Here is a 72,089-nt window from a genome sequence, read left to right as displayed (position 1 = left end):
GTCATTTTTGTCGCATTTTTAAATCACTTAGAAGTTATTTTGTCGATAATATCTTTCAGTGACCTTAGTTTTTTGTCAATGGCTAAATCTTCGGGTACTAAATTGGTAGTTAACTCTATATTTATTATTAGAAGATTACTCACATACGGTATAAAGTTGATAGTTGAAAATCGTTAAATGATAATCTAGTTAAACATGGCAAATTATCTGACGATTTTTAGCTATCAACTTTATACGAAGACAACTGTATATGAATTTCTACTTTATTACTATTATTACAAAATTACTTTTTGTATACTAAAATCAGCCACCAAAATCAATCATTATGTATTTATATATAAATACATATGAAATTTAACTCATTTTTAATGTGTATTTTATATTTTAATATAGATTTTATATTTCAATGTATATTATGTATTTATGACTGATTTTAATGTACACCTAATATGATTGTTATTATTATTAAAGTTTTTTTAATTATATATCTTAAGAACACATTTTAAGTATATCAAAAAACAATTCTTAAAAGTTATTAAAAAATAAATATTTTTATATTTTTAATACATTAAATACATTAAAAACTCAAAAAAATTTATTATTTTATTTTTTTAAAGTGTGTTCTTAGGACATAATTTAACTAAATCTTTATTATTATTATTATTATTATTATTATTATTATTATTATTATTATTATTATTATTATTATTATTATCTCGAATAAAATAAATAATTGTTTGTTGGATAATTAAAAGTTTTACATTAATAAAGTTTCTTTTACTAGTAGTATTACTAAACAAGTAACGAAAGTGTGGAAGTGTAATAATAAAATAACTAATTAAGGTAATTCTATACATTCACTTAAATTTTGTCTAAAATCAAAATGTCATTAATCATTTTCTTAATGGGTTAATTTGTGTGTTTAATTATAATTAAATAATTATTTTGGACAGAATGAAGTGTCATTTTTTCTTATTATTCTTTTATTTATGAGATAAATAATAATATGTCTTCATTCCAGAAATTTAGTTAAGCAAACTAGACTCCTCATCTTTAAACAAGCTAAGTAGTTAGTCTTACTATTCTTATCTTTTAAAATGTTTATAAATTAATAAAAAAAAAGTTCGATGATAAATATTTCGATCTATTGTAGATAAAAAGCAAAATTATTTTTTTTTTAATTTTTTAAAGTTATTATTAAATTATTTTTTATTTAAAATTAGTAGAATAATTAAAGAAAACTATGGGCATTACTCTTACGGGATAAAGAAGGGAGAAAGGACAGAATACAAAATATATATATATATATATATATATTCTAAATTTTAGATTTTTACTTGAGAGGGTAAAATGTGATCTCTTATTCTTAAATATTTTATCTCTTATATTTTTTCTTGATTTCACCTATGAAATATATGGTGAGAGATTATATATATATATATATATATAGAGAGAGAGAGAGAGAAAAGTGTTTTTTAGAAATATAAAAATAAATATTTTCTATAAAAACTTTACATTTTAATTAAAGGATAAAGTATATTTTTTGCCCTTCAAGTTTGACAAAAGTTTCAAAAATACTCCTAAGTTTTATTTTGTTTCAATTTTGTCTCAAAAGTTTTCGATTTGCATCAAATATATATATTCCTACCAGCTAAATTTTCAAAAAAATTAAGACCAATCTAACAATAATGCATGAAAATTATGTTTGATTTGCTTGTGTTGATGGTTGTTCTTATGAAATTGTTGTTGAATTGGTCATAAATTTTTTGAAAAATTAGCCGTTAGGGGTATATTTGATGCAAATCGAAAACTTTTGAGACAAAATTGAAACAAAATAAAATTTAGAGGTATTTTTAAAATTTTTATCAAACTTAAAGAACAAAAAGTATACTTTATCCTTAATTAAATAATATATATTAAATATGCAAGAAAAATAAAAAAGCCTCACATTTTATATATTTAACAAATTAATATTCTCATGACAAATACCAATTAGAGGGAAAATTTTCATAAATAATATATGAATAATTAATGTGTATTTTCATTATTTATATAATAAAGGTTTAATTAAGAAATGTCCCAAAAATATATATTAAGATTATTATTGAATTTTAAATTTTTATTTTAGATAAATATATAATAAATACATTAAAAATGTAAATCTTATATATTTTTATATTTTTTCTCAATTAATAAAATCAAAAAATCCTCAACTAAACCCTATATATTTATTTGCAAGATTATTATAAAATTTTATATTTTTGTGTATTTTTAAGACTATCATCTATTATCTATTATATCTATTATATTCTTTTAATTTTACAACCAAATTATGTCACATGTTACTCTTTCATTGTAATTGAAATTAAATCTTTCCTTCCAAAATTAAAAAAGTTCTTCCCTCCTCCGTACTAATTTTACAACCAAAATATACCACATGTCACTCCCTCATTGCAATTAAAATCAAATCTTTCTCACCAAAATTAAAGAGTTCTCCCTTCCTCCCTCTTCCTTTCTCTATCTCTCTCATTCTTTCAACCACTCTATCTATTTTATATATCATTATTAATATCAATGACTAATTATTAATTTGACAATAAAAAATGTGTAACATGATATTCTTTAATTGCATTAAAATTAAAATTAAAATATTAAAATTAAAATTAAAATATACATATATTATATATGTATCATATATTACTATCTAATTTAATAATCAAATGTGTCACATGTATCATATATTACTATCAAATGTATCATATATTAAAATAATTTTTTTCAAAATTAATAAACTCCCTTCCTAAATTCTTTCATCTACTTCTCACAATTTTTCTATTTCGCTATCATTTTTACTCTATATATAATTTATATTTTATATTAGTAATTTGACAAATCAAAATATGTCATCTGATATTTTTTTATTACAATTAAAATAATTTTTTTTTCAAAATTAACAAACTCTCACTCTCACTCTCATTCTTCATCTTTATCTTTTTCTCTTTTCTCTCATTTTTTATTTTTTCTACTTTTCTGTTCTATAAAAAACAAAATTAACAAAATAATCTAATTCAAATAAAAAATATTATTATTATTATATACATTTTTTTAGTTTTTTATTTAATTTTAAATTCTCACCGCTTATCTTTCTAATCTATATTTTCATTTCTCTTCTTTCAAATATTTATTATATATAATTTGAAGAGAATACTAATATTATAATTAAAAGTTAGAATCAAGATTTTATTATTTTAAAAAAATATTAATTTTAAATTAATTTTATAACTATTAGTAAATTTTTTTATGCTGCTGTCTAATTATATTTTTATGTATATAATAGAGAGAAAAATATTATTTTTAAATAACAGATATAAAAATTAATTATTTTTATTTGTGTAACAAACTTAACACCTAATTAAATGTAAAAGTATATATGTTAAATTATTTCAAATTTTAGATAAGATATTAAAATTAATTATTAATAAAAATATTAAATTTTTTCATATAAAAATAATAAATAAAAATCTTATTATTTGATTTTTTATCTATAAATAATTTGGTTTTCTTAACCAAAAACTTTTGTCAATTTACGATTTTCTTTTATAAAAATAATTTAATTTTATAAATCTTGTGTGTCATACATAATTTATACTGTAAGAATAAAATAAACAATAATTTTAAAAAATATATATTCTTATAATATTACCGATAAAAATACTAGACTATATTTATGTGCAATAGTTGTAATGACATGCATCGGTGTTAATGTATCATTTGAAAAAAAAAAAGAAATTTGAACTTTATCATCTCGTGTGACGTGCTGTTGTAGAATTGCATTAAACAGTTGTCTCAGGAAATCCTCTTTCTCGTGTGTGCATGCTGCATTTGGAAGATTTTGATCTTTAGAAAATATTGGTGGGTTACGACCCTTTGGTCTGTTTCTCACGCTTTAGATAAGTACCATGATTATATCTATTAATCTATTAATCTCCTCTAATTTGTAGCCCAAAATGTGTAACTCTGCTACCTATGCGTAACTAGAACACATTAATTAATAATTTGGTTCAAATATACTTTTATCTTGTTCTCTATCCTTTTCACTAATTTCCTTAAAAATTATTAAGCTAACTTGATTGAATTTAATTATTAAAATAACTTACTCACGTAATATTATTGAAATAAAAAAAATAATAATTTGATTCAAATATACTTTTTATATTGTTCTTTATCTGTTTCACAATAATTATTTTAAAATAAAAAAATAGATATATAGTTTTAAGATAAACAATAAATAAACATGTTCTGATAACAACAAATAATTATATAATTAAATAAAATTACTGAAAATTTAAACTTCTGGTAATACATATACACATATATATATGAATTAAAATATTACTTTTGTTCCGAACGATTAGGATAAATATTAATATTATTCCTAACATATCTATCGTTTTATTTGTCTCCTGAATGTTTCAAATGAAACTGATGTTATTCCACCCGTAAAAATATTGTATGTAGCAAAGTGATCATATGATAGTACTACTGTAAATAACTTTAAGAAGTAGTTAAAAAATAACAATAAAATTTAGGGTCTTGCTAAGAGTATATTTTAAGAGAACTATTGATTAGAAATATTTTACTAAAAATTATTGAAAAGATAAACTTTTTTTTATATTTTTAATGTATTAAATACAATAAAAATTTAAAATTTGTTATTATTATACTCTAAAAATATATTTTTTTAGCACAAATTACCTAAATTCTAAAATTTAAAACAAAAAAATAAAGAAAAATTAATTTATAAATGACTCATCAGTATGCTTCACTCCACATTATTGTGATGTTTCGGTTGATTTTTTTTGTTATGGAAGAGGTGAAGGTGTTGTGCTGGGTTATCGATGATGGAGGTGCTACACCAATTTGTGGGACAGTTTTTTGCTCAGATTTGGTATTAAGAAATCGGACCCTCTGAGTTCTTTGTTTTTAAGTTTTTGGAAGCAAATCGGAGGGTCCGTTTTGCATGGAAGGAGGATCTAAAATTCACATAAAATAAATCGGACCCTGCAATTTCTCTATAATCAAAATTTTTTTTGATGATTTACATAAAATCGGATGGTCCGTTTTCTCTGTTAATTTGCTTTTTTAATTAAGTTCAAGAAATTGTTGGATCCGAATTGTGCCTGACACCACACCAATGTTAAGCACCATTCCTCCCCATATTCAAGTCCAGCATCAGCTTTGCCTCCATAATCAAATTAAAAAGCGTGATGTTTCTATATGTGTTTGAAACCATATTTTTTTAATATTGAATTGCAGAAAAAAAATTTGAGTTTGACAAGATGTACATTATCCATTTGTGTTTTTTATGAGATTAAAAGAATGGTAAAATTAAATCATTTTTAAAATATTCAGTATACAAATAGGAAAAAAAAATAACGATGACTATTTTAATATATATTTTGGAATAAAAATGATATTTTACCTTATAAATTATATTACACTTGTTTTCTTCTTAAAATTATATAAATAAAAATAAAATAAAATAATTAAACATTCTAAATGCATGAAATAACTGTTTGTAGTAAAATCTCACTTGCGCTTATTTTAAAAGAGAAATGCTAGTTGTACAATATTAATCAGCCTTTAATCAGCCTTTAATCAGATTTAAATAATATTTAATTATTTTTTTAGTGTAACATGTTCCTATTTTGTAGATACATATCTATAATTAGATTTTAATTTAAATTTAAATTTTAAAACCCACCCACTTCATTGGTGGTTACGGTGACTTTGCTTTACTTTCGTAACAGATACAGTTTTTTAAATTTCTTATTCTAGGGGATATTCACACGCATTAGTGAATCCCAAACCAAAAATAACGCTGCCAGCTGAATTCTCCATCTCGTCTTCATTGGTGAAGACCATCACCACCTTGCAGCTGAAGCACTCTCTTATTTTGCATTGGTGAAAGGTATCATTATTTTCCACACATGTGTTTATGTAATTTGTTAAGAAATATCATGTTCAACATTTTTAATTATATTTTAATTTAAACATAAAAACACTCTGCTGATTTAATTGGAACAAGGTTGACCTTATTTAATTTTATTAATAAAGTTGTTGCAAATAAAGTATATAATCAACAATTAATTTAAAATTGTGTTGTTATTTTTCGATTATAATACATCTGATAGTATGATATTTTATATAAAATATTTTTAAAACACATCTAAAATCAGTCAACTTTAATAATACAATATAAATGTTAATAATACAATTATGAATGGTCGAATATAATTATATACATAAACTAAAATATTTTCAATTGTAGTTTCTTTTTCAATTGTAACACATCTAAAATATTAAGTTATACAAAAAATATTTTTAAAACACATTCAAAATCATAAATCTAAAATTTAAATTTAAACATTAAAAAATAATTGTAACACATCTAAAATTATGAAGTTATACAGAAAATATAAAATCATAAATCTAAAATCTAAATTTAAACATTAAAAAATAATTGTAACACATCTAAAATTATGATGTTATACAGAAAATATTTTTAAAACACATCCAAAATCATAAATCTAAAATTTAAATTTAAACGTTAAAAAGACAGCGTTGTAAATGAGCGCCGAAAAGGAGGAAGGCAGCGTTGAGGATGAGCGCGGAAGAGGATGAACGACAGCGGAGGATGACTTCTCGATGTGCTGAGTTTTCCATGTGCGCCTCTGAATTTTCGACATGGCGCAAACATGACTTCTCTGCTTCTTTGAGTGTTTTGTACGAGTTTAATTAATAATTTGATAGTTTAAGGTTTATTTTATATTTTTAAAATCAAAATTTTGAATTTTGAATAATTTGATTTTTAGATATGTATTTAAATTATAATATATTAATAATTAAATATATTAAATCTAAAACAAAAATTTAAAATTTAAATTTAAAATTTCAGTTTTTTTAGATTGTATTTTAAATGTGTATTTAATTTAAAAAAGACAATAAATCTATTCATAATTTTTAGTTGTGTTTGTTTTAATTTTTTTTAATTATTGTAATAAAAGACTGAATGTTGTACGATTTTTAAAGGATACTTAGTTGAACCGATTTTAAAAATGGAGGGAGTAATAACTAATGGATTATTAACAAGTAACAACTACTCCAGTATTTCAAAAAAATTATAGTACCATTATTCATCCATGTATTGCGATTGTTAGAATTAACTTATTGGCAATTACTAGTCAGTTATTGTTATTCTCTCGACTCAATAAGGCTTTCATTAATTGCACTTTTTTTTTTGTAATGGATTATTTCTATTCATTCTTGAATCCAATGAATGAGACGCGTCCATCTATGTAGGGTGTCAAAAATAAAAATGTAAATTCCCGAGAGTTAATCCTAATGAATTACTTTTTAATTTTCTTTTTGTGAAATTATTATTTCAAATAGGCCTGAAGAGTTTTAAGAAATATATTATTTTGGTAAAAATACATAAGTTAATTGGAAATGAGAATGATTAGTAGCTAAATAATGTTGTTCAAGCTGACCAATTAATTCACTCTACTTACTGAGCATGTATGCATGGTTGCTTCTACACGTTTACTGTTTCATTTAAGCAATAGACTACATTTGAAATAAATCACAATCATTGGCTACTCTGCCAACTTCCTATGCTCTAATTAATTATTACTATTCGAGACCAGTAGCAATCAATTAGTAGTTTCCTTTTATTTTTTTTATTGAAATTTATTTATTTGTTTGATATTTTAATTGTAGGCGAAAAAAATGAACTCATTATAATAATTAGTATTATCTCCGTGGAGAGGATGAGATGTAACGGACTCATAAAAAAGGCTAATCATTTTTCTGTTTCTATTATGAAGTGAACTTTGATGGTTAGCTTTCAATGGTGGGAGTTACTCTCAATCTATAATAGAGTAATTGATTGTTTAATTTATTTTCATTACATCTCTTTATTATCAAGAGACGTGGGCTATTAAATGCTAATACCCATTTTATACTATTATTATATTAGTGACTTTGCCAGAATGCAATGATAATCAAAGACTGAAGAGGCTGCTGATTAATGGTTCATCTATGCTTAATGCATTACCAGCGGAAACTTAATGGGCTCTTCAAAATGAAATAGTTGGAATTTAACCTTCATTTTTATTTTGGGCTACGTGTTTGAACCCATCTATAGTGCACAATTTGTAGCCAGCCCAAATTCTAATGGGCTCCAATGTAGGTCAACATAGGCCCAAATTTGGGAAGCCATTACAAGTTTGCAACCATACTCTAACATTGAATAAAGACACCCCCCCCCCCCACTTCTAAAAAAAAATCCATGCATGAAGTACGAAATACGAAGACGATAAACAAAGGCAAAATACCTAAAATGAAATTGAACCATATCACTCTCACACATCAGCGGTTTATAAGTCAACCACATACCACTTACAAGTAGCTCGTAGCTTACTTTTGAATTCCAACTAAAATATCAAACAAATTATAGCATTGTCACAAAAAAAAAAAAAAAATTATAGCATTGCTACTCTGTTTTCCCTATGAAGTACATTGTGTATTTATGTTTGGTATTCACTCTGAAATAACATTCATGTCTGCAATTTACCTTGCTCCAGTTGTCAAATCTAAAAAAATAACTAGAATTTTTCAAAGAAAAATGATACTGTTCCAATTTGCCAGCCATTCAAAAGGTCTACTAGCATTGGGAATATGATACAAATGGAAGTTGACAGTAACAAAAAACAAAATTTGGTTGAACTTGGGTAAAGTAAGGCATCAGTTTAGAAAGGAATATGAGTATCAAATGTAATAGAGAGTAAAAAATCTGGGTAGTGCAGTTTTACAGTTAAGAGGAAGTATGGAAGAAGTTGGTGAAGTATGCACAACACAGCGAAGAGTGAAGATCTCTGAGAAATCAGTTTCCTGATCCGGCAGCGGCAGGCCCTCCCTGTTTGGAGTACTTACTTCTGCTGCGTAAATAGGTGTCCACTCCAGGTTGCGGAAGCATCTCATCCGGCAATGGAAGAATAGTATCCACACATTTGCGGAAGCAAAAATCTTCCACAGATTCATCCTCCCTGATGAGGAAGAAGCACCTGCCCATCCACGTGGGGTGCATGCGCACTTGGAAGGAGCGGACTCCCCCGCCTATCTTCCGAACAGCATGCTTGTCTCCCTTCTTCACCAATTCCAGCAACATTTCATGTTCATACTGCCACACAATCATTTTATGCCAATTCAATCACAGATAACTCAATCAAGATTATAATAAATATGCATAGACATTAATAATCCATTTTGTTCTTATCATTGGGGCTAATTAAGAAAAGAGGAATTGGGAATTGAACCTTGTTGACGTTGAGATTAAGGGGCCAGGTATGAAGAAAGTTGTAGAAGTAATCGTACATGTCCACCGAAGAATCGAAGGTCCTGTAACTCAGTTTCACTGGACCGGTTGGTATATCCTTGTTCGCCTCCTCCTTCTTCTTTTTCTTCTCCTTCTTGTCTTCACTTTGTTCATCAACTTTGGCTTTCCCCTTTCTGTCATCTACCTTCTGCTTCTTGGAATCAGTAGGTTTGTCGTCACCTGACTGGACCTTATCATCTTCCTCGAGACCACGACTCTGTTTAGACTTGTCGTCCGCTTTGTCCTCTGGTTTGGGGCTGTCCACGTCCATTTCTTCAGCGGAGGAGGAGGAGGAGGAGGAGGATGTGTTTTTCTCCGGGAGCTGTTCTTCCGGTGCGGTGGTTTCCGCCATGGTTGAGGGTTCTGGTTCTTGAGGTTTAAGCTAAACCCTAACTAAATTTCTTGCAGTTTTCTTGTTTTCTTTATTTCAGACACATTGAAAAAAGTCAAGGCTCTAACTCTTCACTCTTCAAGTGATTTTCCTACTACTACAAGACTCTAGCTTTTTGGTCATTCATACAGACTCTATCAGCTTGTTGCGGATAATACGGCCCCGTTTGGCCCATTTCAAATTACCTAGGCCCAATGATAAACACCAGAATTTCTACCTTAACCAACAAGAATTTTTGCTCCATCTATTCATTTCATATTGTATCATCACATCAGTAATAATGTTAGGAAGAGAGAGGAGTTAACTGAAAGAATGTGAATTTTTTAAATTTGATTTTAAATAATAAAAATGATTTATATGTTTTATATGTAAATAAAAGCTCTTTTTTACTGCAACTCTCCTTTACCGCACTTACCAAAATTCTTTAACACACATTTTCTTTTGACGTTACAAACATTTTAATTCTACACAAGATTAGAACAAAATATTCTATGAAAAAATCTACGGGTTAGCATTTTTATTTAGATTTGGCCAGCGTTTAATCAGGAAAAAAAATAATGAGGTACACTATTAAAAATACTAATAATAATTAATTAATGATTACAAATCACAAAATTTACTGATTCCTTAGTACTTTTCATATTTTATTTCTGGTACCTACTTTTTTAGAGGTCTTCCCCCCTCCCCCCTTTCTTTCTCCTTTTGTTCAAGGTGTTGAAATCATAGAAGAAAAAGGAAAAAAATTGTGGATGATTTTTGAGACAAAAAAATTACTGAATTGAAAAATTATTTTGGGAATGAAGTCATAAATGTTGATTTTCATTAAAAATGTCATATTGTTATTAAAATAATGTGAACCAATGTACATGTTATTCGGCAAGAATATAAATGCATACTTATTTGTATGATTAACTACTTGTTGGGATTTTGATATAAAGTTTTACATTCTACTTTTCTTTTTTTTTCTTTTTTTTTTCTTTTTTTTATGAACTTTAAATACTACTATATATTATATAAACTTTTCTTCATGAAATGACTTGCTTAACCCTGTCTCCCCTACTCCCCTTCTGGTTATGCCATTACCAATCGCGGGTAACCCCCGGCCGTTAGTGGTTTAAGAAAGGCTCTAACCTAATAAGATAAAAACGATTATCCTTATGACCAAACAGTGATAGTTTTACGATCCTGACCAACAACTTGTTGGGAGTAGGGGCATCCAAGATTGCCAACCCAGACATTATAACTGAACGTCCTGCCTACTTGTAGGCTTAGGGTAGTCCTTGAATTCTTCTTTTATTGGCTTGGGACATGACATAATCACCAAACTTTAGTACCTATTAACACTGGTTAAGTGGTTATAGATTATAGTTATAATCCAGAGTTGTGAAATTTCTTCTGTGAGTTCTGTCTATATAATATATCACTACTCTAATTATTTGTACAGGTACTAAAGTATGTCTATTCATGATCAAGTAAGGCTAGCAATGGGTAGGGTAGGGTAGGGTTTGGACTCTACTCTAATCCTACTCGCGGGTTAAAAATTTTATTAAAACTCTATCCTACCTTATTCTATTGGTGGGTTGAAAATCTCTCAACCCTAACTCTACCCTATCCGGAGAAATATCAAATTTTTTCAAGGTACAAAGATTGAATATAAAAATATTTATTAAAATTTTTATATTTAATAACTGATTTTTTATGTTAATATTTTTTATTTTTAGTATGCTTAATAGTTAATATCGAGTAAAAATATACTTGAAAACTTTATGCATCCTTTGTAAATTTAATGATAGTAGGCTAAATTAGTAAACGAATATTATAAAAAGGGAGGAAGCAATATCAATTTCAAAAAATAAAAAAAAAATGTTTCTTCCACACTTGGCATTCCAATTGTGTTGCAGTAAAAATATTACTGTATAAGTCTATAGTTAAAATTTGGCCAGTACTTAACTAGCCAAAAGAAAGTAAGCAATCTTATATTATTAAATGTAATTTCACACTATTAAAAATATTAGTGATGATTAATTGATGACTACAAATTATAAAATTTATTGGCTCTTAGCATTCCTCCCGTAAATATTAATAGATATTATTATAAACCTATAAATCTATAGTTTTTTATTTATTAAATATATAGAATAATAATAATAAAATATTATTCCTAAAATATATTTGTTTTACACATAATCTATTTTATTAGACAAATATTTGTTGTGTTGATCAATATATAAATTATATTATTTGCAACTAGGGATAATGTATTTATTCTGAATAAATAAATAAGGTTAAAATAGTTAGGTAAGCGACAAAGGATATTTGTTTGAATACTGAGTTATTTCTAATCAATCATACATATACCTATTATCTGCATTGGGCTTAAGATCGAGAAGTACCTACCTAAGGCATATATATATTAGGCTGTTGATGATTTGAAATTGTGACAGTGAGTAGTAACTGAATCCATGGCCGCCTTTTGCTATTTTAAGCCAAGCTGCAGAATGAATAATGGCGTTATTGTAACATTCATCATTCATTCTGCAGCAGGCTGCAGTGATTATTATTATTGCGATGGTGCAATTATTGTGATATGATATGATAGAATTTGATGTCCGTACGAAACATAAATAATGGTGTTAAGGGGAATTGGCAACGGACAAAGTTGGCCTCAAACACTCCAAGCTCCAAACAGTGAAAATTAAAGACACTACGCCTTCAACATATATATAGGCCAATCCCCTCCCTATGTAAAAAACAGCCTAAGGCCCCATCAGATTCCTTATGTAATAAACAGTATAACACAGCAAACTTCACTGTTTATTTCATGTGCTACATCACGCATTCATCACCAGGCCACCATCACATGATATTGTCCTCATTCCTACATACAATTCAATTTCTTAGCTTTCTCATCAAATTCATTATCAATTATCACATCATCACTCGGTTAAATGCATAATCTCTGTATTCCAAGTTTTTCCTTTGAACTTTGATCAATACTATGCGTAAAGGAATATGCTATCGTCCTCAAACTATTTTTTTTTTAAAAATTTAAATTGGTAGAGAAAGACATATGAATAATTATAACAGTAGTATTAGAAGACTAGCGCATTTTATGATTTATAGTCATTAATTAGTCATCATTAATATTTCTAATATAGTGGAATTACACATTTTTTTTAATAGTTAAATATTGACTAGATTTTAATGAAAGCGCTGGTCTCTGAAATTTGATATAATTCTAATTCTAACACTTTTTTACGCAAGAACTTCTTTTATATTTATATAAATTTTTGTATAAGCATTTTTTTTTTTGTGTTTGTTTTATATTAAATTTTTTTTCTGAGGTCATCAATAAAGATCTGTGATAGAAATTCGAATATTATGTCATAAATTATTCTTTTTAAAAAAATTAAATTGATAAAAGAAGACACAGACGATTATATTTTTAATATTATTATCAATATTATTTAAAGTCAATTTCATCGTTTGTTTCTTATCATTTCACTAAGTAGTTAAATATATTTACACATTTAATTATGTATTATCACACCAGCAAAAAAATAAATTGTGATTAAATAATTATGAATAAATATCTAAAATCATGCGAAGAGCATGTATAATAGTTATCTCTCTAAAAAGTAAAAATATTAAAAATACAAATCAATAGATACATAATAAATTAAATTACATTGATACCAATAACTCATCAAGTTTAACCAAAGTCAACTATATGAAATCAAATTGATACAATAATCAATTTCATATGGAGGTCGGGGAGCTGTCATTTATCTTGATATAAACAATATAAAAAAAGGGTACCACTTGACTCAATAATCACTTAGCTTGTGGTTGTCATTATTGTTTCTTCTATTATGGAAATATATACATATATAAGAGACATAATATAGTGGAGATAGAAGCATATATATATATGGTATAGCCTATAAAGCAAATAAAATCCAGATAGGGGATTTGTATGCTTTTCATGAGATTCATTGGCATGAGAATATTCGTGGTCAGATTGAATTATTAATTAATTTAGAAGGGATATTGCATTAAAAATATAATTATGATGAGTTAGCTAGGTAGGGGAAGGAGGCAAAAGAAAGACATGCACTCTTATCAAACCCTATCCGAGACAAATAAAAGCATAGACATACAATTATATATTTGAAAGCCAGCCATATATCGCCAACCATGTTCTTATACTTAATTATGGGCTCACATGCATTGTTCTTGTTGATTTAATCATCCTTTCTATCTTCCCACGCATTCTTCACGGTCCCTACAATATATACCAATCCCAAGCTTCTATAGTGACTAAGTGATTGCCTATGTCTCCCATATATTTTGTCTACATCAAATAATATTTTCAAATTAGGTTCAATATGCCAGATCATCATATATATTAATATATTAATATTATATGTATACTAAAAAATTAATCACTAAATAAAATATTATATATTTATGTATATAATATATATACAGTCTCACACACTTTTAATATAGTTGGCTGGTTGGTTAAAATAAAGTAACTTGAAATTTTTTTTTCCAGAAAATATGTGAATTTGAGTCTTATAAATAAAAGTGATGTGGGTAACTTAGACTGAGTATTTACACCTTTATTATTCGGTAGAGTAGAATAGTGTACTGATACGGTTAAAGTTAGAGTAGTGTATTGATACTGGTACTGTTAAAATTAGAGTAGTTAAATTCAGTCAACTGCATAAACTAATTCTAATTATGTAAGTAGACTACTAATATATATTTATACACTAATCAATTAAGAGCCTTTGATAAAAAAAATGTCAAGTAACCAACATTTTTTTATATTTGTCTTATATTTAAATTAATATAAACTAATATTTTATTTTGTCAATAAAAAATTGACCATATAACTTTTTTCTTTTGTTCTAACACGCATTATAGAATAAATAGTACATATAATAATATATACACATATAATAATGTTTTGTTTTATATCTATCTACAGATTCGATACGCTTTCTCACGAGTATAAATCTGATTATTAACCAAATTTTAAGCAAATATTTCATTAGTGATTAATATATATTTAACTGAAAATAAGTTTCCATGAATTCCTTCATTTTTTTTCTGGAACATTAATTCATGTACCTAACTAAAATTGAAGGTTGATCCAATAATATTGAAGATATGATTGAATAGAACCTAGCGTGAAGATGCACCAAGAATGGAGAAGCATGCATATGTATAGATTTTGGTTGGTTAGGCAGTGTGTAATTGCTTTTGTGGTCCAAATTGTTAACTAAACCATACACACTACTTTTGTGATGAGTCTCAAGGTATATGCATATGCAACAGTACTGGTGCTAGTACGTGCGTGCTTATCATATAACTCAGTCTTTACTCTTTGGAGTTCAGAAATCACATATAAAAGTTATAGGCCGCATGCAATTATATACTATATACAATAGAAACAATTGAACCATCAAAAGAATAGAATCATTCTAATAATACTATACACATTATAATTGAACAAGTACTCTGTACTCTCTAACTTTTACCATTCCTAACCATGCATACATGTGTATATATATATTTGTTTCTTTCTTTTCAGCTGATCCATGATCAATGGCAGTGTAAATTGTTCATATCATCACTGTTCATATCATCTTTAGCACTGTAAGCAATTTTTCTATCATTCTAATAGATCAATACAAGAAAAATCGCAAATAGCTTACTCAGTAGTAAACAATAATATAAGAAAGTTTTTAATGCTATATCATGTCAAAAAAAATTTTTGGGTCAAAAAGAATAAAATTCTAAATTTTTAGGTTATATAACCATGTTATGTGTACATGTTATCAAAATCAACTATTAGAGTAAAATACACATTAAAATATAAAATATATATTAAAAATAAATTAAATTAAACATCTATAAATATATAATGACTAATTTTAGTATTTAATTTTGGTGTGCAAATAATTTTTTTACATATTATTATGATACTACTTCTTTTAAAAATTTAAACACATAAAAAAAAGACACATAAATAATCATATCTCATCTCTGATAGATTAATAATTTCAATACAATTAAAATCTTTTTTTTTTTCTGATAACTAGATAGACATTGTGCTATCTCATAATGTAATGTAACAACTTTTTTTGTCTGCGAAGTTAAAAAATTGATGAAGGTAGAAAACTAGGAATTGTTATTCTAGAGTACTTAGAAATGAGAATGAATATAGTTTTACAAGTAGATTCAGGTTTAAATGAGATATCCGTAATTCTACTTCTGCACATCAAAAGTGCCAAACAAATAGATAAATACAATAAGAAAGAAATGGGTATACAAAGCATTTGGTTAGAGTAAGGTTAGAGCCTTGTGTGCTTTATCCTCTATCATTTTCACCATTCACTCTAATTTTGACATATAAATAGTTAGATATTCACATAAATTTTTTTTTATGTAAAAATGTTAACTAAAATATTGAAATATATATTATATTAAACCAAATTATATAATAATACTCGGCTAAAATTTGTCTTCATAAGAGTGGTTACTAATAAGAGTTTTAGATCTGAACATATAGGTCTCTGCTACAATTAATTAATATGAAAGCAGGACCGGTTAACTATGATACCAAGACAAATATACATACATATATAAGAAAATTTAAAGCTTGAATTAATGTGTAGATCTATTTTAGCCATACCCTAAATTGTCTACTTTATTTGGGAATTGGGATAAAGGATCAAGTTGTTGATCGATCGTTTTCTCATAACTTAAAGTCTCTGATATTGAGTCAATGATTAATAACTGCTTTAAAAGTTAAGTCTCTGCAGCAAAACAATAACGCAAAGTTATGATTCACTTCACTAATTACTCTGGTAATGTTAATTATTTGTTTCATCAGAAATTCAAATTTGCGTGCCATTGATTTTTAATTTGTTCTTACTTTAGGACAAAAGCGTGAATAGAATTACAAAATGATGGCTACTTAAAGTAACATTTCCCCTAAGAATCTAGGATCCCCACCATATATATTTAATTTGTTTTATCATAATAATAGTCCTGCCTAAAAATAAGTCCACACTTTTGTATTAAAATTTCAACATACAACAAAGCAAAATGGAACTCTACACATTGATGAGCCCCATCAATAAATCAAACCCCTCTTTAACAATAACAAAACAAGAATCCCCACAATTGAATAATAATAATAATAATAAAACTAGATAATTGAAGCAGTAGCAGTTTCTAAGTAGAATTGAAGTATCCATGTCTGTTAAGAAAGAAAGAAAGGAGGTAGCAGCTACCTGGATGGTGCAGCTAGTTCCTTTCTTCTATGGAAGTTTCTATGGCAGCCACAAGCGGCGCAGGTAAGAGCCCCGGTGGTTCCCTCGGCGGCGCTAGCCATGAACTCTCTGCAACCATCCACGGCATATCCTCCGCTATTGGCAGCATGATTCTTCAAACACTCTCCGTACTTAACAACATTATTATTATTATTGTTATTATTATCCGAAGCAGAAGCATCTCTTCTCACCATCACCACTTGCCGCTTTTTCATGCTTGATTGCCCCAACAAGTTGAATTCTTTCTAGATTAGGGCAGAGCCTTGAAAACAATAACAGACATATATGTCGGTGGTTATTAGTGGACGAAGGATAACCCTAACCCTAGCTAGATCTTATAAATGGAAATTAAGGAGTAGAGGGGGGTAAAAGGGGGCAACTTTAAAGGTTAAAGCACTGCCTCTGTGGCTCAGATTCAGAGATCAAAAAATTGGAACGTGATTGATTGTTTATGTTTATGTGTATATCAAGAATCAGTAGCCATGTTTGTACCGACCTTTTCGTGCTCATGTATTTCGACACGAGGAACCATTACTGTGCTTTATGCACACCTATATACATACCTTTGTTTAGCTACTCACGGAATAGGAGCATTTTTTTTCTTTTTTTTATTATTTTTATTTAATGTCTCCAACGTCAGAAATTTATTTAATAATTTTCATTTTTTTTTAATACAGATTTGTCCACTTCAAAAATTAAGCTGTCACTTTATTCTTAATTAATTCAATTTAAAAGACAATAATGATATGGTCTCTTTTATTTATTTTAATTTAAACTTCAAGACTATTTGACTATTTGATTAGTCCGATATTAGTAGGACTCGACTAACTTAATTTGACTCATTGTCGTCTTCAAAAAGAGAACTACTTGTTGATTATTGTAGTCCACAATATTTATGATGAGTATCATAATTTTTAAACTTTATCAAAAAAGGGTATAAATAATGTTTATGAAATAAATAAAAGAAACTCTAGCTTAATGTTCTATATAAGAGAGGAAAAGGTAATATTTTAATATTGCATTTTAATTGCTATTTATTAAAACACATGATGGTTTGATATTCTTTTGATTGTTGGGTATAATGGCATAGAAATAAAGAGGTCGAAATGGACTTGCACAAAGATGATCATGTTATGTATGTGTTTCTTTTGAATTGAAAGTGATAAATAATAAGTCATAAGTAAAGGCAAGTGTGTGTGTGTGTGAGTACAGCTATGTGGCTCCCTCTGATTGAGAAACGGACAAAACTTAAAATGGGAAGTGAAGGAGGGAATGCTTGTCCTTATAGCCCTCCAATTGTCTTCCAGAATTGATAGCTCACCTATCCCTCCCAAACCAAGCAGCTAATACAATCAGATATCAAATTTTCGGAGAATTGTTACCACCAAAATTAATTCATACAGTGTAAAAGTTAATTTTTCGATGTGAAATTCTTTCTTAAGTATTTATCCTGTAAGATTCTTAATATAATATCTCTCTTTAAAAGTTCGTGTATGTTCTAGTAATTTTATTCTGTGGCACTTCACTCAATAGCACTTTATTACTCGACTTTTTTGTCGGTCAAAACCTTCTACATGCAGTTTCTCAGCAAAAGCATTAATGTAATAACTAATGAGCTATAAAATCTTAAAAAAAATCATCACTACAAAAATCAATTTATATGGTAAAAGAGCTCAAAGATATTATAAGAATCTTTTTTATGTATTGGTCATTAGACGTGAGATTCTTTTTTAGATATTGGTCTCACGAGACTCATGATAGCTAGCTCTTCGCAAAATTCAAATACAAAAACATATATATTAGACAATAATTAATTATTATTCACTACATATATCCTTTTATTTTTATGTCTAACCATATATTCCTTTTGTTTTATAATAATTGGTCGAATACATTTAAAATATAAAATGAAGGTAAAATAAGGGATGTATGTCAACATCTGATTGAGAAGGAGGAGTCTTGTCTTGTGTCATTTTTCTCATAATGTGCACATGTTAGTACCCCATTTGTGGGTTTGTCCTTTCTATACTTCTTTTAATTTAGTTTGGATATGGAGGTGGTGGAGGCTACGATCATGCCCTCCTTGGTCATATGTCACGATTCATTCATGATGCATACGCCATATATATATATAATTCAAGAATCCTCACCTTTCAAATCAATTACATATATATGTCTGTATTCCCATAACTTTTTTCCAGCCATTCTTCTGCCCAATAAGATCCTCATCTGATCTTCATTATTCGATCAGATCTTATTCTATATATGTTTGTGCAAAGCCGGCTACATCTTTATTATTTGTTTTGTTATATTTTGCTGTTCCTCATAAATTTCCAAAGGCATGTTGAAAACTGATGAAAATTAAACTAATAATGTTTCAATTTGAAGAGTCTGTGATTGTTCTTGGATTGCTTCAAAGAGAGAAGGGGTTGTCATTCACGTTATATTAAGACTTAAGAGTGTTGGATTGATGAATGGTATAGTCTTGTAATTATCAGAATCATACAAGAGTTGTCGTGTGTGACACAGTTTCAAGGGCCATGACATTCTGTCTTTGAAGTATCAAATTAGACCCACTCCAATATACTAAAATTAAGTGTTAAAGTGACCAATATTTTCTTTTATAACTTTTTTTTTTGTGTCCCACAATATTATTGTGTCTGACAGGTCAATGATTAATTTGTCTAGGTTTAAATTTCATTTAAAATTTATTGCTGATCAATGAATTACTGTATTTATATATATATAAATAAAGTGAAATTCGAATCTCCAACACTTATTTAAACAAATGAATAAACTGACCATTCAATTAATAGAAGTTGATTTCTTTTATAATTGTTTTACATTTGAATTAATACTAATTTAACTCGTCATTTTCTTTCATGGTGCTAAGAATAGAATTAAATTGAATTAGTCGGTTTGATTGAATTAATCAAAAATTAATCACCAGACATATCCGATTCAAGGTAAAAAAAATTAATTGTTAGTTGACTAACTAAATAGAAGAAAATGATAAAGAACTGATAAATCAATTCAACCAACCCAATTTTTTAGTAATTAATTAATTTAAAATTATAAAATATAAAAATTATTTTAAAAAATATATATATTTTATATATAAATATATTATTTTATTATATTTAATATTTATTTTAATTTAATTAAATTTCAGTTAAATATTTAAACTTTGAACCTCTAATTTCATTAATTTAATACTCGATTATTGGATTTTGAGAATTTTTTCACTAAAAATATCTGCACTCTAAGCTTTTCCATCATATAATATATTTTGGAGTAAATTAAATATTAGAAGTAGAATATATTATATATTATATATAGCCAGAAGGACTAAAAGTCAAAAAGATAAGTTTGAAACGGTCAATATGAATATATAACAACATAAATCAATAAGAATATTTTATCGGATAAATCAATATTATTTTGGGATTTTATCGGTTAATCATTTAGCCTTATAATATTAACAAATTTAAACATTTTAAGATTAAATTAAATCCATTATTTTACAATAAGTAAAAGTCAGAATGACGTACATGCATAACTCTTAAATGAGTGAAAATGCATATAACTAAAAAAATTGAGGGTTTGCAAATTGCAATCTAGAATATAGATTAGGCAGCAATGAGAATGTGAATAGCCTTGAAATATTACGGTGCATGTGTGTGGATGATGTAATACTAATATATATGTATGTCGTTTTATGGCAAAGGTGAAGTAAAGTGATGGAAGTGTGTGTGGCTGTTACATTCCATTGTGCATTATTCCATGTGTGTAGGGGTCACTTTTCCCCCCACTTTAATTTAATTTAATTTGTTCTTCCATCTTCTATAAACATAAGAATATCTGAACTCTGGTGTGCTTTAAAACTGGCATGAATGATGAATAATTTCATCATGTTGGAAGTGCCAATCAATACCATGTGATACTCTTTCTTTTTGAAAAAACAAAATTGGGGAGTTGTAAAAAGAAATGATAGCAACAACTGGATGGGGAGTTTGGGATGTTAGTGGAAGGCCCAATTCCCAAATGGAATTTGGTGTGTGTGGGGTGCATGGTCATCATTGTCAAGGCCCAATAGAATTTGTTTATTATACCCAACGAATCCTCTCTATTAGGGGGTGCCTTTCACCACCCAAAACAAAGAGGTTAAATTATAAGATTTTAAATCTTAAATTATAAATTATAAATTTTAATCTTAAATTTTAAATTTTTAAAATAACTAAAAAATTAATTAATATTAACTATTTGAAAGTTGATTTATTATGCTTCTTTTTGTGATTAATATCTACTCATCTCTTTTCTTGGTGTATGGCAAAATTTGTACAAGGGAGTGAGGGACCTAAACACAAAGAATTCTTTTTCCCTCAAAACATTTTCAATTAGATTTTTTATTTTTACAAAATAATTAAGAAGTATTTTTGTTTAATATACAAATTATTAATTAAAAGTTTCTTTAGTTTTTTTGTTTCTATTTTTCTTTGAGTTACTTATTACTATTTATATACTTTTAAAATATTTGTATCCAATCATAATTATTAAAATCGAATCGAATCCATTTATTCAACCGAAAAATCAATAAATCGAATTTTAAATCCAACTGGTACAATTTAAAAAAAAAAATCTATCAAAATTAAATAGAATAGATTAAAATCACAAGTTAATAAAATTTTTTTTAATTAGATTTAAATTTAAATCCTCTTACATATACAGCAGTTTAATTATCAGGACAAATTAAAAAATTTTTTAACTATCTTTTTAATTATCAGCAGTTTAATTTTTTCAAACTAATTTTTATTATATTTATCTTTTTTTATAATAATAATATATATAAATTAAATTATATTTTAAATTTATATTTATTAATTATAATTTAAATAATTTAATTAATAATTTACTGATTACACTAGTAAATCAATAAACTAATAACTTCATCACTAGTTTAGTTCTCAAGCTATGAAGCCAATAGACTTTTTTTTTTGCTTTTAATATCCAAGCTGGCCGACACAGAAAACTCACATTGGAAACTGCACAGGGGACCACTTTCTGGAGAATATCTCACTTTGATTGGAAGCAGGAAAAAAGTACGATCTACCTCTCTTCTATCTCTGCAGATTGAAACAACACTAATGCCGATTCACACATTGTTGTCACAATGTGAAAAATAAATGTAATAGGGCTAAATCAAAGAATATGTATCCAAGTGGAGGAAGGGGTCGATATTTTCAATCTGTTTTGTGAACCAAAATGGGTGTAGGACTATTCAAAGGGGTCCAATTGAATCCCCTATAGTTAATGTTCCTTCATCTAAAATCAGGACAACATGCAACGTAGGCCACTAAGGAATTAATATGACATTATAAGAGATTATTTATTTTATTAATTTGGTTAGCATAATGTTGTGGTGGGTATGTGAGGGAACAATGAATTCGAAGTTTCATTCATTCAGTATTTAATTTAAGCTAAGGGTCCCTACCCTCTCAACAAAGAAAACATTACGAGGACACTCTGCTATAAGTGCTCTTGACCCATTAGGCTTTTGTGCCACAAGATTTACTTAATCAAATGTCTGGTTAGAAGGGCAATGCAAAAGGGATAGGTCTTAGATATCCACATGTATCTACATGTCCTATTTTATTGACATGTGATTTATCTATCTAAACCAAAAGAACTTACTAGTACATTTTTATTTCCCCCATGAACTGGAATCTTCTTTTTTTTTTTTTTAAGCAAGTAACATTTACTTTTAATTTTCATCTTGAATTATAAAATTAATTTTAATATACTGACAATAAAAATATTTTATATAATTATATAATTATATTTATTTTTTTAAATTATTATTATTATTATATAATTAATATAAAAAATAATTATTTTTTTGATATAATATTATATAATTTGATACATATATAAAACTGTTTTATAATGCATTAAAAAGAAAATTTTGAATTATATATGTTCTATTTTTGTGTTATTTTCTATCCGATTAGAAACATTCTTTATTACTTCTGCTTCTAATCATTGGGCGTCTGTTTTAATCTTTTTTGAGACCATAAGTTGACTTTATAAACTAGTTTCTAACACACACAACTATTTTCATTTTAATTTGAGAGGAGAGTTTAAAGGTTTATAATTAATATATATTGTATGGTCGGGTGTCGTGTAGGGGTCCTTGTGAGGAAATTTCTTAGATACATTATATTGGTTAGTTGGGCTAATAGATGAAAACGTGGGTCCATATACATATTGTGATATTGATTAACCTTAACATTCTTGTTACTTGTATACCAAAAAAAAAAAAAAATTGATAACTAAATTTTGGAGAATTTATATTTTAGATATATTAGTCTCTTATAATTAAATTTAAAAATTTTAATTTAAACTAATTTATTTACGTCTATTATTTTAGAAGATTTTATTAGTATTTATTCTTTTTTAAGAACTAATTTATTCAAAATATAAATTTTTAAGAATTTATTTATTATTTTATTTAAAAAAACATTCTTGTTACTTGATCTTTCGGTTATCGTCTTTATTTCTTATGATTTGCCACATAATAGGTTTATTGATTCATTCCTATTATTATATAAAGTTGTCTTGCTCATAATTTGCATTATTAGTCCGATCCTAGGCCAATTTGCATATGTAACTATCATATAATTAATTAGTGTTTATCTATTCTTTTTTATTTTCTTTCCATTTAACAGGGTTATTAACGTAGTGCAGATAGGTATTCTCTAACTCTATGGTATACTAGTTTTAAGATCCGTGCTAAGTATGGGAACATTGCATCAGCCAACTTGAATATCACAGTAATGACTGAAGGGGAGAAAATAAATTGACAAAGACTTTCCTGTACACAATATTAAGAGTATGATTTGATGCGGTTCCATTGGAATCAATAATCAAGATCTTGAGACCAGACATACTGTTGACTCGGAAAAGTGCAACACAAAGCTGATCATGTGTGAAAACGGGCCTTGAAAGATACACACCAACAGTTGAGAGTGTCTGTCCTTGGGACTTGTTTATTGCCATTGCAAAACAAAGCATAATTGGAAACTGCCTTCGGATAAACCTGATAAGTAAGGTTTCATTGTTGGGGATCATGTTCATCCTTGGAATTAAAACAACCTTACAAACGTTTCGCCCTGCTAAGATGACGCATTCAATAACATGATCACCAAGTCGCCTAACTTGCATCCATGTGCCGTTGCACAATCCATTAGATTGGTCAATATTGCGAAGAAGCATGACTGGCACACCAATCTTAAGCACTAACTTGTGTTGTGGAATACCAGAACAATTCAATGCATTCAAAGACTCTGTGCTCATTGTGTACAATTCGGATTCTAAGTGACCGTCTTCATTCAACAGTGTATCAGAACTCAAATAAACCCGTTCATTGCCAAGAAGCAAAGACATGACATGATTGTTAACTTCGGTCACCACATCAAGTGTTGGTGCTAATATACTCTTGTCCTTAAAGTAGTCGGCGCTGGAAATATGAAGTAAGATATCTGGATAAACAAACAACACCAAGTCGTGAAGAGATGGGGACTCAAAATTAAATAGCAACTTCTCCGGTATCCTAATCACCGACTCACCATCGGAACTGTCTCCCAATAACCCGTCACCTAAGTTAAGGATCCAGTCAGCAAACTTCTTTAACTCAACATCGCGGATATCCTGTGAACAGCCACGCAACCTCATGTTTTCGGTCAACCTCAACACCTGGTAGGAGTGCCACAAATACGACGAATTAATACACGCGTGAACAATATCCTCCCGAGAACCACAAGGAATCACATACAATATCTGACAGAAATCACCTCCAAGAACACAACTTTTCCACCAAAAGGAGCATTAGGCTTAAACGCATTGCTAAAACGAAGAATATCCTTGAAGCACTTGTCGAGTGCTTCGTAGCAGTATTTGTTTAGCATAGGTGCCTCGTCCCATATGATTAATTTTGCAGCTGAAATAAGACGTGCCAACGATGTGTCTTGTTTTATGTTACAGACAGAATCTTGGTTGACACTAAGCGGAACTTTAAACCATGAATGGGCAGTTCTGACACTTGGTAACAATAACGATGCAATGCCGCTGGATGCAATGTTGAGGACAATTTGACCTTTCGACCTTATGGAAGCAGAAAGCGCATTCCAAAGAAAAGTCTTCCCAGTTCCACCATATCTATAAACAAAAAAAAAATCCACCCATGGTACTGCTAACTGCGTTGGAGATTGTGTCGTATGCAACACGCTGTGGACGATTCAAGTGGGAAACCAGATCGGATGAAATGGTTGCTAGATCAGTTCTATTGAAATTGAGCTCATCAAAGAATACTGTGTCATAAGGTTCAATAGAATCCAATGGATCTGGAAATGACATATCAGCAAATTCTTTTAAGGTCTGACCATTTGTTTGCAACAACTGTTCAACTTGGGCGAGCATGGAAGATTTCAGTTCAAGAACGGAGATATCAACACCTAAAGCCACATGTGAAAAAATTCAGGGCGTCAGAAAATGTTTTTTTATTGTTATATAAGTTAATTCTTAAGAAATATAACTAAACTTGGTTAAAGCAAAGAGGATTTATAACGATGAAGTGTTAATGTTGCAGAACTGAGAGACAAATGCATAAAGAAATTCAGAAAGAACTTGGAATCTGCCTGTAGTCAGAAATCATGTTTTCTGCACAATGTTGCCAACACTGCTCCCAAACAACTTGGGGGCAAGCAATATTGTTCGACATTAAAAGCATTGCAAACAATCTCCTGATATAAGAAGGTGACGCCCAAGAGCTAGCTTCATTAATAGCATCAATGAATTCCTTGTCATCTTGCAATAACCCGAGGGCATAACAGGCTTCTTTGTATGTGTCGTATATAACACCTTTTACTGATCAGATATCTGCAAAAGATTCACACCCCTTTTGGTAATTCAACAACAGACGAAGATAATACTCCTTTCCATGGGACTGAGGAATATGGGTAAGACGACCGATGACATGACCCTGTTTCCGAGGCTTCCATATATGTCCCTGCTTATTCCAAACAAAATATGTTGGCATATCCACGAAAGTGAGGTTATGGGCAATATCAAATTCCTTGTTAGCTCTCATCCATCCAATAAACATACTATCTTTTGCAGCAGCATTGTCTATGACATTTTCAATTAGCTGATGATCTTGGTGTAGCACATGCTGTTCATTTGGCAGATGGAATGGCAGGCGAATGATGCTAGGTTGTTTGAATTGAATCTCGAAACCGAACAGCCTCCAAAAAGCCTCACACGCAGAGATATAACGACAATCATAGTAATTTTGAATTTCATCCACGAAGACAGCCGAATCATCTGCATCATGGGATAAAAAAAACGAAGCGGTTACACGGTCGTTACCTTTGTGAACATACTTAAACAAATACTTTATAGCAGATGTTTGGCAAGTATACTCAACATTTATGTGACAACCATACTTGAGAATTAACATTGCATTGTAGGGAACAATGAATCGATTGTCAAGATCGACATTTTTCTTACGGATGAAACGGCCGTTATCCGGGCGTTTATACTTCGGGAAGCTTGCATTGACTATAACTGTTGTCTCACGGAAGGCGAGTGGATAAAATTTGGAACACTTTTCGTTCACCATGCATGGGCTGCTAGTATTAACCACTTGACATGGTCCATGAACTATGAACTTCTGAACTAATTTGTGGAGCTTCGGTTGAACGTGTTCGTCAGGAATCTCAGCTGAGATATGTTGATCAATATGGGTGGAGGATTGTGGATTTTGATTTGGTTGAATAAACAACAAAATGTGATAGTGGGGAAGGCCACGCTTTTGAAATTCAACTATATAGACAACTAAAATGCAGGAAATAAAACAAAAGCACACTAAGTTAGGGGCCAAACAACAAAAGGAGAAAACCAATCGAACAGTACCAATTTGGAAAAAACAAAATAAATAATGCTTACTTTCTTTTGGCTTTCTAAATATGGATCCATTTTTTAAAGTCTTTTAGTAATTTGTTTAGCTTGATCTTAAAGACACTACATATGATGTCTGGCCTGTCACTTGGCTTTAGAGCGTAACTGGCAACACAATCTTTAACCTCGTTCCACTCAGGGTTGCATGTGATTGTAATTAAATAACTCGGATAGCTGACATACCTACATATGGAAAAAGCATCTTTGCAATTGTTATACCTGTATCGAGGACCACCAACAAATGAAGATGGCAAGAAAACCCGTTTGCCAGTTTTAGCAGCTTGAGTTTCACCCTGAATAAGACACTCATGAAGCCCTTGCAATTGATGGGAGCGAAACTTGTTCTGGTGGTGCCTATGATACTGCAATCTTTCAGCCTCTACCATGGTGTAACTATCCACTAAAAACTGCTGGAACAAACTTCTTGATATTAGAATAACTTGCGACTCATGAGATCTCATCTGAAGGCGATAAGAAAAAAATTCCCTCATGCTAATGGTTTCCTTTTTATATATATTTTGATTAGATATTTCTTCAGAAATTAAAATGTCGTTCCTGAAACCATCTTCTTCGTATGGAAATAGCAAGAGGTATTGAAGAGCTAGATACTGAGGGTGATTAACATCAATTCGTTTCAACAGGTTTGAATGTGTTTCGATAATAACATCTCTTGCAAGGTTTTCTTGATCGAAATCACCGAAAATAAAGGCTGCAACTTCAGATGTTGATGGTAGATTGTATCTTCTACTGTTGGTATCCCTCTTCTTAATAAGACGAACTCGAAGTGGAGTCGTTGAATCCTGAGCAAATCTTTCAGCAGCATACCGAAACACCTTAGCAAGTGAATTATGGGAATCAAGCATGTCTCTGAGGTCAGTAACAATTTTTTATCAATCAAAGTTTGCTAGTTAACGTGCCTACAAAAAAAGGGAAAAAAAGTACAACAAACATAACAACCCATGTGAGCATGTCATAAACAGCGAACAAACCAAAATTTGAGCAAAAAGGTTCAAACGGGATTTAAAAAAAAAACAACTCACCTAATTGCATCAATTCGGTTTTAAACCTCATTCTCAGTATCATAAAAATATAACTGTGCAAACTTTGGCTTGCAAGATGGGTGTGGCATCAAACTCCCAATGGAATGATAATTCTGGCCATTGATAACAAACACGGGAGGGGCGCTCCCTTGTTAATTGTGTACAGTATCTTTCCCGCCATGGATGTGAACGAAAACATATCGATGAAAGACCTAATATGTTTCTGATAGTGCATAGATACTTCATCACAACCATCCAACAGCAACATCAATAGTGGAGGTGGTACTGGCAACAAAGGCAAAGTAACTTTGCCACTCATGCAACAAAGACCAAACATCATAGTGTTATTCGGACCAATTTTCGAAAGGCACTCCTCAGTCTACATATTGGCCCCACAGAAAAAACATTTTTGTCGAGGAAGCCGAATTGACCAAACATCTACCCAATCAAATAATTGAGGAGATATCAAATGAGCAAAGTTATGCATGCATGACACAAGACGGGGAAAAAATAAGAGGAGTGCAATGATGTGAAAGGATCCATGCATAATCCACTAAAAAAGGTAAGAAAACAAAGCAGTTTAACTTGGATTTTTTTTCAGTTTTGCCTAATATATTAATATTTTGAGGGATGCACATGACGTCTGTTGTTGAGCCAGCACAATAAAAGTAACCATAGCATTGACCCAGACATAATATGGTTAAAAGTACCGACCTTGTTCAGTAGTGGACGCAACAAATACATGCACTCCCGAAGCGGTGGCGTGGGGCAAATGAGCATGACTCAGCTGAGATAAAGATAAGTGGGAGCCATACCTGCGAGTTTTCATGCCAATGAGTAAGCAGTAATTGATAGACGATAGAGCCAAATTAAATAAGTCCAATATCCGTGCGAAACAACCCCAGCCGAAAAGCAGTCAACCCACATGCATATGGATACAAACAAACAAATTGTTTCGATGTACATCTACACTAACACCGAACCCTCTGATGAGGGGGGGGGGTTTTGAGGAAGTTGAACCAAGTAATCCCACCGAGCACGTCGAACAAAGTAAAACTGCAGAACATAGCTGACATTTGATGTCTTTTGGCATGCTTCGGATTGCCCCTCGTGTGAGATATGTTGCACGAAGATGAGCCTGTGACATAAGGACATTGGTAAATGCGATCAACGATGCCAACATAGAACCGATAGCGATACGCTTAGCGGTCATTAATAGATAGCGAAGAAGATAAAAGACCAAGGTGACATCACCTGCAAGGGTATCAGCCGGTGCTGTCAGGACGACCGGTGGAGGCAGTGTCGTTCGGGGCAGGACGTGAGTTTGAATGTTTGGATTCTCTGCGAGGAAACATTAAACATAAGGAAAAATAAACCGAGCAAGGAATTATAAATGAATCTGTACAAAATCAACAACAGATACTTCCAGATAGAAGACACTAAAAGAGGCAGGATCTTCCGGGCCATTAAAAGACAATCGTTTATATGCATAAACACAGTGGCGCATTATGCAGTAAGAAAAAAACTGATATCAGATGAGAAGGAGAAGTCGCGAATGAACTATTTTCCCGATAGTCTGAACGGAGATAAGGTTGCAATTGGCCCCTTTGCTTGCTAAGAGAAGCCTTGCGGCGCTGCCTCGTGAGCTTGGCATGATCGTCCATCTGCACACGCCACCGGAAGCGAGCAGGGAAAGGGTGACCAACAGGGCGAAGCAGGGAAAAAAGATTGAAGATTGGAGACGAACAGGTCAATCAGGTCAGCGGTTCGGGCCAGTCAATCATGTATGGCGACTAAGCCTGCACGCAGAGGACGAAGTCAGCAAAGGCAGCAGGGGAGTGAGAACCAAATGTTAGAACAGGTTTACAGTAACGGTTGAACCTGGTCAAAGCAAACGTTAGGCTGGATAGCAGTGGTCGTTGCACATGACTTATTGATTGGGCTTTTTTTTGTTAACTTTTGGGGTAAAGGGACCTGAATTCTTGGTGGGTTGACATCATGATTGAAGGCCCAAATATAAAACCCGGAGCATTGGTCGATATAAATTGATTTGGGTTGAATTTAAGTGTTTGACGGGCAGGGTTGTGGGCTACAGGGGTATCTTTAAAAAAAATTTGCATGACTTATGAGGAATTGTATTCGATTAGCGAATAAAGAGCAACCGGGTTATTTTCCATTGTGTGGATGGCGAAGATAAAATGTTATATAGCAAAGAGCAATGACAAAGCAGATCTGGGATGCTAAAGCGACAAAATAGACGATAAGGTTGGAAAATAACAGTAGACATATTGCGTATAAAATGGAAAACCATATCAAACAAAGAAAGCATTACTGAAAGAAGTCCGTCCAAATAACACGATGCATATGGCAGATGAAATTTTCTCTGCGACTGTTACCTGGGAGCAAGCACAGTTCAACTGAAACAAAGAAAAACTTGACCAATACATTAAAAAGGGAGAAATTTGGAAGAATTATGCGAAATGTTAATCAAGATAGACAGATCGAACGGATCATGGGTCAAATTGAGAGATGTTTATAGGATCACGGTATAGGGAAGCCTAAATTCTTAATGACAGAATTGAGTTTCCTTAGGATCACGGAATAGCTAGTCTTCATTCTTAATGAGATAGTTGATGTAACTTTTTTTTGCAGCCATAATATATGGAGCAAGATGGCAAATAGAAGACTGTGATAGCAATAGTAGCAACGAATTACAACGGTGTGACGATGAGCAAGAGCACTCAACCGGTCTCCTTTAATAACGCACATCGGGAAAACTAGTTCTAAAAGAACACGCCGCTGCACAAATATGAGGCGCTAACACCGGACCGGCAGCTAATTGAATTTTAATCGCAGTGGATAAAGCTCTGTTTCACAAGGATAAAAACCCTCCGAGACAACACGATTCATGAAAAATGCGACCATGTATAACACACAATAGATGTCAACTATTAATATTATAGGCCAACACGGCTCAAGCAGCGATAACGTTAAACAGATAGCTAGTCTGAGTTGATATGAGTTAGTTTTCCACGAATTGTGGTGAAAGTTCATACAGAGACCCGAAAGCATTACTCTAAATAAGATTAAATAAAACACAATAAAACATAATAAAAAGCAATAGACACGCTTCCATCAAGCGAAAGGTGTAGTGGCATCATACAAGGAACGAAAAAATAAAAGGGCAAAGCTCTTTATTCAACGCCAAGGATTGAGAACTATCTTTATTTAATAGAGCTTCATATTGTAGCAAGATACGATGGACTCAAATGTCCATGCCACTTGGATCAGTATGCTCCTTAGTGATATTCTTGTCAAATGTAGGAAGCAGATTTCTTGATGCTGTGGATGGAACATGGGAGGAGCCGCCGTCAATAGATTTGACACAAATCCATTTCATAGGAGTGTGGGTGACCATGGATGCATCCTCAACGGCACATGGAGTAGCATCCCTTGAGTTTAAGGGGGTGGTCGAGACAACAACCCCGCCGATCTCGTCCAGATCATCGGAAACGCGGACGGAAGCTGCAAGAGTTGCTGCTAGCTTCTGCGATCCAGGCTAAGAGGGAAAAACGGTCAGCAATTAAATGGTTGACGAAACCCATTAAAGTGAAAAGAATGTTTTTCACGGGAAATCACGAACAGAAGATCAAATAAATCGGACATGCTAACCAGATTGACGCAATTTTGAGAAGCAAAAGCGGTGATAATTTCAGGATCAGAACATATCCTTGAAACCATGATCACGCATGATTGAAATTTGGTTATGCTGTCCAGCCTAGCGGTCAGCTTGAATAGGAGAGTCTTTCCCACAAGTGCATTTAGTTCTTGAGGAAACTCATCCATGCCATAACCATTCACTTGAAATAATAATAACTTTATTCCTTAACAGGCAACATAATAAGGAATTCTAAGAAAAAAAGATGCAGGGCATCCACCTTAGTGACCGCTTCGCAGCGGAGGTCAGCGGCAGGGAAACCGAGGAACTTAGAGGCAACATTTTCAAACAGCACAAAAGTTGCTGTATTTGTATCATCAAGGACACGCACTTGAATACAGAACCTGTGATGACACAGTTGTCACAAGGATATAGTGAGTATAACAGAACATGGTTATGAGTAGGCTAACGCAACACACTACTCGTTAAATGCACCTGATGCCAAATACAACCCTTTGATTCAGAAACTATAATGTTAATCATGAAAAAATGGAAGCAGTCGTTTCTTTATGCCACACGACAGAGAAATGCAATTCACGAGTTAGTTCCACGACGGACCTTGGAAGAAAAGAAGTCGCGTAAACATGGCATTTAGTGCAATAAAATTGGTCTGTTAGTGCCTCAAGACCTTGGGTGCAACGCTTGCATGCCTTTATACCACCGTGCATGATTCTTATCTACGTCAACGATAGTACCACAGGTGACATAGGATGATTTCTACAGCCAAAAAATGGGAATAAATAATGAAAAGTATATGCAGAAGGATGTGGTTGAAATGACTCCATATATGGTTGTTTCGGTGTGTAAAACTTGCACCAAATATAATAAAGTATTGGTCATATAGGCCAACTAAGGACATAGAAGATAAGGTTCATTTTTTTTAGATACGCACGAAGTCAAATAAACACACCTTGATGGTATCCTTGATATGAGAAATTGATGCATATCGTGTAAACGTGAAAATCTTCAAATGGAAAGGGCCTGACTACACACCCAATGACCTTTAAGTTGGTTGTCTGCTTGTGGCCAAGTCCAATGAGCCTTCAGGAACAAATAAGGTTAACAAAGTAAGATGCCAAATCAGTCTAATTTGCTTGAAGGGTTTTAAAACCGAAGCGAACAAAATGAAATGCTGTGTAAAGGAGATGTACTTTTGACAGAACTTCTTAACCACCTCAAGATCAGCATTCACCAGTATCTTTGTTTTGAAGTTTGTGTTGGTGATAGTCATAACTCCTAAAACAAATCTGGTAATTGGATAAGTAGTAGGTTATAGAGAAAAACAAAAACTCTCACAAGATAGGATATGAAACATAAACCGTGGTGCTATTAATAATTACGTGGTAGCAGGATGTCTATTGGAGTAAAACTTGACACATGAAAAAATAAAAAGCCATGGCACACACAGTGGATTGAATAAATATTTGCTGATATAAAAAAGGTTACCATTGAAGAACTTCATCTTTGCAAATTGGAGCACTATTATATATTTAGTAGACTTGTTAGCGTTAAGAAGGGAGCCAAATTCAGAAGCATAATTCTCCCATAATGTACATGATAGCTTCTCACTCCCACTTGGGATCCACACGCAATACAATCATGATTGACATACAACAATGAAATAAAGATGTGCAATATCAGCGATACGCATAATTTGGGCAGTTACATGTATAACTATCTGTAGGTGATAGCATAGAGAGAAAAGGAAACCTGAGATCATCGAGTTCGATCTTCATGTAGTGCGATTTTTGGGCCTTTTTTTCAAAGAGAATCAAATCACTCTTTGCACACAGGACACCAATGAAATCTAGTCAATATACAAAAAATGGCACATGGTCAGGCAAACCAAAACTTGGAGCAGCAGCACAGAATATTAGATGGTTCGGTAAATTGTATGCGGACTTGTTACACGACATAACTGTCGTTGACAAAGCCAATAGATATATGTACATACCAATAAGGAATATGTCATCTCTGACAGAAGATATAATACCCTTGGTGGGTATAAACTCAAAAGACTCAACAGGGATATTTGTATCCTCCACACAAGAAACCATGGTGTCTCTCTTAAAATATGATCCTCATGTCATGCTTAGTAGGTTTGAATTTCAACGTATTGGCGTCGGCTGTAAAATTAGAAATCACATATACCTTCCCCTCCTCAATAATTGGCTGAAAAAGACGGTGGTGATATGAACGTATCAAATAATGAATCCGAGATCCCTGAAAAAGAAGAGGAAAATATAGATAGTTAGAAGAAGACCAGCTGAAAGACTAAATGTAAAAGCAACAACGTAATGAACATAGAAAAAACTAATATAAACACACACCTCTTCGTCGATAACAACTAACTCCATGGAAGGATTCGAATTCCTTTTTTCATATGAGGGTACCTTCCGCAGACCTAAAATCCTGACTTTAATACTCTAGTTCTTGTCAGAAATGGGTGAGATGTCTTTAACGTCATCAAAAGTCGGTTCGATACACGCGATGTCCACCATGATACAACTTGCATCAAGATAATAACACAACAACCTTATATAACATTGGTCAACCTGTAACAGATATCAAGTAATCAACTGAAGGCGCTGGTCGTCAATTTAAAGTAATATTAAACATAGAAAAACATGTGTTATAATCTGAATATGATAAATAAATAAACTAAATATCAATTAAATAGGCGTCATCTTATGGTAAAAAGAAGGAGATTAATATAATAATATGAATAAGTATATGTATGGCTTACTATGCATTAATATGCATATACATGTTTACATGTACATACGTTAAACGTAATAGATATCAATTTTCGTATATGTATATGTTGAAGGTAATATATATTAAAACATATATGCAAGTAAATAGGTGAAGAAACATACGAACAAATTTTAAAAAAGAGTAAATAAAGAAAAAAAACATACATACATTTAAATATATTCGAGATATGATTAGATTAGGGAAATAAAGCGGTAAAATCTGAAACGTAAAATGTAAATATAAAATCTAAAATCTTAAATCTAAGATCTAAGATGTTTAATTAAACGACGGTAAAAAATATACATAAAGATAAGGAGGACGTATTAAAGCAGAGGTTATTGCAAGTTAAAGCACACGGTACTACAAACGTGTGTATCGCAGCAAGAAACACACAAGGCACAAGCAAATTAGAATGATAAACTGACCAGTATAAGAGTATAAGAGTAATAGATGAAGAAGTTGTGGCTAGTTCATGCATGGCTGTGGATTATTTATAGGGATGGAGGGAAAGGCATTAAAGAAAGGGCATCTACCCTATCATGAGGGAGCTGGCCTAACACATTGTTTGATCACGAGAACAAAGTAGTTGCACCATTGGAAGAAATCGTTGGGAACCTGGCTTATGGGTAATTTGATTTTTATAATTTACTTTGACTGCACAAAAGCGTCCTTGCTTTGACAAATATTAACATTACATATAACAAAATTGTAACACGATAAATATGATAAATGATAAATAGGTATGATAAATAAATGATAAATAAATGACAATAAATGATAGATATATAGATAACATAGATAGATATATAGATACATAGATATAGATAACATAGATATAACATAGATATAGATATAAAACCTAAATTATAAAGAAATAAATACATAGATATATATGACTGTATATCAGTTGAAAATGTATAAATAGAAAATGCAAGATTAGATAAGCAATAGACAAAATATAATATAAGTAATATAAGTCATGAGTAAAATAGAAATTAGGAAATAATATATATATATATATATATATATATATATATATATATATATATATATATATATATATATATATATATAATTTTTTTCTTTTTTTTTTTTGAAAACATAAATGTAGATATGATATAAAATAAGATTTTCTGATTTATGATTTATAATTGGTTGAGAAAGGAGGCTCATCTAGAATTCGGTAAGAGTATTAATTTTTTTTTTGGTCAAGGGTAGAGTACTTTAAATGACTGCATGAATTAAGTTATGAAGGTAGTCATACTGCCAAGTAAAGATGGGGAGCTGGGTTTGAATTGGGAGGGTTATCAGGTTTGGGTTGCTTGGAGGGCGAAGCCCAAGACCAGCAAAAAAAAAGGTTGTGGCATGTGGCCGACGCAACCGGTGCACAGGAAAAAAGGATGACCCAATAAACGGAACACTCAACCACGTGCAGAAATCCATAAAATCATCAGGAGTGAATTTCAAGTTGCTTAAAGTTTGAGGATGAACAAAAAATTCATGTATAATAAAACAGGACCTCGGTACCTTACAATTGAGGAGTATAATGCATTCAGGTATGAAACAGCAGCAGTGGCCTTGTCCTCAGTAGCAGCGGCGTTTCTTTTCATCGTCGATCACCCAAGCAGCACCTCCCGTCTTCATCCATTGTTGCCGAATGAGTGCCACAACAGCAGCAATAGTTTCATTCATCACCTCATGAACAACCACAGGGAACGTGGGAATCTCCTTCAACAGATCAGCTGTTTATAAGCCTTCCAATCTCGAACACAATGTTGAATAGAGGAGTGAGCAGCGTTGTTTATGACGAGGTTCAATAATCAGTAATCACAGAAACATGCAATGGTGAGAGGGAGAGACGCATAAGTCGTTAGGATGCTTAATTCAAATAGTTAGCAGATTCTTAGTTTTGGGTAATGTGGGTTATGGGGGGTGACCAATTCGGGTTGGGTAGTCGTGTTGTAGGCCGGACTGAGTCGGACTATCTTGAGACGCAAGAAAAAAAAAGTGAATTGAGTGCACTACGAGTTTTGGTCACCTGCAATTGAAAGAATAGAATTCTCAATAAACCAACGTAATCTGGGTGGAATACAACAACATAAATGTAGCTTATAAATGAACGATTAAGATCTGTGCCAACCAAAAGCCAATGTTGAATAACAGGGAATAAGTTTCCCCCTTTTGGTTGTAGTCATGGTAGAAAATTGTCTTTAAATTCTACAAACATGTGACTGGTTATGTAATAATTATAAATAAAGTTAATTTAAAAAGAAATTGGGATTTTAAGATGGATGAGAACAATTTTTGCAAGTATGCCAAAAGACATCTTTGTTGATGAACCGGGCGTCAATGTTGATAAACTAAGATCCTAATTGGGATCAGAAATACCAAGGACAAATGTCCATAGCTGATGTATGATACATAGTCTTTTGGATAAGTAAACAAAATATCAAATACATAATACACGACAATGTACACGCTAGTTCTTTAATGAAAAAATCGTTAGCCTTATGATGCTCCCTGATCGAAGCATGTGGTGGTGGCAAAAATGCTTCCATCTCTTTCTAAAATAGCACTCTCGGGAGCGACTGGGCTTGGATCGAACATCAACCTTGTAAGAAACTCCAGACTCATCTACAACCTCGACTTGGACAAGCTTAATCTGAAAAGCCCGCTCGACGAAACTGATCGGCAGAGTCTAGAAAGAAGGCAACAAAAAGTATTTCAAAGGAGATGAAATTGAGTTGCTTAAAAAACCACATTGAGGTGAAGCAAAAAAACATGAAGACAACAATAGCAGGATACACAGTTTGTGTTTAACGATTATACGATGCAACACTACCTTATAATGCCGCTACCTAAACCTCAAGTGCGAGAGGAAATCAGACACGAAAAGAAAGAGGCATGCAAGAATAGCTCACTAGAATATATTCGGTCGCTTGATATTTTGATATCTTTTTGTTAACAACAGTGGCATCCCGGATTGGCATCAATCTGGGCAGAATTTCTGGGTACATAACTGAATAATGACCCAGCATGGAACTAAGAGCACGATAATCAAAATACGAAATGGCAAGAGGATTCCATGAGGCTATAAACAAATCCAGAAATACACAAAGGGCTAGGTTGTTTTCCACGCTAGATGCTAGCTGGATTGTGTACGTATCGCCGTTGGGTTCCAGAGGAGAGCCCAGATTTAAGTGAAACTCATCGCAGAGCAACAAATCCTCGTCGTGGCCAACCGTGCAGGCAGAGTTACACGAAAAAGCACAGATTTCACCAAGGGTTTTTTTGACATAACACAGGTCATGTTCTGACAGTGGATCCTCCACAGAACGTGCATGCGTGTGTTTCACATGAAGGATAAAAAAGACTGTGATTCCAACATAACACAAGAAAAGCCAACAGCTCGACTTGATGTCGTATGCATGCGTTAGCTGCCGTAAATCGCCAACACTTAGACATAGAAAAGGAGTCTTTCGAACTGTCACAGTGAATATGTTACCGGACATATCAATAAATTTAACCTCATTGGATATTTCATCACAAAATTGGTGAAAAACATTGCACGAAAGAGCGACGACGGCTTGAAAAATAAGTAACGGTTGGTTACGACAAATGCTTGATCCTTAATGAAACGATAACCTGGTGGAGCAGAAGTTAATGTGAAGTTTGAGGGAAAAATGCACCAAAAAAGGCTCGACCGAAAAAACCATACATTTACTCCCAGTGTTCGATGCACAGATATTCAACATGTCTCCTGATATATTAAAGCAACAGAATGATTATGCCCCCATAATAGGCAACCCATGGGTATCATCAATAACCAAAGATGGAGATGAAAATGCCATGAACAACTGAAAGATAGTATTAAGCAAAATCTCAAATAGACAAATGGTTCCCACGAGGTAACCAACAAGAAAACATTGTGGGTAGAGTACGATGTAGTAGAATAGGAAATTTGTGTAACAATTCAGAACAATAGGAAAAGTTTTGTTTTACAATCGAACCACATGATAAGACAGTGCCTAATCGGGAGTTATTACAGTAATTGCAACCACAATACATAAGATAAAGGTGGGAGAACTCACGGTGTAAACAAAAAGATCCACATCTGGGCAGAAGAGGTCAGCAAGCGAAAAAGATAAGAAGAAAAAATCCACCGCGCACACCAGTTAGCCTATATTTCTTCGTGGGTTAAAGGGACTGAGGAGTTGAGGGTGGAAAAGTCAAAAGAAAACAGGGCCTTTATTAACTGATAGCAGTGGTTAAGAGGTTGCAATTATTATTTATGATTGTTAAGTTAGACGTTGAACACAATGTATACATACGTTGAATACAATAAAATACATACACACATACATTGAATACAATAAAAAATGGAAGAGAAAACACGACAGAAATTTAGTTGCAAAAACAAAGGAAACTAACATTAAAATCAAGGCAAAAAAGGTTTCACTGAAACCACAGGTAAAGCTACTACACAATTAGATGAACCCAAAGTAAAACATAACAAATCCCAAAAAAAAAAAAAAAACAAAAATTAGAATAATGAGAAAGTTTGAAATAAAAAATTATCAATTAATAGTAGGCTTAGGGGCTAAAAGACAGTGGCATGTTATGAATATGAAAATAATATAAAATTTTTTGAAAACACAAAGCAATAAAATAAAACTACTGGAAGGTAACCCATACGTTTAGAGTCATGAATGTTAGTATATATTTAATAAATTTAATAGATTAGAGTGTTAAATATTACTATAAATTTAATAATATATGAAATATGAATTCAATACACATTGACTGTTATTTAATATGAACAAATACATAAAAATACAAAATTAAATATAAAAGCGATGACTGAAGGTAATTGAAAGGACGGTAAGCAGTCAATAATATATAAATATATATTATATATATACTTATATAGTTATATTCTTAGCTCCAAAAAGAGTAATACAATAGTAATAAATATAATTATTATGAGTAATTATTAATGTAATAAATATACGAATAGATATAAATTAAATTGAATGCAAGACATTATGATAACTGTATAAGATTAAGATAAATGTATAAGAAATCACAAACTTATAGCAGTATAAATAAATAACGATCATTTGAAAAAAAACACGTATATCCATATGGAAATGATTTGTTATATATATATATATATATATATATATATATATATATATGTATGTTCATAAATTTCTATTTCCATACGTGGACATGTATATATATAGATTTGATTTCTATTTATATAAGTGGACATGCATATATAGATTTGATTTTACTGAAATAAACGTAAATAAGTAAATAAGTCAATATAAATATAAACTGATAGTTATAAGGAAATATATATATATATATATATATATATATATATATATATATATATATGCATAAATAAGTTGACATCCATTACTAATTACTAATGCGGCAAGATACATCATTGGGATAGATTGCTAGTTGTGGCATACATCATAAGTATCCATACGGGTAAATAAACTTATACTGTGCAGACACCACTAAATATGGAGCTAAGGAGAAAAAAAAAACGTCACCATGGAGAAGTAACATTTCTTGTATGACAAAATGAGTTAAGGCAAATGATAAAGACACTAAGCATGCTAGGTGGCATGACTGATTTCCAGCAACCGCGGAATGAACTTCAGCGGGGGATCCACTCAGAGAAGCTGCCGGGGTTGCCTCTTAAACAAAAAACTATGTAACCAAAGGGATTAGAGCATACCCAAACAAAAAAGAAAAGCAATAATGACATGTAGACTGACCATTGCAATTGTCGATTGGCATTTAAAAAAATGGGGCGCTCACCTGGCATAATCGATTCACTCCGTGCGGCTACCAGTGAAAGAATGTCGGCGCGCATAATCTGACTTGTACGGGAAGCAGTGGATGCACAATAAATGGGACACCCAAGCGTGTTTGCCTGATAATCAGGACTCCCATTTCTATTGTGCAGTTTAGGCGACGGTGGAGGAGTATATGGGAGAGCAAATGGTGGGATGACGTCACCAGTGCGAAACACATCACGAGAGACGGCGCCAGCGTGTTGATCCATATTAATCAGCCTCGGAATCGTGGGGATACTACTGCTTTGTGACCTTGGATAAATAATCTGGGTTCCATCAAGATTTCTTATAGAAATGCATAGAGTTCCATCACCTTGGTAGTATGCGCTAACCAAGCCCCGTGCCTGATATTATAGGCGGCAACCATGGAACGAAAACCATCGGAGAAAAAGGCGCTGTGCCCCACCTTGTCTAATATCACGCGATACTCATTTTTATGGTTGTCTTTGAACATCATAAAATCACCTAGTTCGTGGCAAAAAAGCACGATAAAAAGGTCCGGAAACTGGAACTCGTCTCTAAGAAACACATAGAAAGAACACAAAGCAAATAAACATCAGTTAACGTGCATGAAATGTGTATATATATATATGTATTTTAATATTTATGTGAGCACATAAATTTAGTCACAATTGATAAGATATTTAGAGAATATTTATGGGTATATGTACAAACATATTTTTTCACGCATATAATTATATTGATAGATATTCTCTATTGAAGATGCATATATATAAAGGATGTGGGATGATGCGGGGTATATATAGTAGATTTAATATAGTAAATAATATATAATATGTAATGTATAATATAACACGAAGCTCACAATGAATGAAACAGCAAGACATAACTGCAGTATAAATGAAAAAGGCACTGGAACCTAGGGAAGCATGAGCCCCATCAGCATATTTCGTAATGAAAATAAGAGATCAGACTAAGGCAGTTGTAATAGGTACGGCGATAGGGTCCAGTGCGAGAAATAGAAGCCTATAGAAATCCGGGTTTGGATCCCCATTCTTATTAGTCTCAGCAGGTGGACAAATACACAAGCTGTACAAAATGTGAGGAAACATATAAGTATTTTTCGTACGGAATAGATTCTTCCATAGTTTGGTAAAAGAATAAGCCAAAGATGTTAAAAAATAGTAAGATTATACGTATGTGCATGCACAAAAAATGTTCAAGAAGTTGAACTCTATTAACTCACCCATGGTCCACCAATGCGAAAAAAAAAAACTTGTAGATCATAGAAGAAAGTGACGGCATGATAAAGTTTAATAAAAAAGTCTTGATAACAAGGGAATGGTGGAGAATGGCGGGGCAGGGTGTGGAATATCGGGGCTGGAAAAACGATAGTTCTTACTTTGTTATTTAATAGCTGTAGGTAACGTGGATAGTGATTGTTATTTATAGTAAAAACCTAAGGAAGGAGCATAAAATGATTTTAAAAATATTGCATCAAACCACCCAATATCCAACCGAGAATAGCATATAATCAAATGATTAAATAAAATTAAGCAGTCATGTGAATAGGTAAATAAGTGGGCCCACCGATCCTGATAGATGAGTTATTATTGCCTAAATATAAAAGCAAATAACATTTAATACATTAATAAGATGCTAACACAAGAGGGTTCATTAATAAAAAAATAATAATACGAACAGTAGGACAAATAAAAAAAAATGTAAATCATTGACATAGGGGCCAGAGTTTATCACCTTTGCTCGCTTGCGATAAGGGTAAATTGAGGGATGACTATGTAGTACCCTCTGGCTCGTAGGAAAAATTTGAAGGGAAAAACGATCCCACTCTTTGGAGAAAGGGTAAGAGAAATTAAAGTACATACAGGTCGTCATTAAATGCCATTGAATAAATACCAAAACTAAGGAACCCAAATAGATGAGCTCGAATCAAGGCGGTGGAAATCAAGATCTAACATGGCCAAAGGGGTAACAACAAATAATGAAACAAAAAAAATTATAGTTAAATAATCTGATATTAAATATTCAGCAGGGAGAAGAAGTGTAGCTTTACTTATTGCTGGTAGGAAAAGGTCTTTTCACCAGGAACCTATAGGTTTGAACAAATTGCAGCATTAAGAAAGGGAAACAGGTCAACAAAATTAAGGGCATTTAATGGTCCCTGCGGTTGAGCTGGGAAAAATGGCAGAAAACCTAGTTCCGGGAGAAACATGATACATGAATGGAAAAATGAGGCAATATAGACAAACACTGTAGGTGGGAGCTGTGACACGATAGTAGTACGGAATACAGCTTTGGAGGGCTGGTGCTGTTGGGGAGAAGGCACAGATGATGCAACCTAATGAACGGGGATCATGATTTAAAGCGATTAAATATATATATATATATATATGTCAAGGTTCTGTATTTCGTTCTCATTGTCGATGATATATGAGGCCCCAGCCTTTTTTTTTTAAATTTAATCAGATTGGACTTCTTTAGCCAAATGCGGAACAACATTGTGTTGGAACAAAAGCCCATAAAATTAGGAAACTTTGTAAAATAACATACTGAGACCCAAACCCTTTTCATATTAATCATCATGGGCTTCTTTTTCCATGCGGCTCAAAACATAGCATGGATAGTTAAATATTCAAATCAGAGTCGCTAATGCTTTGCTGACAACGCGTTGTAAGCTGAAGCCTATTTGATCCAACATTGATTAAGGAAATTTGAAGAGTAGTTCCGACGAAAACTAACTGAAATTACGAATGGCAAAATGGTAACTTTAAATAATTAGCACACCAACTAAGCACTTAAATAAAAAATATTAAGAGAAGATCGTTATATCGTTGACCAAATCCGTTATTAACCAAATTATAACGGAATCTTGCAACTTGCTAACATAGACTATAAGGAAATAGTGTTTATATGTCAACAAATGAGTATTGGAAAATTATGATGGACAAATTTGAATTAACAAAAGTACTCAAAATAATTTAACATTAATTAAGGGGTTTATGAAAACATATACTGTTAAAGTCAGCACTGCCAAGACTCCGTTGTTTTTGCTTCCCTCTCATTTTGCAGTTGCATTATTTTGCTGTCTGATTCAATAAAATAAATTTTAAAACGCTGTAAGAATTATGGAGAGTTGATGGAACTCAATTTTAGAGGGCTTTGGAAGTTTTATATGAAATGAAAAGATTGGGATTGTGCCTAAACAGTATGACATTCTCAGCTCTGTTAACAGCAAGTGGGAAGTAAGTGATCTGATACGACTTTTGGGCCCAATAAAAGATTAATTTAGGCCATTTGTTGATCGGTTTTCCATGTTGCCCACCTCTCCTAGAAACGATGATATGGAAGCAGCTCAAGTGTTTCTTTCTCAAGCCAAAATGGAGGGTGTTGCCCTTAATGTCAACATGTGTCGACGCATAATTGGTGAGTCATCGTGAGTTGGTAGTTTTTAATTCTGACCATGTATCATGTAGTTCTTCGACGTAAACATTGCCCACTTCTTTAAAAACAATAGATGGCATCTGGCTTTGTTACTCAACCCTTTTTGTCTCTTCTATGGGAGGAGGGATTAGGAGGAAGAATTCTTGTGAGTACCAAGTTATGAATGGCGAGGATTTTGTCTCATGAGTGTCTGTCTTCTGAGTACCAAGTTACGAATGGCGAGGATTTTTACTCACGAGGATATTTATTAAACATAAGTCATAGTCTAAAGTGAATTATTATGACCACAGCAAGGAGGACTGGTTGATAAAAATCCCACAATAAACAAATAACGCATTACAACAACGTAAAGGTAGATAAAAAAAGACTAAAAAGATTCTAACGTCACACGAATAGGCAAAGACATAACAAAACAGGGTGCTGCATGAAAACGAAGACCCAATTTCAGCTGCCCACACCAATTGGCGACTTCATTAACATAATGGTAAGGGAAAGTCATCTAAATCATATCACAAAATATTACATGACATTGATCACACACATAGGGAAAAGCCGACAACATTCTTGATGGAAACAACGCCTCCCCATCTCATGCGACCAACAAATCTAACAACTCTATCACCGAGACCAATAGCGCGAAATTGCGTCTCTGACACAGCAGCATGAAATGATGGATTAAAGAGATCAAAGCCACAGATGAAATGACTAATTCCAAGGAGGTTGAGACCGAGCAAACCACAAGGAGTTTCCGTAATGTACCAATAAAGGGAGATCGACCCAACTCCCTTCGACCAAACGTTCCAATGTTGATGGCAATCAGGTGCACCCCAAACCTAATGGCGGACCGCTCATAGCTCACGAAGTCCACACCGTTTTCGTGACCGATTAACACAGGATGCTCAACACACATATTTGCACCTATATCAATTTCGCTCTATATACAATCAAGAGTTGCATACCTAACCATGGAAACGGGTTTCTTCCGAAACATCCCTTCACTATTGATCCAAAAAACACACTGATTGAAAACTGCATACCTGTTGCGCAATCTGTCAACCATAGCCGGTGTTCAACCACAAGGGGTCCAATGACCCGATTCAGACTAAAAAACGTTTATGTTGTACCCTGCAAATGCCAGGTGACATTTGGTGAGGCTTACAATCCTATAGTCATCGCAACCATGTAGGCCCACAAAGGCATACGCAGAGCAGTCATCGCGATGGTTAAAGTGGTAGCAATCAGACCCTGAATCAGTGATGGGAGACCTCCAAGAACTAAATGGGTTCCATATAACCAACGAACTGGAATGCCCATCGATAGAAAATCTGGCAGACACCTTTCCCATGGCTGACCCAACCAACGAAAATCACTTCCAGTCAAACGGAGCAGTCAGCGGAACCTCCACCTGAGTATCAAATATGTAAAGAGACAGGTGGCCACAATCAATATCCTTGAGGGGATTATCCAAATGGAGGACCACCCCCTCTCCTCCTTTGGCTGTCAAATGCGTCACCATGTGATGCTACTGGCTCAATCTATTGAACCAGTCACATGACATGCATCTGCCTCTTCCAATTGTCTTTCCGTCAAATAGAGGAAAGATCTTCAAAATCAGCTCTGTTGGAAGCACCAGAATGTTGGAGCTGGTTAGCCCCCAGCAGAGACCACCGTGTTGGTGAACGGCATGATCTGGTGTGGCCGAGGATGATGAGCCTCCAGATGCGGTGCTAGAGTCCATGTGAACCGTGGATTAGCTGTAACACACACAGGCTGGTTTGAGAGAGATAAACGGACAGGAATGGGAAAATGATGGAAATGTGGTCCGCTGTGGCAGGCCAATGCCATAACATCTTCTTAAATAGAAGGGGGCTGGAAATAAAACTAACAGTGAACTATAAAACTAATAGTGAACTATCGGTTTCTATATCTAAATCTTAATATATAATAAAATATAAAATATAAAATATAATATGTAATATGTAATATATAAATAAAATATTTTAATATATAGGAATATATAAATATATAATATAGACTAATAGATAATAAAATATATATATGTAAATATAATATATATATAAATTATAAATAAATAAAAATAGATAATAAATTCATATTAATATTAAACAAAGGAATAAAATAGATATAAATGATATAATCAATTATATAATAATTATAATTATATTAACATATAATGTCAATGATATACTATAAACTTTATAATATAAATAAACTATAAACTATATAAACTATAAATTATAAATTATAAACAAACTATAAGTTAGGAAGCATTAACTATAACTATTAACCATTAACTATAACTATTAACATTTGACTATTTAACTTTGTAAAGATATTGACCATTTACTCTAGCCTATTTATTTAATGTAGTCTCTTTGTTGACTTTAATATCCATGGCACAAACTGGTCTCTTTATTGATTATTGATTAATTATTTAATTGATTAATTATTTTCAGCCATAATCAGCCAAAACTTTCCATAATTTACTTCATTTATACCATTTAATAACAGTTTTATTTTTTTTCCACTCTCTTATCATTCTACTTATCACCGTTCTTATCAAATCTGTTTATTAATGATATTAATTACTAAATTATATCCCTTTTTATTAGGCACTATTGTAATCAATACTTAATATTCTTTTTTATAATTTGATTTTTATATTTAAAAATACAATAAAGATTAATAATGATTATATTTAAAAACGGTAATTATAATATCAATTACATTAAATAATTGCATTTGATTCTTTGTCCATTATGATATTTATCATCAATTATTGGAGATATGAAACATGAAACCTATCCTAATATATACTTTATGTTAATTCAATCATAGTCATTCAAAAATCACAAGAATAACACCATTGCAAGCACAATAGTGTATAAGCCAAGAAATTTTGCAAAAAATTATTTTTATCATTGTAATTTGTATGGCAATTGATTTCGACCTTAATACAGTACCTATGGCAGAAGGTGCTGAAGAATTTGAACAACAGATGGACTCACCCAATGAAATTGTTGCCAGTCAATCAAGTTCTGAAAATATGGAAAACTACACTAATTCTGATGAGGTATGATAATAACCCAGATTATCTTTTGTGTATTTTTTAGCATTTTAGTTATATACATAACATTCTTGATTATTATTTGTTTGCTATTTATGTGAAAGAAAAAATAAATTTGGCACCGACAAATGATACATGATCACTCATGTTATATATATATATCCCCCTTCACTTTAGCATCATCACAAACAAAAATAAATCGTTATAAATAAACTGAATTTTTTACTTTTCAAATAGAACCGTGCAAGTCTGTACTTTATATATAAACTGGACAGATGGGTTCTATTGGTTACACCAAAACTTCATATACCTACTCAAATTTCTTTCCATTAGCCCATTCTTAATAACTAATCTATAATAAGTATTTCATTAAATCGGTCTTCTTTCATTTTTTCAATTACTTTTTTATATTTAAATTTATGCAGATAAAATATTATTAATGTAAAAATATATTTGACGTGATGACAATGTATAGTACATACCATTATTAATAATTTTCTCTTTTAGCATCATCACAAAATAATATAACCAAGACTATCATATATCATCACGCTGTTCGTACACATAGCATTCAATGATATTCTAATTAACTTAGAATTTCATTCAATTCTCAAATTTTAAATTTTAGATTTAATTTCATCCTCTTGTCTGTTTTTTAAGTTAAATGAGAGATAAATCATAGAAATAAGTATTTTGATGACAAATTATTTTTTTATAATATTTAATTTTAAATCACTTAAAATACAATAGAGAATGTAAATAAAAAAATAAAAAATATATGTAAATAAAAAATATAATTACATGAAGTTAACATCCACGTTAACATACATAATAAAACGAAATTATCACCTAAAATTACAGTATTGTGTTTAATTTGTTATACTCGATAATGAAATTAGCCACTTTTGTATAGTTAACTATTGGGTAGAGTTTCATTTGTTTTTTTTTCTTTCTTTGTTTTTTTTCCAGGTCATAAACCAAGCCATTGGTGAAGAGCAGCTAGATCCCGAGGAGGGAATGTGTTTAGGCACATTAGAATATGCGCGTGCATATTATTACCGATATGCGGCTAGGACTGGATTTGTCGTCAAAATAAGAACCACTGGCTGGGAGACGAGAAACGATCAGAGGGTGGTTGTTAATCAGGCTTTGCATTGTAACAGAGATGGATACCGCACATCCCGTGTAAAGACACCCAAGAAAAGGAAAACGGTGGCCTCAACCAACTGCAAAGCCCGTTGCTATTTGGCATTAGATAAAATGATAGGGCAGTGGAGGATTTCTCGAGTAGAGTTATCCCACTCACACCCGCTTAATCCGAAGCTATCTGTAATGTTCTCAGCAAACCGTCAGCTAAGTATGCATGTGAAGGACCTGATACAGCAAAATGACAAAGCTGGCATTAGACCGAGTAAGACGTACCAGGCACTAGCAAATGCCGTCGGTGGCCCTGCCAACCTCTCCTTTACAGAGAAGGATGTTAGAAATTACATTAGTCATCACTTACGCATTTCCGGGGATGAGACAGATCCAAAAGAGTTACTTAAGCACTTCTCACGGATGAAGGAGCTCAATTCGAACTTTTTCTTTGAAATAGATGTGGACGAAAACCATAGCATTAGAAATGTGTTTTGGGCCGATGCTCGGTGTAGAGCTGCATGGGAATATTTTGGTGATGTTGTGACGTTTGACACTACTTACAAGACTAATAGGTACGAAATTATTATTTTTCTGTTGGACTTAATTAGACTTTTTTCCATGAAAGGCATTTGTAGTTTCCACCTACATTACATGTTTTTATATTTCCATTGTTTAGGTACGACATTCCATTTGGGTCTTTCGTAGGTGTCAACCACCATGGGATGTCTACACTTCTTGGGTGCGCATTATTGCGGAATGAGGACACTCGTACATTCGAATGGCTTTTTCGTACTTGGTTGAAGTGCATGGGTAAGGCCCCCATATGTGTTATAACAGATCAGTCGCTGCAGATGCGTTCTGCATTAGAAACCACATTACCACACACACGCCATAGATGGTGCATATGGCATATCCTAAACAAGATACCAAACAAGCTGGTAGGTTACCGTCATTTCGATCAGCTTATCACATGCATTAAGAGGATTGTGTTTGGATCCAAATCTAAGGACTCATTTGAGAGAGATTGGCACGATTTCATTGAAGAGTATGACCTCCACAATTCTAAGTGGCTAAATGGTAATATAATCTTCCGGTTCATTGAGGCCTATGTGTGGCTTTTTTATAGATGTTATTTTATAGTCAATATGGATGTTGCACTTATGGGTTAACTTATGCTATTTGTTTTTTTTTGTATTTTTTCCCTATTCATTTGCAGATATGTTTGCTGACCGACACATGTGGGTGTCAGTATTTTTCAAGGACGAATTCTGGGCTGGCATGAGGAGCACACAGCGTAGTGAGAGCATGCATTCAGTTTTCGATAAGTACTTAAACAGTAAGAGCTCTTTGTTGCAATTTGTTCGCCAATACCAAAACTGTGTTATAGACAAGGAGCAAAAGGAGCTTGAGTGTGACGCTGCTGATTTAAGGGGTATTATCCCTTGTGTTTCTAGCTCACCAATAGAGAAGCAGTTCCAGAGAGAATATACAAACTCCATGTTTCGAGACGTTCAAGATCAATTTATAAAAAAAGCCGATTGTGACATCTCCTCAGTCAACCATCATGGCACAAGTATAGTTTGTGAAGTTGACCAACAAAAGATGGTGTTTGACATGTCAGTGTATAGCAGATACCAAGTCGTGTATTGCTCGCAGTCATTAGACGTTCAATATGATTGCTTTATGTTCCAATCGAATGGTATTCTATGCTGCCACAGTCTTGCTGTTCTCCTAGATTTTCGTGTGACAGCAGTGTCCTCACAATACATTCTATCCCGATGGAGTAAGAATGTTAGTCGGAGACACACATACATCAGGAGTAGCATTGACATGGACTGTTTTGATGAAAGCATGACCATTTTTAGGGAATTGTGTTCTGATTTTTACAACGTTGCTCAGGATTTCGTGGCTACTCCGGAGGTTGCTGCTATATTACGTGATGCCATGGACAGTGCTCGGCAGAAGCTCAAAGAACACAAGGAATCCGAGCATCAAGCTGCACATGTACCAAGTGCGGTTTACTCACATACGCGTGATGAGTGTCCCGTTAGTATGGATGAGCTTCATGGCCCACGTCGTGTTCCTACGCGAGGTCGTCCAACGTCCACCAGACTTGGAGCAGATCTAGAAAAATCTATTAAAAAGAGGGTACGCAAACACAAGAACACTAACAATCACAACAAGGTAAATATGAGATGTACCCCCTTTTTCACGTCATTTGTTTATTTTAAGTGGGTTGAATGGATTATAAGTGATGATGTTATTTTTTAATATGATTTGTGTGTTAATGGACCTAATGGTAATGCACAACCATCTCCTACCAATGTGGCATCTTCCTACAAAGATACGCAATGGGCTTATTCAGAAATGACAGAGAATTTGGCTACGCATTCTGGCTCCTTCATATCACTATTTAATTTATTCCACAGGAAGCATTTTTGGAGGATTCGAAGTTTAACAACACTACAAATCATAAGCATTAGAGTTTAGCAACTACTTTGTACTTTGTCCATGCTTCAATGTTATTTTACGTTATCATGATTTTGTTGTTTTATTGGATTTATTTTACATATTTTAATATACTCAACTTTTATTTTACCTTGCTACAGCTTCATCTACCATTATTAAACAAAATACAATAACAGACTTGGGCAACTAAATTTCAACTTTTTAATTCTTTTACTCTTTCTCACCGTTATTATTTGTTACTAATATTTTATCTTAATAAATGTTTAGTTGTTAATTTGATCATTATGATAATGTAGTGCAATACATGAATTTTAAAATTGAATATCAAAGGTATCCGTACACAATAAGGTCTTTTTTTCATTATTTAAAAAATTAGACATCAAAAAGGCATATCCAAACATGTATTTTATTTACCTCTAATAACATCCTTTAATTTATTAGAATAACAACCACTTACCTACAATAACATCCTTTAATTTATTAGAATAACAACCATGATCGAGCATTTGTTGCTTGGGCATAGATATTATTACCTGGCTGTTAAGCATGGGTAATTGTAAAGTCCATAAATTTTTAGCAGATATTCGAAATAAAGTTCAAACTTCAATCAACGTGATCTCGATTTTAGCAAAAAAAAGCCAAACACGTGTAAAAAAATAATCTAACAATTTAAAAATAATTTTTTTTATTACATAATTATTAAACGGGATATTGAATCCTCTTTTTTTTTGTTCAGTCCAAATCCAAATCCAGTCACAAATATTTCATGATAAAAATGACGTAAATCCTGCAACCATATCAACCGTAAATACACACAGCAACTCTAGTCCTAATTAATTGTTTGTGTATATATTTACACTGCTGTCCAATATAGGTAATCCATTAATAAAGATGCACCCGGTTTTGGTTTATATCCGATAACATCCATCTGTATTCCATGATAACATCCATTAAATTTTGAAAACACATTAACAAAAAACGCACACCGACCAACTCCAAACTCAATTTATGGCTTATAGTTCTATTTAACCTTCTTGTCCCGTTCTGCCCTTCGAACCAGTGATCTTGTCCGTGGGTTCGTCCAAGGATCTTCAAGATTTTTCTTCTTTCCCCTATCCTCTAAATGACGACATGGTACATTGAGTACACCATTTATCTCACTCCTAGAGATGTTGTCTTTGCAAAGAAGAATGTCAGTTACAATTTCTTTCCGAATTTGTTGCAGCTGGGCATGTGATCACAAACAGATGTATTTGTGTTTGGTATAGAACACTCTAAAGACTCAACTATAAATCCAGCCAGCATAAGTAGAATTCATCCAAGAAGAGTTATTTATCAATTATTAAATACGCAAATAAGCATCAGTATATATTTTGGACTTCACTAATCGTATTCCAAATAGGCATGTTCAATTCATCCTCTGCCAAGCTCTTTGGATCCCACATTTCCATCCATTTAATGACATATATGCCACAGTCCCACCTATGCAACACAAATGACAAAAAGTCGTGCCAACATATTAAAATTTGTGTGGGTTGATTTTTTAAAGCTTTCTTCGTTTTCATCTCGAGACTTACCCATTTGGCTGTTTTTGGAGCCTTGTTTCATAGCAACACTCATAGCCCTCAGCTGTGAATACTATATTCGGGTCTACAGTTGATGCCAACTCTTGGAGAAGAAAGCCATTCGACAAGCCAAACAGAAAAAATTAGGGAGGAAAATATAAAAAAGAAAAAAAACATGGAAGGCCACACCTAACATCCGAAAAAATATGCATCATCAAATCTATTCTCACTTACTACATATTTATCTATTTTGTCTCGGCACTCTGAGTGTGGGCCACTGTGCATAGAGTCTAACACCCATAAGTTATCAGTCTTCCGGTGGAGTACATATAGCCACCAGTGATCATCTCGACACACGGGAACAAACCACTTCATCGTTGAATAAAGCATGTTAGCATATAGTTATTTTTTTCATATTCTTGTAATAAAAAATAGATTTTGTGTGTGGATAAGTACGTAAATTACTGACATAATCAACTTTTTTCGCCTTCCTTACATCGAACCAGTGCTGCCCGCGGCCTATGAATCTGCTAAGAACAGGGACAAAACCAGTGTTCATCCCGGCACATCGTTCAATGTTATCATCAGTCAATATTATGGCCTGTAAACCTATTTTGCATTAGTTAAACACCTAACGTAATAATTTAGAGTATCCTTCACCGAGGCAATTATGGTATTAATTAATATTAAGTGGGTAAGGACAGATTGCACTAACCATTAGTCTCGGTGGAATACAGTAAAAATCTGTGTAAAACCTTGCATTGCTCGAAGTATTGAACATGGCACAACAGTAATCAACCACCTGGATAGAGTAAACGTATTACATTTTATGGCACTTTAATGCAGAACACATACACAACAATTGATTACAGTTTTTTTTGTTTGCTCTTACCGTATCGCTTACTCTTCTACGCCATCCCAGTGATTGAAGGTTTGCTCGCTGCAGCTGAACATCATCACTCCCATTGCGAATCCACGCGAGCGTGAGATTCTTTGCACCCCTCCGATCTGTCACCCACTTGTATATCCTGTTCATGTCATCACCTATAGGCCTTGCAGCATCCCCAGATGGCATCAGTGTGTCCACCACAGCTTTTGTTTTTCTTATGTTTTCTGGTGCTTTAGGTTCCGGAGTCGCGTTTCGATCATTTGTTATCGGATATACGGGTGGTGAGTCCGGTATGTGCAACTGAGTGATGCCAAGCGAGAATGACGGGATTGGAAAGTCAACTTGAGGTGGGTCCTCTGGTGCAACATACACTACCATTGCAAGTTCTCCGGGTTCCCTGCACAGTCATTAACAATTAAGTGCTCTTAACCGAGTGCTCTTAACAATTAAGTGCTCTTATCTGAGCCAAAACTAAAATAAAAAAAGTTGTGTAACCAGTATAAGATTATATGGATAACATCTATTATTGATTAGACATTCCACCTCATAAGAAGGAAAGAGTCAGAGGTAAAAGATTCATGCACCGAATATAATTTTCAATAATTCGTATTATTGTTAAATTCATCTAACTTGCCTTTGCTTTGCAGGTCTTTCATCGACATTATCATCTGTTTCGTTTCCAACAGGTGTGTCAGGCATTGTCTCATCCTCTTTGGGCATTTCAGCACATGTCTTCCTCATACTCACAGTATTCCCCCTAATGGACCTGTTTTTGGACACTTAAATAAATTAGAAGTTGAGCCGCTAGTAAATGATAATAACAAAAGGCACATGATACACATCTGATGTAATCAAGTCAATCTAGTATGCTTAAATGCGTAAATGATGTTAATTCTAAAGCTTACCCAAAGCTTATTCGTGCAGAATAAAGTAAAGAATGAATAGTAACATCCACAATGCCAACAAGTTAGCAGCCATAATGACAGACAGATAACATCTGGTATGAGGCATACATAACATCCGAAATGAAATGATAAAATATTAGCTATTCAAACTCTTATTCAAGATAAATATACCAGTTACAGCCCCTAATGTTGTCATCCTTCTCAAATAAGCACAATATTATACGTAGGTAAAATATATTAAAATTACTATAGAGATGGTAAAATTTTATATGCAAACAAATGTAATGATAAATTATGTCAACGCAGTTGCCAAAAATTAGAAAAAAATTATACTAGTATACTATTATAATGAGGCAGGTTAAAGCATTAAAACTCCATGCGATAACTGAAAATTCAGTAACTTGCCTTTCCTTTGAAGGCTCGTCCTTAAAATTATCATCTGTTGCAATTACGACAGGCATGACGGCCATTGTATCCTCCCTGTAGGCGTTTCCATACTCTTGTTCGTACACATTTTATCCCCTCCAATGCATCCGTGTTGTGAACCTTGGCTACATTTTCTGTTTACATAAATTGGAAGATGAACAACTATAAGTGATAATTAAAAAGGTCACCTAGCACAAATATAATCCGACCAAGTAAATCTAGTACACCCAAGTATAGTATAGAATGGACAATAACATCCATTATTCCAATCAATTAACATCCGTAAGGCCACACGGATAACATCAAGTGTCAAATATAGATAACACCCAAACTAATAAGACAAGAATTAGCTCTTCAAAATACTATTTAAAGTAACTAGTATTGGCATTACTTAACGGGAGAGGACACAAAGTCATCAAGTTTATTATATTATAGAATGAAAGCTAAAACACAAGAAGATGTATTTACATGTGTAAGGTCTATTGCCATGCTCAAAATAAATATCTCCAACAGTTTTTAAAAGATAGATTTACTAACTACAGCATCAACATCACACTTCTAAAATTAGATAAATAATTAATTACTCTATACATGGTAGAGGATTTTTATACTATAATAATATTAAAAAGACGCAGGTTAGAGCAATAAAGGTTTATAACAAAACTAAAAAATCATGGAATTGCCTTTTTTCTTTTGAAGGTTGTTGATCAAATTCAGCAGATGATGCATGAGCAGCCGGTATGTCGGTCTGGTTTTCATCTACCGTGGTAGCTTCTTTACGAGTCTTTCTACTAGACTTTCTTTTTTTCCTAATGCTTCCTCTCTTTGATACACGGTTGGGCTTGTTCGGTAATCCGGACATCTTCCCAATTAAATTTAGAAGCCCCTACAGTGGACAACATATAAGTTTTATTTAAGTAAGAGATTAAAAGCAGTGATCCAATTAACATATCTTTCACACTTATCACTATTAAAAGATTATATATGCCTCACCGAGTGAGATGTGCTTTCCTCTTCATCCTTCTTCTTCAGATCAACAAGCGACCAGTCTCTGATCCACGGTTCTCTCCCATTATATCTTTCTAAATCTCCATGCTTGTTAGCATGGAGATATATAATCTGAAAGTTATAGTAATTGCTATAAACAATGTATACTTTAAAATAACAAACAACAAATTAAAGGTTAGGGATACACGGCTCACCAGTAATGCGAACATACATCCATCCACTGTCTTCTTTCCTACATCCTGAAACCTCAGAACTCCCTCAATTAAAAAATCATAAATGTACCTCGCCCAGTACATTTTCCTTGGGTTCGATACATCAATGGAAGCCCGTATATGTATGTCTGAAACAGTAGCCTTTGGCAAGGGAAAGAAGAAACACTTTGCTATCAACATGATGAATTGTCTCCGGAAGTTCATTCTATCGACATCGGACTGCATCGAGCATGTGATAACATCCCTTTTCAAATCCGCTTGTGTCTTTCCTGTGAAGCTGTTAACAAGTCGGTGCTCTACTGCTGTTTCTGGACTTTTGAAACTATTCCTTGCGAAGCACAAAATTGAGTCAATGCAATCCAAATCTTTAATGGCTAATTTAACCGAAAACATATACTCAACGAAAGTACTGTGGATATTTTTTTTTTCTTTTCCCCCTATTTTATTTGAAGGTTGCTTACCATGATTTGGTAGTCCAAAACACCGCGCAATTGATTCAATCGATATAGGAATTTTTCTTGTTCCAACGACTAAAGACTTCTCATCGCGACTATATGATGATGCTAATGCAACCATCATATCTTGGTTGACAGTCCATTCAGGCACATATTGCAGCCAGCCAAGTCCCATGTTCTGCACCTCCATTATTTTCTCTCTGCCCGCGTCTGAGTCTAATTGCTTCATAACTGAAGCCACACAACATGGCGAGCACCTAGATACCAGTGTTTTCTACACAAACATACATAGTTAGCACAAAATGACAACGAAGGAGAATGTCGGCTTTAACATTTAATATTAGAAAACAATATACCAAGTTTACAGTTAATTCACCGCTAATCATTCAAGCTACCTTTTTTGGTCCACCAGTTTTTTTCCGAGATCCTCTTTCGGGATTGTTATTCTTAGGTGTCTCTTTTTTGCTCCTAGTACGAGCCATACCTACTTTTTGTTTTTTGAACACCTGTTCACAAACAATTGCTATATATACTCAAATAACTCACTTAAATTAATAATTAACATACCAACATGTTTATCAATACCATAGATACGCTAACATACCAAGTACGAAAATTGCATAGACAATGTTATTATTCATTTATGATTTCTTTTATTTACATGGGTGAAAAAATTGCCACGAGTGGTTGCATTGAATTGAGTGTTTTCAAATCTCAAAGACTCTGCATTGGGTCACTCTCGTACGTAGTAACTAGCACATGCAACAACCATGTTCATGTCCGTGAATTGTTATTATTATCAAAATAAAAATTATACATTGAAAAATTAAAATAAAGTGTGGAATTGATATATATATATATATATATATATATATATATATATATATATATATATATATAATAGTAATAAGAAGAGGAAACAATAATGCAATTGTTTTCATACTAAAAAAAAAGGATAAAGCATATATCTCTCTCAAAGGCAACTGAATGGAACTTTACAAGGAATTTAGTTAAGTCTATTTTATTTATTTCTAATTTTTGATTTATGTGTATGAAACATTTGCTATGGAAAGCCAAGTTGGTTTTACGAAAGCGCTATATGAATGAAACTAATTAAATGAAACTAATTAACATATCAACATGTTTATCAATAGCATAGATACGCTAATAACTTTGATTAGTTCAATATAAAAATCATGATTACTTACTATGTGTCCATGATTGTCATTATCACTTCACTAAAGTAACTAATCAAAATTCAGTGAATTAATTTGTTTAACTACATACCATTAATTAAATGGTCATATATGTATGTATGTTCAGTATTAACATACACTAATAAAGATAAAGCACTTCACACTAAGAACTTTCATGCAAAATTCTAACTCAACCTTTTATAAAATTAAAGCAATTCACACTAAAAAAAATAAAGGCATAATATCTCAATTGCACCATATCTAGAAGGATTTTTTTTCTTCACATGAAGTACAAAAAAAAAATTTGCCAATAACTTTAAGTACTCCCAACGTACTCCCACTCCAGCCCAACATGGCATCTTTGCAAGTTTGTCCCTTTTCCCAAATCCAGTAAAGTGAGATTAAGAACAAAATTTCATCATTAACAACGAGTCCAACCACGAGCAACAACTGATAATGGAGCCCCAATATGCCAATTATTCGAAACACAATTAATAGAGAGATAAAACTATATAACATACCTATAGGACTCGGAGACAACGGTATGCGATGCTCAGCTTTTCAAGTGGCTTTTCAAGTGAAGACTTTCGAAATAGGGAGACAACTTGAACGAAATGTCTGTTTCATATTTGTCACATTATTAATTACTTGAAATAAAGCACAACACCAAGTATGAAAAATAGCAATTCAAACCACATAACATATAAAAAAACAATCAAGGAGCCATAACACATCAGACAAAAATAATGTATACTTATCACAGTTTGACTTAGCCTGGGTCATATTGGCTGATCTTGATGCTTACTTACAACGCACCCAAACAAGTTAATAGCATTTTTTTCAGTTGTTCAAGAAAAAATATTCATAGAAAAGGGGGAATTGAAATACTGCTGGAAAGGCTTTTAATAAAGAGATTGTCATATTGGATAACATCCATGACGAACACACCAAATTCCATTGAAGAGTTACGACAGAAATTTTATATGGTGTCTTGCCATATCCATAATGAATTAAGAGGAAATACTTTCTCCCAAAATAAAAACCAAAAATTACAAAACTCAACCTAACACACAGTATCAAGATTCCAGAGTAATATATATTGTACCATATAATCAGAACATATCACTCGCATTGCAAAACGAGTATATTATTGCATAATTACAGAGTTACTTCCCAATCCCAATTAACAAAGATTCCAGAGAGGGAAATAAGAATTATTTATTTAGTGAGTTGCAATAGATAGTAAAAGCATTCAAATAATCAAAGTCCAAAGCCCATAAAGAGAAAATGAGCGAGGGAGATAAGGGTTTTACTTACCATGGAAAACGTGTGTGAATGCAAATTTGGTGTAGCTAAGAGTTTGAGAGTGAGATCTGGGTATTGCGTTGAAGCCGTTGGGTGCCAGAATCGGAAGAAATAGGGATTAGAGGGAAATGCGTATCAGCGTGTTATTGAAGAAGAGAAGCGCCGGAAGACAATAAAAAAAAGCCCCTTTGTTGCTACCTTCCCTTCAACCCTATGCCCAAAACACAATCTTTTTGCAGCTATTCCCTTTTCCCTTTTCCCAAAACCCATGAAAATAAGATAAAAATCAAAACTTTCATCCTTAACATCAACTCCAACCACATGCAACAACATATAATGTACTCTCCATATGCCAATAAACGGAAAAATGAAACTAAATAACATACCAACATGAATCAGATACAATGCTATGGCATGCTCCGATAAGGAAGTTGCTGGGTTTCTCCTTTCTGCATCTTTTCATTTTTCTGGTTTCTGGGGTTGTCGATGGAATGAAATGGGGGAGAAAAATCTTGATATCTCACTATATGTAGTTTCTTCGTGTTTTCGGATGTTAACTCACTGGATTGAAATTGCATTTTATTTGAATTAAATGTTGATAGAGATTTTTAGGGATTTGATTGAGATGAAACAAAAATTAATTTTGGGAATGGAATTAATTACTCTAGGAATGAAGAAGGAGAAATTGTGATAAGTATGTTATCGATAAGCAAGTGGAATACACTCTCTTATCATGAGACTGACATTTAGTTTCTACTATATCTATACTATACTCTATTTTTTGGCTACGAAGCACTCCCCTTAATATCCAGTTGCAACAACTTACCATCCCAACCATGTTTGTAATTAATATCAGCAGTCAAACAGGACTTTGAGTAAAATCTCTATGGGACGTGTTCACATAACCCCCGTTGTGTGAAAGGGAGAATTGAAAACCTGTACACATGATGCATGGGTCGTAGATGGAATGGGGTGTTGACACGTGTTGAAAGGAAGTAAAGCTGAAACCGGATTTTAACATATTAACTAAGGATATGAACTATTTTAAATATCTTGATACCTTTAAAGTCAAAATTCAAATCGTTTCTAATTCTTTTTTTTTTTAATTTAACATGATCTTTAAAGTTATATTTAATATTAAAATAATTTTTTTGATAATTAAAAAAAAACTTACTCCTGTTGTTCATCATCTTTTTCATCTTTCATTATTTTTCTTCATTTTCATCTTCATCTTTATCTTCTTCCATCACTTCCTTTATATTCTTCATTATTTTCTTTCATCTTCATCTTTTTCTATCACTTTCTTTCCACCTTCATCTCCTATTTTTGCCCCTTCTAATACTTTAAAAACAAGAACTAAAAATTCTTAAATACAATTAGCAACACTCAGCTCTAACTACAACCATAAATTCCTAAATACAATTAACAAAACTCAATATACAATTACAAGAATTAAAAATCCCGAAATTCATATCCAATTACAAGAATAAAAAATTCATAAATCCAATTACCAAGAACAATCAAATACAATTTAGTAACTTATTACCGATAATAGAAAAAGTGGGCGACGTCGGAGGCGGAGATGCTGTTGGTGGAGGCAGAGGCGCCGCTGGACTGTTGGAAGTGAGTTTGTCATCACGGGTGGAAGCGGAAGCGACGGAGACATTGTTGGTGGAGGCAGAAGCGCCGCTGGACTACTGAAAGCAAGTAGATTGTCACGGATGGAGGCAGAGCAACGACGCGAGTGGAGGAGGAGAAGCGACACAGGTAGAGGCGACAGCAACGAAAACATTGTTGGTGGAGGCAGTGGCGCCACTGGAGGCGAGCAGATTGTCACGAGAGGAGGCAGAGGCACAGGTGTGAGAGGAAGAAAGAGGTCAAGCTGCTCGTTGATCACGGAGAGTCCGTGAGTCAAAGAGTGAATGCTGTGACGATGATGACGGGATAAAAGGAGTAAGATGATAGAGTAGAAGGAGGCAGATATATTTTCTTAATTATTAAATTTTATGAAGGATAAATTTATCGAAAAGGGTGATTTTAATACTAAATGTAATGTTAGAGACCAAAACAGTACTTGTCCCATATAATAACTAATAATATTTTGAAGCTTATTTTCAATAAAAAAAATTTAAGTGGTTAGTATTTTTTTAATTTTTGTATTATTTTTAAATTAATACTTGTCAATTCTTTATTGTGATCTCTAACATTATGCTATTTTAAATTTATTTAATAAAGGCTGATCACTGCAAGAAAAATATTGAGTACCGTCGAATTTACTATCGAATACATCAAATAAATCCGACGAAAACCATGTTACCGTCCAATTTACCATTGAAAAGATCAGCCGGTATAAACCTTGCAGGTATATGTTTACCGTCGGATTTACTATGTCCAACGGTAATTTCCATCGGATTTTCTGACGAAATATAATAAAACAAAAACAGATCATTCGTCGACGTTACCGTCGGAATAATCCGACAGTAACATTTGGCGCCACTTCGTATGATTTCCCTTTATATTACCGGTGGATTTTATCCAATGCTGATATCGATGGAAATGTTGTTTAAACTTTTTTAAAAAAATAATGGTACCATTGGAATATTCCAACGGTAGTATTTTTTTAAAATTTAAATGATCTTTTCCTGTCCAATTCCAAGTGTATCCTGATAATAATTAACATTTGAAATAGTGCTTCAAACCTGATGTGAAGTATGACAAATTAAAGTACAAATACCGAATAATGGTAACTGAAATATCTAAAACAATGCTAACTATATTACATTCACAAAACTATGTTTACATTCACTAAAACATATATTACGAATACACAAAGTTTCTTAAAGTAATACATATCACAAAACTATGTTTACATTAACCCTAATCAGATGCATTATCTTCTTCTTCTGGTTCACTATACTTGTATTCCGATGTAGTTTCCTGATTATCATCAAACTCGTCTTCCTCTCGTCGCCATCGACCCTGTCTTCTTCTTGAAGATCATCGTCCTCTGCTGGAAGTGTGTCGGCATTTAGTCCAAGGCAATGATGTCATCATCCATAATAGCATACCGAAGGGAGATTGGCTCACCGGTATCAACCACCATTTTCGAAAGAGTTTGGTCATCAATCTGGTAAGGTTCCTGACCCTCTATCATATCATCAGACTCAATGCGGCCTCTTGACTTAGTCTTAACAACAACCACCCAATTAGACTTGCATGAACACGGATAAGGCAAATAGTATACCTAACGTGTATTTTGAGGTAGAATAAAAGGATGGTAGTGCCTATATTTTCTGGTTACATTTACTTTAGTGATATCATAATCCTTGTTCTTTCGTGTTCTTTGTTGCGAACTTGGATCATACCATTCACATTTAAACATACACACACCTTGTATGTAGCGTGATAGAAATACTGTAATTCAATTATATTTTGCAACACACCAAACCAATCAGAATGGACCCTGCCTAAATCCCCACGAATCCAAACTCCGATGTTATCTATTTTCTTTTCAATCGACCATTGTAAGGTATGGAACCAATTGTAGATCGAGTAGCTAGTTGTGTCAGTTAGCTATCACGTATTCTCGGAAGCAACGTGAAAAATTGGTCAATGATGTGTCCAAATTTGCCTCTCGAAATAACCTGTATGATAGAATAGGACAACAAAATTTTAATTAGATTAGGAAGCTAGTATGTTAATGATTGCAATATTTATGAAGACTTATAAAACTCACATGAGGTAGGGTAAAACTTGGTTACAGTTAAGTAACACATGCAAATATGCGGTGTCGATCTCCTTCTGCTCTAACCAGTAGTCACTACCCGCACCCGTTGTAGCTCCTTCCGACAAAAAGATTGGATATGTTGTTCCACTTGATGAGGATTCTTCCCTCTCATCATTCCTTGCAACCCTTGTTCTACTTGACTCAACATGAGACTGGAATAGAAGGAGCAAAATGCGGAAGTTTCCTTGGCCAGAAATGCTTTGCAGATGCTTCCCTCAATCCGAGCTCTGTTATTCACGGTGCGCTTGAATGAACTAATCGTCCTCTTAAATGGGTACATCTATCGAAGTTGGACCAGTCGCCATAGCATTTCTTCGTATGGTAGGTGGACTGTTAAATGTTCCATGACATAAAAAAAAGATGGAGGGAATATCCTCTCTAACTTACAAAGTATGATGGAAATGTTCTTGTCCATCACTGTGAGGTCATTCTTGCTCAGTTTTGTAGCACATAACTCCCTGAAGAACTCACTTATTTCTATCAGGGGTTTCTAGATGTTGGTTGGAAGTTCTCTGAACACGACCAGAAGCAAAGACTCAATGATTACATGACAATCATGACTCTTCAACCCAGCAAGTCTACCTTGAGACATGTTTGCACACTTGCCCAAGTTAGAAGCGTAACCATCAGAAAACCTTAATCATCTAATCCACTTACAAATATTTTGCCTCTGCTTCTTCGTTAGAGAGTACGCCACCTTTGGTTTAGCCCACCGTCCATTATCAAGTCTCTTTAAGTTCAGATCTGGTCGCCTGCATATGTCCATCAAGTATAAACTAGCCTTATCATTGTCCTTTGTTCGCTCATCGTCCATTACTATGTGCATGATGTTATCAAGTACGTTTTTTAACATGCATCACATCAAGACAATGTCGAACCAAGTTGTCTTTCCAATAAGGCAACTCCCAAAATATACTCTGTTTAGTCCAATTATGCTCCATGCCATATCTCGGATGTCTCACCTCTACACCGTTATCGACGATCTTTAGGATTCTTCTAACACACTGCCAAACTTGCCTACCACCTAACCTCCTGAGTGCCTCTTCTGTTCAACCTTATTCTTTTTGAAAGAGTCCTTATTGCACTGAAAATGATGATCTATGTCAAGAAATCTTCGATGGCAATCAAACCACGAATTCTTACAGTCATTCGTCAACCAAAATGCCTTTGTATCCTCCATACAAACAGGACATGCATTCTGCCCTACGTGGACCAACCGGACAACATGCTGTATACAGGAAAGTCATTCGTGGTCCATATTAACACATCTCACAGTTGAAAGTTTCTCTTCGTCGAAATATCATACGTTTGTACACTATGGATCCAAAACTCCTGTAACTCGTCCACCAAGGGCTGCAAGAAGATATCTATTTTGCCTTTTGGATTGATGGGACCAGGTATGATGCAAGTTAGGAACAATTACGGGTCCTTCAAACACATTTTGGGACTCAGGTTATAAGGTGTCACGAATACGAGCTAACAAGAGTACGCGTTACCGAAATTGGAATTGGGTGCGAATCCGGCAGAGCACAAAGCTAGTCTAACATGCCTGGGCTCACTCGCAAATGTAGGATAGATCCGGTCAAAGTGCTTCCAACCTTCTCCGTGTGACGGATGCGTCATGATCCCATCATCTCTCTTGTTGTTACTATGCCAGGTCATGTGCAGAGCCGAACTCATCGATGCATATAATCGTTTCAACCTCGGGATTAAGGAAAAGTAGTGCATCCGTTTCATAGGAATTCTCTTCAACCGACATTTACCAATTTGTTCTCTCTCAATTTGAAACCTCGGTGATCTACAAAATCTGCATTCGTTAAGGTCTGCATCTATCTTGTAGTACATCATACAACCATTCAAAGAACAATCAATTTTCACTGCATTTAGACCCAATTTTGAAACTAGCTTCTTTGCTTTGTAGTGGTTTTGGGGGATGCCAGATGACTCTATAGGTACCAGTTCGCTGCAAAGGGTGGCCTACATATCAAAAGACTCTTGGATATGATTTAACTTTGAGTTCATACTCATCATTCTAACACAAGCAGACAACTTCGAATGAACGGACCCATCGTACAAAGGTTTTGCAGCAACTTCTAACAGATGATAAAATCTCTTCGCTTCCGAGTTAGGCTCTTCTTCAGGCTCTTTCAATTCATTAAAACCTATGGCATCATACACCATCTTGTTGTTTCTCCCTTGGTTAGTTTCCCAAGTCATTTCATCCATGTTTAGGTCTCTCACCACCTGAACCCTCGTTGATTGACAGCCGGACCTATTCAAATTAAAGGCAGACCGGTTAATTCCCTGCTCGTCCACTTCTTCGTGTTCCGTCCACATCCAATACCCATCCTTGAACCTGTTACGACAGAGGTGAAGCATTATGTCTGTAGGTCCTAACCACTTAGTTAGTCGATACTTTTTACACGGACACGTAGAAACACCTTCGGACATAAACGGTTCCATGATGAAAACATGCACGACAAATGCGTCAACCCCCTCAAAGAATTTGGGTTTTACACCCTCTAGCCATCGTTATCCCTCTCATACATCCATAAATAATGACTTGGAATCATATCAAAACACACACCCTAGACCACAACGAACAATAACAATTATTTAAGTTTTTACGAAAATTGGCAGAGTGTCCCCTGTAATTAAAAGCTCCTGCTGCATACAATTATCATTTTATGACAAACCAAACACATTTTAAATAATTTAAATGATAATTTGGCAGAACTTCTGCTTAATTCAGCGACATCCATAAAATAAATACAATAATTTTCATATAGAAAACAATTGCAGGCATAAATCATTAACATGCAGACATTCAATACCTAACCGTTCTAAAGCGCAACCCCTTATAACTTCACAATTTTTCAGCAAACAAGGGTTTTGAGAAGGTGCCACTATGCGATCGTCTCCCACTTTCATTCTAAAACTCTATCCAAGGAAAAGTAAGTCCAACATAAAATTGAAATAATTCAAAAATCAACCTGAAATATTACTGCACAGACAACAAAAAAAGGAAACTCCAATTGAGCTTAGAGAAAATAGCACCATCTTAATAAAAAGGATTACTTATTAAATTCACAAGTTGGAACTAATTCGAAAACTAACTTAAAAGAATAGGTAAAACTCATTACTCTAATTAATTAAAACCTAATTCTTAATTCAACCAAACTAATAAGAGGCATCACAAATTTAATTTTTACTTACATTAAAGTAACACAACAACTCCTAATAACATACTTCATTAAGCAAATTTAATCACTGTTTTAGCAACAACTCTAACAAAATGCTAAACTCACAAGGAAAATAAATTTAAAAGAATAGGTAAAACTTATTACTCTAATTAATTAAAACTTAATTCTTAATTCAATCAAATTAACAAGATTTAACAACAACTCTAACAAAATTTTAAACTCACAAAATAAGATGAAAAAATACAATAACCATACCAACAAACTAATCTGATGATAGTAGTGGTGGCTCGTGGTGACAGAGGTAGCGGTAACGGTGATGTGAACAACAACTGTGGCTGAGGATGAGATGGGGACGGCATCAACATCAGCAGATTCGACGAGCACATGCAACGGCGGTAACAGCGAGTGCTCCAAGCGTGGTGGCGATGCCGGCGGGAAGATCCGGCAGTGGCTACGGTGACTGTTGCTATCAGAGGAGTGACCAAACGAGGAGAGAGAGAGCAGCAAGGAGAGAGAGAGAGAGAGAGAGAGAGAGAGAGAGAGAGAGAGAGAGAGAGAGAGAGAGAGAGAATGGCGTCAGACATGTGAGGGGGAAGGGCTTCACGTTTGAATTTAGCCCCAATTTCTTTACGTGTCCAAAACGCAGCGTTTCACTAAACAATGGCACCGTCGGATTACTCTGACCCTAAATCCGACGATACTGAGCACACTAAAAAATATTTTTTTTCTCTCCAAATATTACTATCGGCGTTAACGTCGGAATGTGTTTTGACGATAATATTTTAGGGTTACAAATTTATTGTCTAATCCGATGGTACATCTGATGAAAATCTCGCTGCTATCTTTTGACGATAAATCCGACAGTAACTCTGACGGTACTCAGCATTTTTCTTGTAGTGAACTCTGATTAAAGTCTTTTATTCATTATTAAAAGTATTATTTCTATACCAAAAAAATCAATTATCAAATTAATTACTATATATATATATAAACTCATTTTTAATATATTTAATATAAATTTATATGAATAATTAATTTAGTAACTAATTATATATATATATATATTTCTTTACTAATTACCAACAATAATGTGTCTTTTTTGCTTACCAACATATGACCTAAACATGTACGGCTTACCAATATATAATATTTGTTTTTAGTGCCAATTAGGTTCTTATTCTGTTACTCTAGCTGAATTATATGGGGAAATATAATATGATCTTTATCTAAAAATATAAAGGATAGAGGTATAGGTGACATGTAATATTTTTAATCTTTTGAAGTTATAATGTGTAGTTATATAATATTGTATTTTTTATTTTTATTTTTATTTTTCATTGTGAATGTATGCATTTATGCAAAGATTGCATGTGTAATAAATTAGTTAATACTAATTTTAAATAAGACCAATTTTTCAAAAAAAAAAAGTATAGGTAATTATTGAAATAGATTTTTCAACTGTGTTAAAATTCATGATATGCATAAAATCCCAACACCAAGCTAAAAAAATCGAGTTTTAAAAATATAAAATGGTCAAATCTAGCAATACAAATTTTGTAAAATTAATTAACTTATTTGGATATTATTAACTAACCTCATAAATATTCATCTACTAACTACTAATTCTCAACTACTTATTATTACTTTAATATGCCCCCTCAAATTCAAGTATCAGAACTTGAGTTTGAAACTTATTGAAAAACAACATAATAAAATAGAATTGTTGAAAGAAAAATACAGATATAATTACTGGAAGAATGACAAATTGAAAGAGAGAACGCAGTTCAGAATGCAGAGGAAGACGTGTGCAGCACGGTGACACAGAGGAGGAAGGAAGACGCGTGCGGCGGGATGACGCAGAGGAGGACACATGCGGCGAGGTGATGCAGAGGAAGAAAGAAGACGCGTGCAACGCGGTGACGTAGAGGAGGACGCATGCGGCGCAATGACAACACGGGAACCCGAGGAGGCCAAATGAACTACTGAAGATTGAATTTGGAAAGATGATGGAGTGGAGGCGCGTCTGGTGGAAGATGGAGGTGAGCTAGAGAGAGAGATTGTGAAAAGAAGAAGAAAGGGAGAGAAGGTAGCCACGACAGCCCTGGGATTGTTGGGAGCAAACAGGAAAGTAGAGAGAGAGATATGGCTTTGTGATTTTTGTTCGGTCAGAGGAAGAAGAAGAAGAAAAAAAGGAGGGATTATCTCGCGGTGGAGGTTGCTTGGTGAAGCTTGATAATGAAGGTGATGTTTGAGAGAGAGGAGCAGCTGTTGCTTTGATGGAATAAATATGAGTTTAATGGAAAAACACTCACACTGTAGTTTTTCATCGGAAAAAATATTTCATATTCTCTTCAAGGAGGATACCATGGCTCTGATACCATAACAAGAAAATAGATATAGAATTAAAGGAAATGATAAATATGTATTGAAGTTATTGTTACATAATACAAGAGTCACGCTATTTATAGGGATATTACCAACTAATCTTATAAATATTCATCTACTAACTACTAACTCTCATCTATTTATCAATACTTTAAGAGAAAATTTCACTCCCCTATCCTAAGAGATGCTAAAATGACACTACTCCCCTCCCCTCTATTTGTAAAATGTACATTCCTCTCCCTTATAACTTTTAAAAAACTTTCTCTTTAATCCATTTTAATTTTTTTGTCTTAACTAATGTTAACTTTATCAATTTTTCAAGAAAAATAAGTTTTTTATAAAAATATCCTTTAGCAAAAATTTATATTTTTGTCATTAAATTTTGCTTACTAAAATACCCTTTAATAAATTATTTTTTATTGATTGAATTGTATTTTTACCAAAACATTTAAAAAAAATTGATAATTAAATTAATTTTTTCTAAGATACCCTTCAATAACTTTTTTAATTATTAAATTGTGATTTTACCAAAATTTTTGTTAACAATTATAGTTATGTTTTATTATTAATTTTTCGATAAAAATATTATTTTAATATTAAATAAAAAAATCTTGGTAAGATTATTTTTTGATATCAATATATATTAATTGTTATACATATTGACAGTGGTAAGATTTTTTATTTATTTAATGTTAAAATAATATATATTGATATCAGAAAATTAATAGTAAAATATAAAAATAATTGTTAAAAAAATTTTGATAAAATCACAATTTAATAATTAAAAAATTATTGAAGAAAATCTTAGAAAAAATAATTTAATTATTAATTTTTTTAAAAAATATTTTAATAAAAATATAATTTAATCAATAAAAAAATAATTTATTAAAGAATATTTTGGTAAGCAAAATTTAATGACAAAAAAATAAAAATTTTTGTTAAAGGGTATTTTGTAAAAAATAATTTATTTTTCTTAAAAAATGGATAAAGTTAACATTAGTTAACACAAAAAATTTAAAATAGATTAAATAGGAGATTTTTTAAAAGTTATAAAAGAGAGGAATGTATATTTTACAAATAGAGAAGAGGAGAGTGTCATTTTAGCATCTCTCAAGAGAGGGGAGTGAAATTTTCTCTTATTTTAATAATAATATCAAAAAATTTTAAGAATTAAAACGATATGTTAACTATTACATCCAACACAATTCATACTGCTTTTGCACGCCATTATAGTTCTGTTAGTAAAGATTAGAGCATCCAACTTACTCACACGTATCGGGATGGTAATAGTTGTGCGCTGATAAAGTGGTTAATAATGTTGGTCACCATTAGATCCCTTTGTTTAAGTTATTTCTTTAACTTTTTATAAAAAGAGTTTAATTAACATGTGCTTTTAAGGCATACGATAAGATTATTACTAGTAACAAATTTTAAATTTTTTTAATAAATACAAAATTAATTCATTAAAATTTAAATTTTTATATTTCTAATAAAAATTTTCTCAATTATTAATCTTAACATGTACTCTTATAATACAAAATAGATAAATTTAAATGAGTACTTTTAGATGTAATAAGCAAATAACCACGAATATCACATATATGAAATTCAAAATTATTATATTCATTCCAAAAGTTGACTATTATGTATTTGTGTATAAACATGTATTGTTTAACTTATTTTCAATATGTATTTTATATTTCAACGTGTATTTTATATCATTAACTAATTTGGTAGTTAATTTTTAGTGTACATATAATATAATTGTATAAAATAATTATAAATGTTAAATTAAAAAAATAATTTTATATTGTTATCTTCCAAATATTATTCTATTTTTTATTGTTCTTAGATTTCTCTCTTTAATTTTTTATGCTGATATATAGAAAGGGCATGGTTGCTCTCAGTATACTCGCTGTTTATTTTGTTTCATTTGAATATGTCACTACTAAAAAAATACCATATTAGATGCGCATTTTTCTGTGAATTTTGATCGAAATTTGCAATTAATTTTGTTTCTTACAATTTTTGCTGCAAATTTAAATCCGCGTCATACGGGCTTGGGATAACTGTTGCTGCGAAAACCTTGTGAAATTCGCAGCTAATTTTGTGAAAAAATAAAAATGTTTTGTCCAATTTTGTTGCAATTTTAGCTGCGAATTTTTTTGCATGAATGAAATTTGCAGCAAAATTTGCAAGTAATTATTACAACAAACTCCACTACTAGCAAAATTTGTAACAAAAATCGCAACTAACTTTTGTAGCAAATTTTGCAGATAATTGATCTGCAACCAAATGTGCAGGTAATCGTTACAGCAAACTTCGCAAGTATTAAAATCCGCAACAATAATCACAGCTAACTTTTGTAGAAAATTTTATAAATAATTAATTTGTGACAAAATTTGTAGCTAATTTTTGTAGCAAATCCTTGAAGTAATGATATTCACAACAAAAATCACAACTAACTTTTGTAGCAAATTTCGTAGATAATTAATCATTTAAGAAATATAAATATTCTGTGACAAATACAACTATTTAAATATAAAAGAAGCATGAATGATTAACATTCAACTAAATAAATGACTAAAATAATGTCAGAATCATTTTGCCAATCAATTCTGCTAGGTAACCAACAAGGGTTTAGCCAACAACAAGCCAACAAGTATTTTTGAACTGAATTCTATACTAATTAATTGTCATTAATTAGTGATTATTTAAATTTTATTTTTTAAAAAAATACAAAATTAATGATTATTAATTATCTCTTCTTACTCTAATTCACATTTTATCATTTATTACGCAAACCCTAATTTCTCTTTCCAAAAAAATTTTTGAAACTCCAAAAAAAAGACACCAAAACATAAGATAAAGAATCATCAAAATTCTAAGAAAAATACATACAAAACATAGGAAAAAGAATCATAAAAAACTAATAAAAAGAAAGATATGAAATTTAGGAAAAAGAAACATAAAATACTAGTTAAAAGAATCATTCAAAACCAAATAGGAGGAGGAGAAGAAGAGCCGCAGGGTGGCCAGCGATGATGTCCTGGATGGCGTTGCGTGGACGGTGGGGGACTCGTGGTGGTGCGTAGCAAGGAAGAAGCCATGGAGACCGCACATCGCGAGTGGAGGAGTCACCATGGATCGAAGTAGTTGATCGCACGTCGCGAATAGGAGCCCGGTGGCGGCTGCGTCACGACAAATAGAGAGTCGTGGGGTGCAGATTTTGCACTATCGATGGATAGAGGCCGCGACGGATGGGACGCTGGTTCTTGCGGCGGGCCAGCAGCGTGACTAAGTAGTGCACACACTACCAACCGGCGAGACTTGGGGCGCACCACAAAGGTAACGATGCCATTGCTATGGAGGCGATACCTACGGTACACTCGAGCAGCAGCGATCAAAGCTTTTGGGGAGAACAATACCAACATAATGACATTAAGAAAGTTGATCACAATGATGAGGGGGTTTAATTGCACCGAACCCTATATTTTCAAATTATGTTATTAATACAGAAAATTCTGATTGAATTAAATAGAAAATTAATTATTAAATAGAGTTGTTTAAAAAGTTAGCTTGTTTATGTTGTCTATTTATACTTTTTTTTTGCAATAAACTCAAACTAACATGTGTAAATCTAATAGTAAGTATCAAAGTCTCAAACATCATCTATTTAGATTGACATTAAGCTGAGATGAACAACATACTATCCAAAAAAAATAAAATATAAATATATAAATACCATATTTCTAAGCATCATCATCCTGATAATACAACATACACCCGTTTATGCAACAATCAATCTTTTGGCTAGTAAGACCTAATCCCGACACTAACTTTTTGGTATTGTAAAAATCAAAAGGGATCACATTTGAAATGAGGGAAAATATCCTTCATCAATTTTGACATGGCATCAAAATATCCAACAGGAATATTGTAGTCAGACTTAACTCATCATCATGACAGTAGCAAACAAAACTGTGTATCTCACATCCAGGCCATAATGGTTGCTAAAATGACTTCGACATATCATAAAACCTTGAGGCATT

At 32.7% G+C, this 72,089-nt stretch overlaps 4 protein-coding genes and 1 long non-coding RNA gene across 45 annotated transcripts; 1 reads left to right on the top strand and 4 right to left on the bottom strand.

The window, feature by feature from the left end:
- Window positions 1-8,543: 8,543 nt before the first annotated feature.
- LOC112724037 (uncharacterized) lies at window positions 8,544-9,923 on the bottom strand. Its single transcript, XM_025775340.3, has 2 exons — window positions 9,378-9,923; window positions 8,544-9,241 (listed from the first exon to the last, which is right to left on the bottom strand). Exons 1-2 carry the CDS (start codon window positions 9,786-9,788, stop codon window positions 8,945-8,947), a joined length of 708 nt encoding a protein of 235 aa, XP_025631125.1. The 5' UTR covers window positions 9,789-9,923; the 3' UTR covers window positions 8,544-8,944.
- Window positions 9,924-22,049: 12,126 nt separating this feature from the next.
- LOC112722498 (uncharacterized) lies at window positions 22,050-30,124 on the bottom strand. 40 transcript variants are annotated; one of them, XM_072207204.1, is made up of 9 exons: window positions 29,654-30,077; window positions 29,485-29,571; window positions 29,195-29,368; window positions 28,945-29,045; window positions 28,231-28,536; window positions 27,410-28,107; window positions 25,870-26,554; window positions 25,027-25,686; window positions 23,928-24,928 (listed from the first exon to the last, which is right to left on the bottom strand). In XM_072207204.1, the coding sequence occupies exons 8-9, from the start codon at window positions 25,138-25,140 to the stop codon at window positions 24,002-24,004; spliced, it is 1,041 nt and encodes a 346-aa protein (XP_072063305.1). In that variant the 5' UTR covers window positions 25,141-25,686; window positions 25,870-26,554; window positions 27,410-28,107; window positions 28,231-28,536; window positions 28,945-29,045; window positions 29,195-29,368; window positions 29,485-29,571; window positions 29,654-30,077; the 3' UTR covers window positions 23,928-24,001. The 40 variants fall into 40 exon arrangements, 25 of the variants coding, with proteins under 25 accessions (XP_072063316.1, XP_072063315.1, XP_072063305.1 ...); XM_072207202.1 differs by having other exon boundaries at window positions 29,131-29,368; window positions 29,485-30,099; XM_072207201.1 differs by having other exon boundaries at window positions 29,156-29,368; window positions 29,485-30,099.
- A 1,046-nt stretch (window positions 30,125-31,170) lies between these two features.
- On the bottom strand, window positions 31,171-38,879 carry LOC112722495 (uncharacterized). Of its 2 annotated transcripts, XM_072207224.1 has the most exons (13): window positions 38,797-38,879; window positions 37,213-37,403; window positions 36,233-36,743; window positions 34,279-34,503; window positions 33,903-34,171; window positions 33,659-33,755; window positions 33,395-33,522; window positions 33,100-33,184; window positions 32,859-32,989; window positions 32,507-32,665; window positions 32,169-32,292; window positions 31,903-32,090; window positions 31,171-31,789 (listed from the first exon to the last, which is right to left on the bottom strand). In XM_072207224.1, exons 5-10 carry the CDS (start codon window positions 34,003-34,005, stop codon window positions 32,631-32,633), a joined length of 579 nt encoding a protein of 192 aa, XP_072063325.1. In that variant the 5' UTR covers window positions 34,006-34,171; window positions 34,279-34,503; window positions 36,233-36,743; window positions 37,213-37,403; window positions 38,797-38,879; the 3' UTR covers window positions 31,171-31,789; window positions 31,903-32,090; window positions 32,169-32,292; window positions 32,507-32,630. The 2 variants fall into 2 exon arrangements, with proteins under 2 accessions (XP_072063325.1, XP_072063326.1); XM_072207225.1 differs by lacking the exons at window positions 31,903-32,090; window positions 33,100-33,184; window positions 33,395-33,522; ... (4 more) ...; window positions 37,213-37,403; window positions 38,797-38,879 and having other exon boundaries at window positions 32,859-32,992.
- A 1,254-nt stretch (window positions 38,880-40,133) lies between these two features.
- On the bottom strand, window positions 40,134-42,917 carry LOC112722494 (uncharacterized). The gene is made up of 4 exons (XR_011867709.1): window positions 42,301-42,917; window positions 41,462-41,631; window positions 40,544-41,099; window positions 40,134-40,432 (listed from the first exon to the last, which is right to left on the bottom strand). It is a non-coding gene; the product is annotated as an uncharacterized lncRNA (long non-coding RNA).
- Window positions 42,918-46,990: 4,073 nt separating this feature from the next.
- On the top strand, window positions 46,991-50,715 carry LOC112721718 (protein FAR1-RELATED SEQUENCE 5-like). The gene is made up of 5 exons (XM_025772754.1): window positions 46,991-47,098; window positions 48,062-48,804; window positions 48,909-49,309; window positions 49,449-50,236; window positions 50,662-50,715. Exons 1-5 carry the CDS (start codon window positions 46,991-46,993, stop codon window positions 50,713-50,715), a joined length of 2,094 nt encoding a protein of 697 aa, XP_025628539.1.
- Window positions 50,716-72,089: the final 21,374 nt, after the last annotated feature.

This window comes from Arachis hypogaea, chromosome 11, assembly GCF_003086295.3.
Source record: "Arachis hypogaea cultivar Tifrunner chromosome 11, arahy.Tifrunner.gnm2.J5K5, whole genome shotgun sequence".
NCBI classification, from domain to species: domain Eukaryota; kingdom Viridiplantae; phylum Streptophyta; class Magnoliopsida; order Fabales; family Fabaceae; genus Arachis; species Arachis hypogaea.
This window is presented reverse-complemented; position numbering and strand designations above follow the sequence as displayed.

What these genes read in the sequence shown, in the direction of transcription:
- LOC112722495 (XM_072207224.1), bottom strand. Translation starts at nt 34,005, where the DNA reads ATGGTTTCTTGTGTGGAGGATACAAATATCCCTGTTGAGTCTTTTGAG. An exon ending in AAAGATGAAGTTCTTCAATG is followed by an intron (nt 33,185 to 33,394) that starts GTAACCTTTTTT and finishes GATTTGTTTTAG; the next exon opens with GAGTTATGACTATCACCAAC. An exon ending in ATATCAAGGATACCATCAAG is followed by an intron (nt 32,666 to 32,858) that starts GTGTGTTTATTT and finishes TTTTGGCTGTAG; the next exon opens with AAATCATCCTATGTCACCTG.
- LOC112721718 (XM_025772754.1), top strand. Translation starts at nt 46,991, where the DNA reads ATGGCAGAAGGTGCTGAAGAATTTGAACAACAGATGGACTCACCCAAT. An exon ending in ACTACTTACAAGACTAATAG is followed by an intron (nt 48,805 to 48,908) that starts GTACGAAATTAT and finishes TCCATTGTTTAG; the next exon opens with GTACGACATTCCATTTGGGT. An exon ending in CCGAGCATCAAGCTGCACAT is followed by an intron (nt 50,237 to 50,661) that starts GTACCAAGTGCG and finishes TTTATTCCACAG; the next exon opens with GAAGCATTTTTGGAGGATTC.
- LOC112722498 (XM_072207199.1), bottom strand. Translation starts at nt 25,140, where the DNA reads ATGCTAAACAAATACTGCTACGAAGCACTCGACAAGTGCTTCAAGGAT. An exon ending in GAAAAGTTGTGTTCTTGGAG is followed by an intron (nt 24,929 to 25,026) that starts GTGATTTCTGTC and finishes CACTCCTACCAG; the next exon opens with GTGTTGAGGTTGACCGAAAA.
- LOC112724037 (XM_025775340.3), bottom strand. Translation starts at nt 9,788, where the DNA reads ATGGCGGAAACCACCGCACCGGAAGAACAGCTCCCGGAGAAAAACACA. An exon ending in TTAATCTCAACGTCAACAAG is followed by an intron (nt 9,242 to 9,377) that starts GTTCAATTCCCA and finishes ATTGTGTGGCAG; the next exon opens with TATGAACATGAAATGTTGCT.